Source organism: Cynocephalus volans, chromosome 1 (genome assembly GCF_027409185.1).
Source record: "Cynocephalus volans isolate mCynVol1 chromosome 1, mCynVol1.pri, whole genome shotgun sequence".
In the NCBI taxonomy this organism is placed as follows: domain Eukaryota; kingdom Metazoa; phylum Chordata; class Mammalia; order Dermoptera; family Cynocephalidae; genus Cynocephalus; species Cynocephalus volans.
In genome coordinates this window covers 85,490,090-85,562,178 of record NC_084460.1, presented here as the reverse complement: position 1 = coordinate 85,562,178, position 72,089 = coordinate 85,490,090, and the positions used below count along the sequence as shown (strand labels likewise).

Genomic DNA, 72,089 nt, shown 5'->3' with positions numbered 1-72,089 from the left:
TTGCTGCTGGAGAATCAATGTCCATCCAGACCCTCAACTTCAATATAAACCATTCCTCAAAGCTGATCTGCCTGAGAGTGCATTGAAAAAGTTGTCCTGGTAGCTTCTTTCCCATCTCCCCTGTTTCAGTTCTCTTCTTACAACAAACTAATGGCTTTTGTCTCCAGTCTTACTGGAATGCATTCTCCCAGGTTACCAGTAAATGGCTCTAATGACTGGCTAATACATTTTTGCAAGTCAGGTGGTTTCCAATTCTTTGTTGTCAACAAAATTTAAGTAGAACCTAATAGAGTTGTCAGCTGATAGATCATTAAACATTTTTGATGATAGATCACAATGTGAATTTTGACATGATTCAAAGAGAACTAAAAGAACTGATTGACGTTGCTATAACAAGACTCCTTTCATTCCCACCTATTTTTTTATGAACAAGTTTTCTCAAAGTTTACCTCTACAAAAACAAATAATAGGAACAGAATTGATGGAGAACTCATTCTGTCAATAAGTAGTATTCATTGACAGATACCTGAATAAATTGGAAAAGAAAACCACCTTTTCTCTCTCACTAAAACGTACATTTCCAATATAGTTTTCCTTTTTATTCTATAATTGTTCATCAGCACTTATAATATATTTACGTTAATCAAGAGATTAATAATACCTGTAGTAAATGTAATAGTAATTCAATATAGAATAATTTTATTACCTGGAACCCTATGGTCACAGAAAACTTTTAAAAAATTAAATTGATATTTATAACATCTTTTCATTTGATAGGTTGATCAATAAAATATTTCTACAAATGTAATAAAATTACATCAGGACTAAATTCTGAGAGGGGAGTGGAATGGAAATAAATATAAGTTCAAGAATAAATAAATGATATAAAATTTCCAACGGTTTAATAAGAGTGTTTATTTTTAAAAAAATGGATATGATGGTCAAATTGTTCTGATATTTACACTACATTGGCTACATTTAAAAGATACATTCCATTGGATATGTTGGATATATTACAAAATGTTTATATTTAGAAATTTCTGGAAATGATATTATTTGCAACTTTTAAACACATGATGGACAAATTAATTTTGAGGTCAACTTAGAAATGTGTGAGGAGTATATAGTTTTAAACATTTTTCTGGAGACTTTGTAAGCAGAGAAGTTTCAAGACCACTGGGCTAATCATACAAGTGTGGCATTCTAATCCTGACCCCACGGTCACCCTCAAGCCTTGGGAAATGCCCTTCTTAACCCCTCTGCATCCATTTCTCTTTTTGGAAAGTAAAAATCATACCTGCTTGCTTTTCTTTATTCTCAGGAAAATCCTGAGATCATGTGAGATAATTAAATGATGTGAAAAGGTCTAAATTATTTCCTCTGGGAAGTTTCAATAACTTTTTCAGGCTAACAGGACATGGGTTAATTCCCCAAAGAGTAGAAATAAAAGGTATTATTATTACTACCCTTATTTTAACGTGGCCTCCCATTTCCCCGATCTTTGGTTCAGCTACTGGAACTTCACACAAGCATTCCAATGTCATAGTGTTAATCCTGCATCTCTGCACCAAATGGTTAGCAAGAGGTACCTAGATCTGTTTCAGGACTAAGTCCATGGTTCTACCCTGATGTTCACTGAGAGAAACCACAGATGTACACAATAGGAAAGCCAGCAAACCTAAACTCTCTTCCCAGATGGCTGTGGGGGTGCATGTACTTTTGCCCAGAGAATACTGACAGAGGTTCTGAATACTGCCTCTGTTATACCCAGTCAGGGTACAGTCCATGCCATGTGGGCCCCTCTGAGCATGGTAGACCATCTGCCATCTATCCTGTACTCAATTCCTTTCCTCTTAAAGATGCTTTTGTAAACAAATTAATGGAAGGTTAGACCTTGATCCTCTCCTCCAAGTTTATAAAGCACATTAGATTATGATATCTAGCAGGCTTAAAATATGCTTCAGAACTGGCTTTCACCTAAGAGACCTTATGAGAACATTGAATCTCAAACGAGGACTTTTAAGACACCTGTCACCTTGAAAAGATGTGGAGTTTTGAGTTGTATAAGTCTAAGAATTTGTGGAGAAATGGAGTGGTGAGGAACTGGGGGGTGAGAAGGTAGGAGTTGGATTTCTTGGATTTCTCTGTGAGATGGTACTGAGCATTCATTCATTCATTTGTTCATTTATTCATCCTTTCAACATATAATAATGTAGTTCCTAGCAAGTGCCATTTGCTGGGCTGGGCATGAAGAAACACAGGTAAATGACCTTCCCTGCTCTCAGGGAGCTTATGCTCTGCTTGTAGAAAGGCAAAAGCAATGACACTACTATAAAATTACTGAAAGGAGGACCCAGTGGAAGCAGAGGAAAATAAACAGCAAAGTCTGTCTAAGGAAGCAAAGGAAGACTTTCTGAAGGAGATGGCATTTGAGCTCAAAGCAGGGGAGGGCATTTCAGGAATAAAGAATGTTATATTCAAAGTCCTGGAGGCTAGGGAGAACTAGAAATCAACCAGGAGCTCAAATTTCACCTGCTCAAAGTCTGAAAGGGAGACGGGCTTGAGGTAGGCTGGACAGGAAGGCAAGAGGCAGATCATAATAGGCCTTGAATATCATGTGAAGTCTATATTTTATCCTGTGGGTGCCTGGTTTTCAGGAAATTAAGCAGGGTCTTGTCAAGATCAGATGTTTGTTGGAAACATTGCAAGATCACTTTGACAGCTATGTGGAGGAGGGATTGAAGTGATGGGACAGAGCCATGAGACTGGAGGCAAGAGTACAGTCAGGACACTCTCAGTCCTGACAGAAACTACTTAAACTAGTATAAGCAAAATGGGGTATTGCTGGCTGTTATAACAAAGATATCCAGGGGAGGAACTGGCTTCAGAGTAAATCCAGGAACTCAGGATGTCATCAGGGCTCTCTGCTTCCCCCACATCTCTCAGCTCTGCTGCTTTTCTTGGCTTCCGATGCAAATTCTCTCTCTACATCGTAGACGGGATGGCTGCCAGGCTCCTATTTTCTCAGTTTAGCAATCCCACTATTCATGTACCCATTCCAGAGAAGTTTCTAATTGCCCATGCTGGGGTCACATGCACATTAATGAACAAACTACTGAGCGAGGATGGGGGAATGAGATTCTGATTAACCTGCCTGGGTCACTCCTGTTCTAGAGGGGGCAGGGCAGCAAGTCTGACAGTCCCAGAGGAACCACAAAGAACTGGAGAAGAGATCCCCAAGGAACCAGAAGAATGACAACATGCACCGGCAATATAAAAACCAGAGCTATCACTGACGATAAGAGAAGAACTTGATTGCAATATAATAGTGGAGATACAGACACACAGAAGATGTTTAGGGAAGTAAAATTGATATCAGGACTTGGGTTTTATTCACTTGATCTTCTAAAACAGACTTCTGCCTTTCAGATTCCAGCTCCCTGGATGCTTCCCTGGAAGATTTCAGGTGTTGGTAGCCAGAGAGGGCTAAAGAAATGTCTAGAAAAATATATAAATAACAATAGATAAATAATAAATAGATAGATTTATTTACATATGATAGCTTTCCTGGTTCCCCAAAAGAATTTGAGGCAACTTAGAAGGATAATACAGTAAACCAAGAGTTATGTTACCCAAGCTCCTATTCAGTTTATCTTAGGTGGGCTGCAGATTTACTTTTTTTCTTCTTGGAAGTCGGTGCGAAGAGGGCAACATTACCAAAGAATTTGCAATGATCATCAGAGAAACTTGACTATTATTGGTAGTGACATCTGAAAGGAATATCTCCCCAAGCACTCATAAAGTTGTCATTGTGTAGTAAGTACTGTCAGTAAACACAGTAATATGTTCTATGGGCTCTTTCTTAAAATGACTTTTAGTGCTGACCAATGTCCTATAACTAAAACATTGGCTAATGGAAGTAATGCACTCTGTATGATAAATCCAGAATATTTCGAAAACTTGGAAGAATCTTGCAGAAGCCAAGTCAGCCTAGGCCAGATAATTAGCTGGCATTTACTTAGCCACAAACCCCTTTAATCAGGGCCTGTGCTCCTGTCCTTCCTAATAGTCTTACACCCAACATGCTTCCAGTACTCACCCCTAGATGCATTTGCATTTGTGACCTCTGGAGAGATGTGCATACCCTGGGGCCCGACACCTTTCCCCTTTACACGTTTCTACCTACATATTAGTGCTCTCCGGTGTCTTCTTTTCCTCTTCTCAGCTACCTCTGATACTAGTTTTATCAAATACTGCTTCCATTCTCTTCTAGTCTTCTTGGAGGAGGAAGTCCTCATACACGCCTCTCCCGCTCTTGGCTTCAGGAGCTGGATGGTAAAGCCACCGTCTTCCTAAAGCCCCAGCACCCCCACTTGCACAGCATGAGGCTGGTCCATGTTTTTCGATAGTTTACATGACGGGGCCTGGAAACTGAAGCCAAAGGATTTCCCAGTGAAAATGTTTTCATCTTGAGCCAAAAAGCCAAGGGTAACTTTGAGATGGGAATGACCATAGTACTTGTCTCAGAAATTTGAAGTAGCCCTAAGACTTGGCTTTCATTTTCTGGTATGACATGACAGCAATGCTGCTTGCCCAATTAATTGGCAGTGGAGGAAAATCCACCCAAGCACCTGAAATGAGAGTGGTGTGTGTGTGAACTTCCTGCTTTCTTTGAAATTCAAAATTCTGGGAAAGATGAGTGAGTTCATTCGGCCCCAGTTTTTAAGTACAGAGGCTCCTAAGACTGAAAGTCAAGGCAATTGTGATGTTTTATAGGAGCAGTTATCCACCTCGGACACCAGCCAACTCTCAGATGATTCAATAGCCCAGAATTCTTGACAATGAGTATGATTTAGGAAGTGATACGCATGTGTGTACTTTTAAAAAAAGGAAGTGGGCATTTTGACTTCTTATTTTAGTGAACTGGGGAGGGCAATATTTGTACAATATTGGCACACCAGCTATGCAAATCAGGGGATTGGGCTGATTATAAAAGAAATGAGAGAGAGAGAGAGAAAGGCTTGAAATATAATTTTATTCAAACCAATATAACTTATCTAAGACTCTTTCATGTAAGGGGCAAATGGACAGCAAATTTGAAGTGTGGCCAAAAAGAGTACAATTAAAAACTTGCAATTTTTTTTTTTTTTGTCTACAAGAAACCCACATTATTCTATTTTATTTTTTATTGTTTGCTTTGCTCCTTCCCTCCAAACTGCATTTGTTTATATTTCATGAGTGATTCACGCCTAAGTGTTTTAGGGTAGGTAGCCCCCAAGATCAGCCTAGGAAGGAGCGGAAACTCAAAAGAGGTTTTTAATTATTAACATATTGCCTTAAAATTCATAAAACCTATTATTTAGCCCTTTGAAGGCCACCTTTGACAAATCCCCTCTAGCACAGCACTCCCGGGATGGGCCTGGCTCTGGGCTTCATTGGGTCCCGCTGTGGTGACTGAAGAACATCCTTGTGGAACTGCAGATCAGTGGAAAGCAGGCCAGGCAGCTCTCCAGCTCTCATTCTTATGAAGCAACCCCCATGAGGCAATTGCTTGCCCAGCGGGTTCAAGGCACCAAAATGCACTTGGAGGAAGTGGCTGTGGCAAGGCCTGCAGTGGGGCTGCCAGTCTGAAGATGCCTCCCTGGTCCCCAAGGTCTCTTACTGAGCAGCTCTTTCTGTTTCCTCAGTCCTCACGTTCAGTCACGTTTCCTCTCCTGCTCCTGGCCTAGAGCTTGCACAGTTAAAGCTGCTGTCTCCCTAAAGACCCAGCACTCTCTCTTGCAGTGTGGTGAGATTGGTTTGGGAACTCCAGAAAGCCCCATGTTCTGTTTCACTCCCATTCTTGGTTTAGCCAGAACGCAGGGAGACAGATTTATTACTCTCACACCTAATTATTCTTCCTGAGGCATTCATTACTTCCCTTAAAAAATTACTTAGCTGGACAGCGTTGCCTGGTGCTCTGTTCTCAATCTGATTTGCATCTGAGACAATGACACATTTTAAAATCAGGGACTAGAGTCCTTCACTTCACTGGAAAGAGGAAACAGATGCTTTGTTTTGAATAGTGTAGCCCTTTCTCCCCATTGCCTGTAAGAGTCAACATCATTTTCACCTTGAATCCTCCCATCTAAATTGCTCTTAAGGTGAAGTCTGGGCTCCTGCTTGTCTTTCAAATGCCACTTCTAACACATGGAGATGCTCTGTGACCTAAACAGCCCCTTCACAAGGTGAGATGGCATGTCATTACAGGCTATAATCTCTACTGAGAACTAACAGATGTCTGGAAGGAAGTAACTTTATGAGGCAGAAAATTAAAGAACTCACTTCCAGTCTGGTCTGTGCTTTATCAGAGCCAGGATACACACCGCTATTTTCTGAAAAGGCAAAAAGCAGATAAGATATTGATTGGATATAAAAGAAAAGAGAATCTGGTAGTAAATAATCAGCAAGAAAGTTTGAGTAGTTAGTCTGGAGGGTAAAATCTAATCACTTTTCCCATAAGTATCGCTTTTCTACTTTGTGCTCTTGAACTGCAGAGCAAGGAGTGGACTCGGTCATTTTGAAGACAAGGGCTATGTAACAACCATAGGCACAGCGTCATGCCTGTTGTTCTAGAACAGAGAAATGTATAAAGAGAAGTATGGTACGGGGAAGAATTTCTTACCACCAGTTAGTCTTGGTGAATCGTTTTTTACCAAAGTTACTAAATGAAAGGCCTTTTGGATTCTCACAAATTAAAAAAGACACTTTCGATTTGCACAGCCACATCATTAGTTTATAAATTATTTAATATAATATTAATTTATAGTGACAACTGACTATAAGCTTCAATTAAAATATCCTGAAAAAATCATTACCCATCAACCGATCTCGTAATGAATGTGTCATACCTTATTTAGAAAAAATAAATGAACACCAGTGCAGAAGGTAATTGCATTTTGGGCACATCAGAATTCAACTGTGGTGGCAATAATCAAAGTATGGTCTTGAGGAATGTAGACACCCAAGGCTTTTTTACATAGACACCAAAGCAGTCTCCTGTAGTCACCTGACAAATATTTCCGTTTCTGGCATCGTGATAAAATCCATATTCTTGTTTCTAGTGTGAATTGTTTGTTCACAACAAATCTCATTTTGACCCTTCTCTGATTTCTGTCTCAATGGTGAAAGGAAAAGACAGAATGGGAAACAGGATTTAAACTAAACGGAAAAGGTGCATGAACTGAAAACATGTTAAGTCACTGACCCAGAGAAGATTTTCTAGAGGAAAGGGCAGTGTTGCACAATGGTTAAGAACACAGGGCTTGTCTTCAGAGAACTGGGTCTGTGTTCCAACTCTTTCTTAAAGGACTTTGGCTGTTCTTGTTAAGGACTTGCATTAGTTAGTGTAATGCTAGCTGTTGTAACAAACAGATTCAATGCAGTGTAATGGCTCACAGGTTTTCAATGTATGGATGGGTTAGCGCCCAACCTTTTTTAAAAAATTTTTTGGCAGGTGGCCAATATAGGTATCCAAGCCTTTGACCTTGGGGTTAAATGGCTGCACTCTAACCAACTGAACTAATCAGCCAGCTATAATGGCTCAGATGTAATCATAGTTTACATCTCACTGTTCTGACATTCCGAGGTGAATCCTACTGCATGGCAGGCAGCTCTCCCCATGTAGTGACTCAGGGACCCTGACTCTTTCCATCTTGTGGCTCTGCCATCCTCTAGGTCCCTGTGATTGCCGCTGGTCCAAGGAGAAAGAGCAAGCATGGACAGAGCAAACCCCTTCTTCAAAGCCTTTAAGCCTTTGCTGGAATTAAGACACAGCACACCCACGGACATTCCACTAGTGAAAATCAGTCATGGGGTCACACCTAGATGCAAAGGGGGTGGGGCTGGGAATGTTCCTGTCTGTTTAGTCACTTCCCAGGGACAATTCTATAACTATGAACATGGTGGAGAGGCATGAATTTCAGCAGATGGCTAGCTATATCTGTGACAGGGCTATTTATCAGAGATGACAAATTCTGTGGAAGGAAATCTCCAGATCTTAGATCAGGTATCTGGGGAAGAGAGGAATTTAGGGGAAAATCAAACAACTGTGTGGGATTAAATTGGAGAACAGTGAATTTAAACCTGAGTTAAAATCAGTCTAAGGAGCTCATCCCTCAGCCAAGAGGAGAGGTGTCATATACATCAGGAAGAATAAAGAGTGCCACTAGGAGTGGAAGTGTCAAAAGGGTGCGTCCTAATGATCAGAGTTTCTCATTGGGCCAGTCTTCAAGCGAGGACCATCTGCTTGGTTCTGCGCCGGGAGCTATAGTTATACAGGTGGCTGAGGTTTGTGTCCACCCTCAAGCAGGAAATAGAGAAAATCTGTATTCAGAAAGCAGAGGAGAGTTCTTGGAGGCTCTGTGTGTGTGTGTGTGTGTGTGTGTGTGTGTGTGTGTGTGAGAGAGAGAGAGAGAGAGAGAGAGGGAGAGGGAGAGAGAGAGAGAGAGGGAGAGAGAGAGAGGTGGAGAGAGGTTGAGATTTACCAAGAAAGTGACACCCAATAAGTTTAAATTTAAAAAAAGGAAATAAAAAAAAAGAAAGTGACACCCAGGCTGAATCTTTAAAGATGAAAATAAGCTGGTGTCTGTCAGACGTAGGGGTTTGGTCCAATTTCACTGCAAGGAATTGAGCGTCTCTGCAGAGGCCTCACCTGGCCTTCCCTACTTAATTAGCTCTCTCTACTCTGAGGTATCTAAACATAATATCAATTAATAGTTAAAGAAAAAATGAGATAATCGCAGATTAAAAGGTGCAAGTAGATATTCAGTATGAGCATGATTATTGCGCCACTGTTTTCAGTGCCAGAAATCTGGAGAAACCCTTAATGTCCATCATTAAAAAGAATGCATAAAGTATGTTCCACCAATACTGGGGATTCTTGTACAGCTATTAAAGAAAGTGATTTGGATCTGTATGTACGGACCTGGAGGGATGTTTATGGGTGAAGCAAGTTGCAAATCACTGTGTTTTATGTGATCTCACTTTTCTATAAGCAAATTAAAATACAAAATCTATGCATGTGTATCTGTTTGTGGAAGTATGGAGAAAAGCGTGTAAGAGCACATAGCAAAGTTTTAACACTGGCATTTAAAGGAGGGAGGGAGGCTTGAAGATTCAAATCATTAACTTTTTCCTTAAGCATCTGTTTTGTAAATTAATAATTAGTAAACAAGAAACAAACCCACAAGGATGTGTTAAATCTCAGAGACTGGTAAAATACAGAATGCCCCCACCACTCACGCCCTGATCATTTACTTCTTCATTCAACAATCATTTATTGAGTATCTCCTGGGTGCCAGGTGCTTTCATGGATGTTCTTTCATTCAGTCTTTACAATAATCCCAGGAGACTGTATTTACAGATGATAAAATAAGACACAAAGAGCTTTAGCAACTTGCTCAAAGTCATGTTCCCAGAAAGATGGTGGGGACAAACAGCATTCGTGGCCAGTCCCTCTGGCCCCAGAGCCAATCACTCTCATCTGCACCTCACTCTTAAAACGGGGAAGAGAGGCGGCGCCCTATTTTTGAGGTTGGTTAATCTAACTTTCTAAGCCTGGGTAAGTGGTAAGCATCCTAGTTTATGTCTGAAAGGGTAACCTAGTGCAGATAAGAATCCTGTCGGGAATAATTCCAGTTCTTGCTCACAAACCCTAAGCAAAAAGACTGGAAAGATCAATCCTGAAAGAATCCCCTTGGAAGTGAGTCGCTTGGTGATATTTCTACCAGGGGCAGAGAAATGTGAAAGGGACACTGCTGAACTGAATGTGACTCTCCTTTGAGGGTCTCAGGGGGTGGTAGAAGGACTGCTGTACTGTTAGCTCGGTTCAGCCCCAGAGGTACTTTGAAGGACCCGTTCTGGGTGTAATGTCATTTTCTTCCTTCTCAAGTTACAGGCTCTTTAGTTATTGATATGAGCTTCAAACACTTTGAAGAGTAGAGAAGCCACAGATTTCTTCAGGACATATTTCTAGTCAGAGAGAATGTATTGCTTAAAAACACATACTCATTTCTAAATTTTTATTGGAATTGGCAATTCTGGTAAGGATTTTAAAAATTAAGGTAGTCCTTTGTGGTGGGCTAAGTTTCATGTCAGGACTCCAGCTTGTGGGTGCCACAGTAGGAGGTTTAGATGGCCACGCTACCTTCTCTTACTTGGGCACAGGCATTTTTCATAACATATTTCCTAGGTCTGCTCTCCCCCAAAGTTCCAAATTAATAGGACATAATATTTTTTAATTAGAAAAAACTAGATACTGAAAAACATAGTTAAAAGCCAAAAAAAGAACAACATCTAAAGCAGTAGTTCTCAACGTTGGTATCACCTGGGAACGTTAAAGAGTCTCAGAGCCCTGACTACACATTGGACTGATTAAGCCTGTCTGTCAGGTGGGATCCAGGGCATCAGTGGGTTCTTAAATTCCCTGGGTGATTCCACTGTGCAGCTAAAGACGAGAACCGCTGGCTTACTGACCAATATTTTCACCTGTCTAAAGCAGCAAAGGTCCAGCAGCTGTGCATGGATTTGCAGGGCTGGGATCACTTTGGGCCCAGTTAGAGACCTTTGAGCAGAGACAATTTAGGGTCCCACCGTTTAGATCAGGGGTGAGCAGCAACCTGTCCTGCTCAAAAGCCAACTCTCAAAGACCAAAATTTATTTATGGGCTGCATTCTTTTTCCATTCCAAATGGAAATAACTTCCTTGAGGCCGATAAAAAGGAAGCAGTGTTACAATTTAAGATTACCTATTTTGTTAAATAGAAGACTGTCTATGAAAACTGGCAACTTTTTAATCACTTGCAATACTTATCTGAGTATTTTTGAGAAAGGAAAATGAAGACAGTTTTCTAAAGCTCTAACTTCAGATTACATCATGGACCTTATAGTGAAATCAGGTGGCCTGTGGGTGGTGCTGGAATGTTGAATTGCTCATCTCTGCTTTAGTTTATGGTTCTGTAATTTTTGCATGGACATTAGCTAATTAAACCCACTTTCTACTTATTGGGAAACAGTCTGGAATCTACTTTAGATGTGGAATTTTTTTTCATGAGATCAATAGAAGTGGTTAAAATTTTAAAAATTGCAACAACTGGCCTGGGGACAGAGCAAAGGCAAGCACCACTGGTTCATGTGGTGAATCTGGAGAACGGAGTTTTGATGCATTAATAGTCTCTAACAGGACCACCAGCTATTACATAGTAAAGTGCTAAAATTCCACACTGACAACTTTCAGCAAGAACAGAAGTGCCACCTCTGATGCTACTGACCTTTGGCCTTCTTTGGATCTCTCTCTCTCACACACACTCACACTCATTCACACCCTCACAGTCTGCCTGGCAATTCGCTGCCATACCTGTCCTCTGGAGCAATTTGTTTTTTCAATGATAGAAGCTTCCCAATGGGAAATTTGGTTGCAAAGGAGTGAAAAGTGAGAAAACGCAGCCAGCATAGGGCTTGCTAGTGAGCAAAAAGACATATCATATGAAACAAAGTTTTCATTTTTATTTTACATATTTATACATAAAACTTTCAAGGAACCCTCTGAATCCAACAGAATGTTAATAGCACATCTAAAAATGAACTTCAGGTAGTCAACATTCACAAAATGTTGAAAACTGATTAAAATATACATATCATGGAGAGCTACAACTTCACTACGAGGCAGGCATGTATTTTTTTTTACTAGTATAGCACCGTCATTTACAGTTCCTCTTTAAAACTACAGTGAAGAATGAAAGTAGTCAATGGTAAAATACTGCTCCAACTTAAAATCTCTAAACAAATAAAAATAAAGTTAAAACTACCCTCTTTGATTAACCATGATTTGTGATGGTGTAAGTACTGTACATTTTTTGTAACAATATTTTATTAAAATGCCTGATATTAAGTGGCACAAGTAAAAAATTAAAATAAATTAAGAAGCAAAGGCCAATCACTGGACATTAAGCTTCAGACATTATCAATGACTAACACTGATATTTGTTTCTGTGCCACCTTTAGCAATAGCATTTTTACAACCACAGAAGCAAAATAAATTCTAGCTTGTCCTCTGGTTGGATGGCTTCTTTTCACTTTGCTGGCATTTTCTCTGCCATGTGCTTCTGCTGACTTTCAGCATGTCTGTAAAATTAATAAAACAATTATTAAGCAATTAATAATACACCTATTTACATTTACTAAGAAGAAAGATCTGAAAAGCTTTTCAATCAATAGTTACAACATCCTCCAAACTGACTTACTCATAGTGAAATACATGAGAGTCAAGAAAAAATACTTTATTCAGATTCTTTAATTTTTATACTCTATGTATAATTCCTTTTATTTAGCAAGCCACTGCATGAACCTGAGACTTAGAGAAATTACTACCATTCAGAAGAAAAGTTGTGTGTTTAAAAACGAAAAGAGAGTTCCAGTCAAGATGGTGGAATAGACGGTTCCCAGCATCACTCTCTCCCACGAATCAACCAATTTACAAATATAAAAATGTAACATCAGCCAAGCTGGGGCCGCTGGAGCTCAGGGGAAGAGAAGGCGAGACCTAAGGAGTGCATGAAGGTGGGAGAAACCACAATGAGAGAAGGAAAAAACTGCTCTGAGTGTTTTGGGCTGTGGCCCCTTTAAGGCTGGAGCTGCTGAGCGCATGGAGCAGGAGTCAGCAGAAACCACAGCTGTGCCCTTCAGATGGAGTTGCTTGGAGGCGGCAGGGGAGAAGAGGGCCTTTGGCAGCTCCCAGGACAGCAAGACCACTAATAGGGTTCCCGTGGACCCATGCAAGAGCGAGGAACCAGAACACCTGAAAAAAGGGAGCCATTCAGAGGCCAGTGAGTCATCGCAAGGGACTGGCACATGGCCCATCCCATGGGAAGTGCTTGAAGCATGGGTGGTGGGGGAGACAGGCCCACTGTGACACAGCAAGGGACAGCTGATCCACCCCTCAATCAGTGCAGGACCACTCAGAGGAGACTGGTAAGGAATGCAGAATTGCATGGGGTGCAGTTTGAGGAAAAAACTCAGGCCCAGATCAGAGTTTCTACACAATATAGATCCACCGGGTCTCTGGAGAGCCAGAAGTACCTATAAGGTCAACCATTAAACCCTCAGCTGCACAAAAAGCCTTCCCTAGGGAAACAGCAGCAAAGCAGCAATTTAGCTCAACCACATAGCTCAAGTACTGGTTCCCACAGGAAATTCCCCTGTTTTAGAAATAAGCAAAGGACAACAAATTAGTTCCGGCCCAGGCACACCACCAGCGTCTTGGGGCCTGCCTGGGAACTGAAGGCTTAGAGCTGGGGACCAGACCCCACACCCACATCAAGGCACACCATGCGAGCGCCTCGGGGCCTCCCTGGGGACCAGAGTCATGGAGAAGGGGACTGGACCACTCCCCCTCCCACAACCAGACACACTGCGCCAGTACCTTGGGGCCTGCCTGGAGACCCAAGGCATGGATCTGGGGACCAGACACACCCCACAACCAGGCATACTGCCAGCACCAAGGAGCATGCTAAAAACATCACCTCCATGTGGGTGGCCCACCACAGCCCCCACAATAATCATGGCTGCTGCAAAAGCGGCTAGATGCCACAACCACCACCCAGACGGTCCACCAGCCACTGGAGTGCATTGACACAAGAAGAGTCACCAGCAGAGACCAAAGAAAAGAAGAGGATGTCTCTCTCCACAAAGCCCATTCCAGAGTGACAGGAGAAGCACCTGCTCTATGATAATATTGGGGGACCTGATCACACCTCTCAGCACTGGACAGATCATCTAGGCAACAAATCAACAGAGTAACTATTATTCTTTCAGAAGGAGAGATGAAATCTAGGGTAATTAGAGGGGGGAGGGGGGAGGGAGAGGAGGATGGGGAGAGGTTGGACAAGGGGCATAAAGAATAATTATAATTTGTACCAATATATATGCTAGTAATATTGATTTGATCAACATATCTCAATGTTGAACCCCCAAAATACGTATAATCAATTTTGATTCAATAAAAAAAATTTAAAAAATAAAATAAAAATGAAAAGAGGTAAATATCTGGGATACTTGTATCAACAAATATTTAATATGTGCTTTCTATGTGCCAGGCACTACTCCTGGTACCGGGGATTTGGTGGTGAGTGAGACAATGAGATATTCGTTCTTGTGGAGCAAATGGTCCAATGGAGACAGACAAGAAAGGAACAAATAGCAAACATGGAAACAGCAGGTAGAAATAAGTGCTAAACAAAAAGTCAAAACCAGGTGTTGGGATAGAGAGTAACTGAGCAACTACTTTGTCTAAACACATGCATGCAGACAGATCTAGGTATTAACTAAGGCTCTTGACAGACACTGGAGTTAACATTCTAACTCACTCTTAGAAAAGCTAATGTCTAGCAAATGGTAGGCCTTTGTGGATGGAGAGATTTTCCATGTTTGCATAAGTGTTTCCCCCTCAGTTAATCTGGAGGGCATAGCCATGGCAGTAAGGGTGGGGCAGCTGGGGTGAGTCTTAGTCATCAAGCTATGACCCATGAGCCCAAAGTCAGGCCAACCCAGTGGCTGGATGGTGCGACAGAGGGCCGGGCATGGCCAACCTGTTTACATCACTTGAACACTTCCCAGAGAACAGTAGGCTCTGAAGGTTGCAAAAGTCAATGGTTTTGAAGAAATGATTTTAAGAAATGATAAATTTGGCAAGAGAAAAACATTTAAGGCTGTGGTTTCCAGAGGTAATCAAGGATTCAGGAACAGTTTGTGTGTGCTGCCTGGACTTGGGCAGTCAGTGACGTCAAGTTTAACTCATTGGATTTAAGCCGAATGTCTCATATCCATGGTACAGAAAAGACAAACCACAAATACTTTCAGAAACAGGAAGTGACAACAGCACCCTTGCCACACTCAGCAGCCCACAAATAAATGGTGATATTCATCTAACAATAAAGGAACTCAGGAAAAAGATTTATCATCTGTCCTCTATTCCTTGAAAAATTACCCCTTATGCAGACCATCTCATGGCCCGGTTGATGTGTGCAAAAGAACCATGATCATTTTCATAAAGTAGCCCATATACCTCGCTTAAGCAAATTCAGTTAAAAAAATATTTTGATATCCAGTGAGCTATGATTTCACTGTAGCTAATTAAATTACAGTTCTTATGGCAGTTTTAAAATACGTATTCGAGTTGTGCATACACACATACATCGAAGGATTTTCTAAGAAGGAAAGAAGAGCAGATAGGGAGCAGCTTCAGAAAATATTAAAAGTGGAGTGTTATTTTGAGACATATAAACAAAGGTGAATGTCATTAAAACTTTTAAAAAGGAAAGGAAAATGTTTCAGTCCATAAAACAAATTTCTCATCAACAATTTATACGAAAGTCCTTATTAGGATTTGTGTCATTCAAGCCTCATAAGAACTCCTTTGCATCAACAATCATTACTTAGGACCTACTATGTGCCTGGCAGGCCCTGTGCTAGACTCTGGGGACACAGCAATGAATGAAAATGGTGTCTCTGCTTTCAGGGAGTCAAGTGGGAAGAGACAGCAGACAAAAACAACACAGTGCCATCAGGCTCTGCAGAGGAAGGGTGAAGTGTGGCCAGGAACACAAAGAAGAGGGTTCTAATCCAATCTTGGTGATCAGGAGCTGAGCCACATAACTGCTAGTGCTGCTTTGTGGCACCCACCATGTGCTTGCTCACATACTGGAAGTGGTCAGCATGGAATGGCTTAGGGTCAGCTCTCCTGGGGACAGACAGTTCTGCTTTTGGTGAAGGTGTAAGAAGTTCTAATGCCCTGACAGTCCATCACAAGGGGAGGATGGCTGCTAAAAAGCAAAGACTCTGGGGATTCAGGGAGGGCTTCTCCAAAGATGCATCATCTAGACCTGTGGTTCCCAAATTTGGCTGTGCATTAGAATACCTAGGAGCTTTAAAAAATCCTGATGCCCAGGCTACCCCACATAATAATTAAATCAGAATCTATGGGGGCTGGGACAGAGGCATCAGTAGTTTATAAAGCTCCCCAGGTGGTTTAAACGTGCAGTCAAAATTCAGAACCACTCATGTGAACAAACACCTGGAATGGTAGGGGTTGGACAGGTAAAGGAAGAGGTGAACAAAATTTCCCAGCAGTCCCTAAAGCCACACTCTCAGCCTTCTGAGGTCTGGCTGCAGGACTCCAGGACTGCTCCCTTTAGGGATGTTTAAGGCCCCACCACTGTCAGCAGAGTTACTTTTCTGCAGCCAGAAACACACGAAGAGGCTTCTCCCCATCAATTGGAAGGCTGTGCAAGGATATCATGTCCCTGCCTATCCCAGGACTGCTCCAAATTAAAGGGTTTCTCCAACACCTTTAAATTAGTGACTCCTTTCCTTTTAACCCCATGGCTTGGCCCACCCTGTTTCCCCATGATCACACCACCTGAAAGGTATAAAAATATACACTACATGCCTATATGATCAGTAAACATCTTGAGACAAGGGGAGGAGCCTCTCAATGTCCTCCTGCCAATAAGACATGCCAACCCTGCTTGGAGGGGCAGAGGAAAGGTCCCTGATACCACAGGCACACCACAGAGTTTACAAAAGAGTTCATGTATTTTTCAGAAAACAGATCCTGGTTGTATATTTTACCACTAATTTCCATAATCTTTAATACCCGTATGCACGTTTCTTAGTCTAACAAACAGGCATCTGTTTTGGTTGTTGTTGGTGCAGTGCCTGAATACATTTGTAAAGGGCAATAACATTATTTGAGTGTTACTGGAAAAGGTCTATAATTTTTTTTTTCTGGTTAGGGATGAGGCAATATAATATCTAAAACATACAAAACAGAGTGCTGCCCACAGGCCTTAAAAAAAAAGCCTAACCTTAGTTTTGCATCATTAGAAAACGATTTTACCCAGCGTTACATATTGAGAAGAGGTCCTGTGGTAGGTGCTGGGAGCATTATCACTACATATGTCTTCCAGCTTCTCTGGAATGGTTGCAGGTCATGTGCTTAATTCCTTGTTATTGTGTCAGGCAGTGTTTTTTCTTCTACTATCTGAATGCCGTTTCTGGGATTGATAGCAAATGCTGCCTCCTGGTTTAAAGACTGTATATGGACTGTCTCAGAAAAGGTGCCATAGTAAATATGTGATCAAGGAAATGTTTACAGCATTTCATGGACTTTATACACTTACGGTAACAGGCTTTTCTATGAGGAAAACTACTAAGAAATGCAAGATTTGGACCAGCATTAGCCTAGTTTCCTCATCCCCTAGGGAGAAAAGTATTCTTTACTTCTTTACAGAGAGGTAGTTGGAGCTAAGCCCAGCTAGAAACTCACATCCTGAAGTTTCCCTATGCTGAGAACAATCTGGTGGCATCGGGGCTGTGGAAAGATGCCAGCGTCCCTGCCTTCTGGGCATGGCAGAGATGATCAGGAACTGGGTCACATAAGAGCTGGTGCCACCTTGTGGCACGCACCATGTGGTTGCTCATGTGCTGGAAACGCGCCAGTGTGGAATGGGTTAAGGCCAATATAAGTCTTTCAAGGTAAAGTCCTCCTGGGCTAAAAGTGTTGACGTGATTTAGGTGCAGGTGTAAGAAGTTCTAATACACCGATAATCTATCACAAGGGGAGGACGGCTGTTAAAAAACATGGCATTTTGTAAGAAAGAATTTTGGCCGCTCCTTTCCATTTATATAGCTAACTCCAGCAAAGGTTAATTGAATTTTTCATTGAAGTAAAGGAAAAAGTTCTGTAGAGCTAGTTTCTTAAATTTCAGACACCCCTGGGCTTCTTTTCCTCTTTCGAAAGCATGCAGCCACACTGACCTGGTCAAGTCTTCGATGTCCACCAGCATGGCATCCTGCTCTGTGTGCAGCTCATCTCGGATGAGGAGCAGCTGGACCAGCTCTTCATTCAAGCCTGGGGCGAAGAAAAAGCATTTAAAAATAGAGAAAACGGATCCACGTTAGAACGTGTAACTATTTACGGACCACAAAATGAAGGTACTTCAAAAAGTTCATGGAAAGATTTGTATTATCTTTTAATTCTATTTTTCCATAAACTTTTTGAAGTACCCTCATCTGTGTACGTATCATAGATACAAAAATACCTATAAGCTGCTAAACATAATAGAAAATTATATTTTTGTATAAATTTAGATTTCTTATATTAGCTTCTCATAAGTCCAGGAGAAGTCATCAATTGGAGAAACGCTATGTGTTTGCATCATTATAGAGGCGTAGGAAGAAAAGGAGTAAAGTAAGAAGTATTTCCAATTACATTCACATGAAAGTAGGAAAAGAAATTGTTAGCTGTTGGGATACAGGCTTGTTAGAAAAAGTAAGATTTTGTTTCGAAGAAATGTGAACAATGAAGTCTGCAGTGTATTAAGTTTTCCACCTTTCATCTACAGGATGCTCCCAGCACACTGAGAGGCAGAGGGGCACTGACAGCACCATGTCAGACGCCCAGCTGGAGAGAAAGGTATGTCAGAGATGCTCAAAGGCTTCACGGGGCCCTAGGAAAGAGGGGCCTTATGTGCAGATTGTTCTAGGAAAAAGTATTACCCAAGGATACAGATTTGTCAAGTAGTCAGATATGTAAGTCCTGGTGAAATTACCCCTTAAATCTCTGGACAACAGGATGCCAAAGAAAATATTCCTTAAGATTTATACCAGGAATAAGATATATATAGATGGAAACATTTCTAATCCTCCTGAAATCAGTGGATTGGGTGAATTTGGCTCCTGCCTCTGAAAAATATAAACAGGCAAAGGCTTCTCTCTTATTTTTTGCCCTGAGAGAAGCTAAAAATTAGAACCGCTAGGTCTAGACACATAGGGGAGAGCACCCGTCCAGCTAGAGCTCCAAGCAGGGAAACAAAAGACAGTAAAGGGTGTTCACGAGTCCCCCTCGGAAATGCTTTTAGAGATCCTCACTTCAAACGATACATTTATCTGCCTTTAGTTCAGAATCGTTTCCAGTTTTAGAAAGAGAAAAAAATCATACAAAGAGGTCTAAAATTTCATCTACTCCTGAAAAGGGCTAGACGGCAATTTTAGTATTTAAAAGTCTAAGGAAGATGTCTCAGTGGTAAAAAGCCTTTTCAGTCCTTGAAAGAGTACCAATCCTAGTAATTAATTCTCAACTAAAATTAAAATGTAATTGTAGAATTAAAAAAAAAATTCCTGTGAATCTATGGTTTCTTAATTAAAATGTTAAACCCTTTCCCTTGATTTTAAAACAAAACTGAATGTATTAACTTGGCAATGAACACATCGAATTTTTCAGCTGGACCTAGCAGAAAAATGTTATGTTTTCCAGTGTGCTCTTGGGGTAGTCTTTTTTATATTACCACTCAGTGAAGTGCCCGCAGACCCGAACCCTTAATATTCTTTTTCAATATTAAGTTTCAAACTTTTTATTACAGAAATTTTTAACTGATAAAAAAGCAGACAGAGAGAACAGTTTCATGAGTCCCCATGTATCTAACTAGCTTCAACAATTATCAAATCGTGGCCAATCTTGAATCATCTCTCTCTCCTTCTCCTACTGGATTATTTTAAAATAAGTTCCAGACATCACATTATTTCATCTGTAAATGCTTCAGTATATATCTCTAACAGACAGGAGCTTTTTCTTCTTAATTCACATAACCACAATATCTTTATCATACCTAAAATAATATATAAATAAATCTTAAATAAATCATCCAGTGAGTGTTCAAATATCCCCACTTGGCTCATAAATACTTTTTATACTTGGTTTGCTTGAATGTTTATAGTTGGCATGTCTTGTGGATTCCTTTTAATCTGTAAGGTCATAGGATTATACAGAACTGTACATTCCAGAGGCTGGAGGGATTGATTGCGAATTCACCTGGCCTAATCACACTGCCTAAGTGAGAATGTTCTTTCTTTCACTGGGCTGAGCAACTGCCTGTTCTCTGCACGACCAATCACCTCAAGTGAGAACCACTCATTCCCCACCCGTCCAGATGCTTCTGTTCGAGGTCCCTGTTTATTCTGGGGTGAAAAGCCCATGCTCTGCTACCCTGTAATTTTCACATACGGGTCACATATACTTCTACCACCTGGAGTACCACAAAATAAGTCTAATTTGATTTGATTGATGATGATACTTAAATATATATACAAGTAAAGTAAAAGGTATAATTGTATAATAAATGACTTGTAACTACCAAATTATATTCTAGAAACAGATGTTGCAAGTCAAACACATGCACTATTTTTGGAGTTTGGGATTTAAGAGAAATAAAAAGGACCTTATAGCATTGTGAGCCTCGAAAAATTCTCAAAGCTTCTGAACATTTTACAGTTAAAACAAACACACAAAAAACCAAAAAAGAGCCTTGTGATTCTCCTTTCCTTGCAAGCACACAGGAAGAACCAATGAAATGTTGTACCAAAAAATTAAATCCAGAAAGTGGCACTACCCCATTGTAGTTAACATGAAATATCCCATTTTCAAGCGTATCTTACACTTACTTTCTATCTGGGAATGGAGATCATTGACTATCACTTGTAGCTGCCCAATAGTCATGTCTCTCAGGTCAGTGGGTTTTAAACTTCTTTTCATCAAGCATTCACTTATATGAGGCATGTGTGGCAGCTGCAGATACAAAGGGGAAGAAGCGTAGATGTGAATAGAGCTGCAAGTACACTGAATGTAAGACCAGTTTTCTCTTAAAAGATCCACCTCATTCATCCACTTCAGTTCAGGTTCTGCGCTTGCCACCATTCCCAGTCTGTGACTTTCCCAGAGTGGGGCCCTACACACACATCACATTACCTAATATGCTATCAGCATCAAAATGTTACAGTGCCAGCATCAAAAGCTTTCTCAGTGGTTTTTAAATCAGGCTGTGACATCCATGAGTCAATTATTACAGCCACAAGATAATTACCAGGAATTGCCAGAGATCATATTAGTATCAATGACACGGGTAAAATTAATAATATCACCTACTATTTAATAATTTATACCATGCTACAAGCACTGTGTTATGTGCTTTGAATGCTTTATCTCACTAAATCCTCACAATCACACTCTGACACAGGTGTTATTACCCCATTTTATGGATGAGAAAACTGAGACTGAGTACCTTGCCCAGAACCCCATAGCAGGTCTATACTCAAACTCCAGGGCTCTTATTTACTATGCTATTTTGTTTTCATTAAAAGGTGAGAATGAGAATGATAGCAATAGTGAGTGTGCCACAGTCCATACGTCCTAAAACCAAGATTGCTTTAAAGCGATTTGAATATTCCCAGGACAGTTAATACTGCCCCTAAGAAACAAAGTAGATATGTGTCAAGAGCAAAGTGCACTTTTGTGAAATTTGTTGCTTAGGTATCTTTCAGTGCTACAGTAGAAAGGGCAAAGAAACAAAATTGTTTCTCAATGACAGTGCTTTTTACAAACTGCCTTGGAGAAACCCAAGTTTGCATAATTCTGGGAAAGGACGAGGACGGTGTCAACCATTTGCCATCCCCAAGCACTCGCTTGCGGTTCAGCCTTCACTGCTTACAAGATCAGCGACGGGAGACTTTTTCCTGTTCTGTTTTTCCACTTCTACTTGCATTTTAGCCATTGGTTTGGCCATGGCAAGGGCCATTTTGGCTTCAGCCTGCAATTTCTTTTGCCTTGTGAGGAAGTCCATGTCATCCAAGGACTCGGATTCCTCTTCAGTAGTGTCTCTGTCGGAGTAGGAAGAACTCTGTTTGCTCTGCAAAGGGAAAAAGAGCAGCCTGAGCTTTTCTGCGCATGTCACCCTCTGTTTAGAGATGGGCTACAGCGTCCCCTGAGCCCTCTCAGAGCAGCTCAGACCTCCCTCCATCACCCCGACTTGCTGCTTGATGTAACCTACACAAATCTCAACATACAAAAAGGTCTATTTTATAACAGACTCAGATTTTAGCATAAATAGAAAGAGCAGTATTGTTAATAACAGGGGAAATACATTTTTAACAAATGTGAAACATTTCTTTGATACTTGGTCTCAAAACTTTTTTGAAGTGACCACATAAAACAAAATATTTAACCCAGAGCTAAGGCACTGTGCTGGTCTTCAGAGTAGATAGGGTCTCAGGTCTCCAGTGATGTTCTGAAGTTGCACTGCACCGCACGGTTTCCTGTTTGTTGATCTTTGGTAAAAAAAAGGTGATAACCCTGACAGAGAGGAAAGAATTCCAGCAATGAGCACCCCTGATTATCCAGCCAACTTTTGTAATAGGTAGGAAAGGAACGAGCTCATAAAGCTTGTATTTCTAAGCCCAATGGGGAAGGATTGGTATTTAGCACATTTTCCCTTTATAATTTTTAAGAGCATATCTGATTTCTCTTATGGTTTAATATGAAAGTACCCGCTAACTTTACCATAGCTTATGTATCCTTATTGTATCACAACTTTGATTTTCCAATCATTGTCACATTTGAGGGGCATGCAGTGCCATGATCTTCTTTTTTAAAATCTCTGCAATGTTCATTCCTAATTCACAATAGAAAAGAAGCTAAATGACCAGGTAAGCACAACGCCAAGCTTCAGCTGGTAGCTGTTTGGACTCACCATGGGAGACAAGGGGGTGTCCAAGCTGGTTTCAGTCTTGCTGTCATCAGCATCACTGTCCTTATCACTGCCACTGTCGTTGACAAAGCATATCTGCAGGTTCATCCCACTCTGTAGTCTGAGCAGATACAAACAGGACAGAAATTCTACTTAGCTATTTGTTATCTGGCTGTAGCCAACAGAACTGTCTGATTTAGCTAATAGAAGTAGTTTTGCACATTCTTCACATGGAGAAGTGAGTTACCAATGTCACTCTCCACTTATAAACGATAATTTTACTAGACGATTTTCCAACAGTCTATTAGTTTTTTTTACATCAATTTCATGTTAATTGAAAAATAATTTAAGACTGCATATTATAGCACCCAGCACAATACCAGACACATAGCTGGCACACAATAAAAGTCTGTTGAGTCATTGAGTTTTTAGTCCTGTCGATCAAGATGAAGGGGGTTCTTGGCCAAATAAGGCTGCCTGGTGTCATCCAGGGTCCTGTCCTAGGGGGACAATCCAAAGAAGCTCACTAAAACCAGGCCAGCATCCCAAGGCTACCGCTCTTTAAAGACTCCTTTTTTCCCAAGTAGACAGAATAGTATCATCTGAAGGAAACCTTTATTTGAGGCAGTTGCCAAAAGCCAACCAAGGGAGCCCATTTATGTCATTAAGAAAGAAAAGCACTACAGGTTCACCCTAGAGAAACATAAGGAAACCCAAAACCCAGTGACAAAGGCACAGCCCCAGCACAGCAAGGGACTACAGACTGCCTCCCGCACACACAGCCTCAGAGATGGAGACCTCTTGGGAGCTCATTATGTTTGGGTGAATCCTGAAGCTCCAGGAATGATGTTGTTGGAAATGTAGTCAGAAAGGGTCACCAGGCCATGCAGCTGCTATATACTCGAGCAGACTGCAGATCCAACTCTTTGTCCTAATCTTCTTTTGAAGTTGAACAGATTTCAATACTGTTCTGTGATAAAGTTTTTAAAGAAGTAATTTTCTTAGCATCTCTAGTTGCTTAGAGAGAGGAAAGGCAAAAGGAGGCTCCCAAGCAAGGGGAGATCATAAGGGGGCTTATCTAAGCTGGGCTAGGGCAGAGGACACAGAATTTGCTCTATCATTACTACTGCCAGAGGGAGAAATGCAAAGAGCAACTTGGATATTTGACATTTATATTTGATTTTTTTTATTCCAATATCAGGGATGTTTTGCAGATATTGCTCAGATGACTCATTTAAAATGCTTCTTTGGAAGAAAATAACATATAACACAGAAAAATAAAATCTACTGATTTAACATACGCACATAATTGTTATGGGTATGCACTGCCACCTATTGTTAAATTCTATAATTACTGAAAGTCCCAGCTTAATGCCCCCTGTAAGGAAATGCAGCCTTTCCCAAGCCCAATTCTGTCTCTTTGCCCTCATGGCACAGGCAAGTTTCCAGGACCAGGGCTTGGCGGAGGGCGAGGAGGTCGGGTGGGGGTTAGACGGCAACACGTTCTACTGTGATCAGCTCAAGGTGCTTAGAGTCAGTTGGACTCAGGTTCTGAATCCTCACTTCTTTTCCCAAGCATATTTCATAAGCTCTATGAACCTGTTTCCTCCTTGGTAAAATGGGGTGAATAATACCTAACCCAACATTTTGCAGGAAGGATTAAAAGAGTTAGTTCAGAGGCTGGCACAGGGTAGGTGCTCTATACATGTCAATTATCCTCCTCTCTTTACCTACTGAAAGCCTAAACGAAGGAAAACAGTTTTAGAGGTAATGTGACTTTGTAAAGGGACCTCTAAAGCCACTAACTCTAATACTTCTTGCTAGTCACAGCAATCCCTGATGCACAATCAACTAACAGAGTGTACTTGAGCTGTCTTTAACTTGTCCTTTAATTGAGCTGGGATTTGCCTTCTTTTAACTTTCTTCCATTGGATTTTTTTTTCTTCCTGGAGAAATCTAATATGTTCAGGTTACACTTTGATACCATGTAAATTTAAAAATTTTAATGTCTGTAGTTGGTCTAAAAAAATAAAAACTCATTTTTAATAATAAAACTCAAGATCTATGAATTAGAAGATGATGAACAAGAAAACTGCGAATTAAATCAGAAGCATTTTAAAGGCTAACCCTAATTCAAATCTAGGATTACATAGCATTTTCTATTTATTGAATAAAGTCTTGAGAAGAAGTTCCTGGCTACTGGATACGCTAATTATAGAAACATAAAATAACCCACAATACCGTTACAAAATAAAACTTCAAATGCCCAAAGATATATATTTTCATTCAGAATAAAGCCTGATCATAAATTTTGTTGTTCTGCCCCAATTCTGACCTTTCTTTGAAGGATCAACCCAGACCTCAATCACCATCCTGTACAGCATGTCTAAGTCAGGAAAGGCAAAGGAAAGAAAAAAAGGGAAGCGTTTAGTAGTCAGGTTGAAATGAAAAACTGCCTCAGGTAGAAATTCAGAAAATCGCCTTAGTACCACATTATCGCCACAGGAAACCGAACAGAGCTTCTTACAGGGTGAGACTTATAATTCCTTATACTAGTAATCACCAAGAATGTTACTCTCAGGAAAAGGAAATTATATGACATAACAGCTAATGGTTCAGAGGGGATTTTAGTAAAGACATCTTAAAACGGGCTCAGATTTCAAGAAGGATTTGTTTGCCTTTAGCCTTTAAGAGGGTTTTAAGATGAAGACGGCTTTGGGAAACTCAACCACAGCAGCCAGGCAGCAACTGCCTGTGGGGTGAGTGGGGCTACCTGCTGCTGTGCAGGCCTCTGTGCCACAGGGTCAAAGAACAGATAACCCCTGCTCCGGGACCCTTTCAGCCCTGGGGATGCATGGCTGTTCCTGAGGCTCACTTCTGAAAGGTGGAGTTCTCTGAGCCTCTGTCCCTCACACTGCAGTGTAGCTGGCCTTACTTTTAACCAGTCTTGCAAAATTCAGACTGCAGGGGGTCTAATTTTCCTGGATCTCTCAAGCACAGTCTGAGATGGAAACAAAAACGTGATCCTCATCTTGTTAATTACAGATATAATTTCAAGGTATCTAGTTGAAGGTTACTTGACGTTTCAAGTGGCATTTAGCAGAGTGTTGTGTGCAAAAGGCTGCTGGAAGTCTGCCTTGCCTGTCGATTTTATTTCTGCCTATCCCAGAAATCTCTTCCCCCTCATGTGCCCCATGCCTGGAGCTACTGACAGGGAGCACACCGAGGGTCTGGGAAGAGGCTGTTCTTGATGGAGAATGCTCAGAAACATGAAGAGATAAAGACTGAGTATGTCTTCTGGACATCTCAGTGAGTGGAAGTGGCTTCCTGTGTGACGGTGCCCATTGGCCAGGAGTGGGAGGGCATTTAGTTGAGCGGCTGTTCAGCAATGACATCTGCTTGGCATTTACAGTGAGAATGATTATTACTTAGAAAATGTTTGCACTGACTTCCAACTACTGTTACCAGGATATTATTAACATATGCATGGAATTGAGAGGATTACAGAGATGAAAAGTTCCTTACTACTGAGAGGATATCTCAAAAACCCAGCCAAGTGCTAATATGATTTGGTACAAAGATAACACTTCTTTCAAAAGTCCAAGACCAGACCAGTTTATTGCCTGAGAGAAACAATGCCACGGTCCTAAAGTTTGCTGGTAACTTCTAGAGGGGCAGTACCCATTGTCAATCAGGCCTTTGTCCTTAACCTTGGGTAGTGGTGACTGGCACTGGTCTGAGGCTAGTTCTGAATCCCATAACTATTTGCTGTTTTCTGGTTTTAGAAATGGGACTCTCCCAGCACCAGCTTAGAACACCAGCAATTATGTATAAATGTTTAAGGTTCTTTGATAAGATTTTATCACCCTGCCCACTGCCCCTGAGTTCACTTCACTTGAAGTGCTACACTGAATTTTAGTTTGAAAGATGTTCTCATACATTCTCTTCTTGGGCTGTTTAATCACCTGTGGATTACAGGCATGAGAATATTTACTCAGAAAAGTCATATGACTTGACCCAGACCTGTGACAGCCTGATTGTAAAATGGTCCTAATTCTTTCCACCCCGTCCTTTTTATCTGCCCCCTCTGCAAAGTGACTGCCGCTTCTCCCATCCAGAGACAGAGTATACTCCCTGCTCCCAGGCTGGCCTTGTGACTTGAAAGTGATGGTGTTCCAGCTCTGAGTGTCCTCCTCAGGGAACCCAGCCACTGCCTTCAGAACGAGTCCAGGCTAGCCTGCTGGCAGATGAGTGACTTTGCAGCCCAGAGCTCAATCAGCAGTTGTCCCAACTGAAGCCCCAGACATGTGAGAGCCCAGCCAAGAGCAGTAAAGGCATCTCGCTGTCCTGTAGCTGGCCACAGACACATGAGCAAGCCCGTCTGAGAGCTGCTAAGCTCAGCATAACTGCCCAGCTGACCTAGAGGATCCTAAGCAGAAATAAAGGCTTATCGTTGTATGCTACTGATGTGAATGGCTTTTTATTACGCATCACCATTGTAGCAACAGGTAACTGGTACAAGATCACAAAGCCTAAGAGACTACAGGCTGGCCTTCTGATATTTGAATCCAATAGGCTTTCGCCCATGCTATATCTAACCTCAGGTTTGGATTTATTAGATCCTGTCTGTGTCTGGAAACATAATTTTAAAGGGCGTATACCTCCTGTACTTGCTTATAATTTCAAAGCAACTGTATGGCTTTCATTAGCAAAAGCAAGAGGACTATCCCATGTGCCTATGGGTTTCAAACATGCATTGCTCATATCTGTCTATGACCAGGGTGGCTCAAGAGCCACTGGCCCTGCAGTGCCATTTGTTACTCAATATTCCCAACTAGTTTGTGACTGAGCCATTAAAATATATTCTTTCCATTTACTTTAATGGATCTTTGATGTACTAGTCAAAGGTTTTATACATAATGAATAATCACCCATATTTTTATAGCATATTTTTTTCTATTTCATGAGAATTTCAAAGGGGATGAAGCATAAAATATGGATTGTAACTGCCTAAGGGCAGCTATAAACACATTTTATTTTCTGAGAATTTGTCATGAAGAAAAGACTGTGGGAACAACTGAGGTTTGGGTAAGCTTTAGAAGTACTGTATGTATGATGGTATCTCTATGGGATGTGTTGAGGTACGTAGGTTAAAATGAGGTACTACTACTCATTGATAAATTGTAAAATACTTTTCCCATTCTGCAAACCCTGCCTTTCCTCTTCTTTTCTCTACTGACTTTCATATTGACGTTTACCAAGAGAGTTACAGAAATGCCTATTACCATTAAAAAAAAAAAAGGAAAAATTTCTGTTTCCCAATGTTTGCTATTATGAAAATACAAAGATTTATTTTATTTTAATGAAATTCTGTTAACTTTCTTTTGCAGAGGATGATAATTTATTGGACTTTAAAAACATGCTATTTATATAACAGCTGCAAATATTGCTGATCCAACATGTATCATCACACATGCAAAAGTACTATAAATGATTTTTATAACTATGTAAGGTAGAGAAAGGGTTATTTAACTGCTCATTCATTCGCTCATTCATTTATTTGATAATCAGGCAATAATAGCTCTGTAAACTCCATGGCACCAATAGGCTGGTGATGAGTAGCTGTTGTCCTCTTTGGCCAGGGCATACACTCTGTAGTTTGCTACAGTCCCCGCTACTGCCTATTACTTTTTATCTGGGCTGCTTCACTCTTTTATGTCTCTTGTTGGTCCCTGAAGACATCTTATGGTTCATGACTTCTGTATTAAGTGAATATGTAGCAGTTGAACCAGGAATAAAAACCAGGTCTTCCAACAGGTACCAAATGCTTAGATAATTAAATTGTAATGTATAAATAGACAGGTGGAATATATAGAGCACTGGAAGGAAACTTAAAAAACAGTTAATAGATACTCCCTATCTTATATACGAGGGATCTTCAAAGAGTTCATGGAAAGATTCATATCATATTTTAATTCTATTTTTCCACAAACTTTTTGAACTATACTTGTATGAGAAAATGAACACTTTTGCTACCTGAACATTGATAAAGTGTTAATCAAGAAGACTGAAAGATCAGGGAACTGTAGAAGAAAGGCGGTCTTGGTGAATTGGGGTTTGGGGGGAACAAACGCAGGAGAAAGATAGGAAAGCTGACTCTCTAGCAGTTATGTGCCCAGAGAAGTTAAGGGTAGTTTCTAACTATGTGCCAAAGACAGGATGGGGGGCGGGGAGAGTGACATCGTATCTCTTTATGTCCAATCCTGATCTCACATCTTACAAGACCCAGATGTTTGGCTTTTCCAAAGGCGAAGGCAGCTCCAAAGGGAGCCAAAGTGTGAGTGGCCCTGGTTTTCATCTTCTAATCCTACAACATTCTCTTTTTCTGCTTCCTCTTCTAAGGTTAGTTCTGAACACTTCCATCTGCACATGTTCACATGGTGACTGGTAGCACCCAATACCACATGGCCACAGAATCTTCTCGCTGGCTTGAACAACCAGTTGCCAGCTTTTCATTGGAAAAGCATCGGCCCCTGCATCCCAACCCAAATCTCTAGAGAGCTATAAATACTTGCATTCCTCAGACAGCTGTTGGTTGTAATTCCACATCAGCATCCATTTCCTTCACTAATGACCACTTTTATGTAACTAAATTTGGAATTACAGGATCTTAATGTTGGGAGAATGCATTTTCAATAGAAATATTCTCTAGCGTGAATGGAAGATTAGAACAAGGCTCTTCTGATATGAGGAATAAAGCAGCCATCTCTCCTAGCTGCCAAATGTGGCTTTCATCTTAACCAATGCCAAATGATTTCCAAGCAACCTATATTCTGAAATAAAAAGAGTTACCATTTTTGAGCATCTACTACGTGCCTGGCACTTTACATATCTTACCTCTAACCCTCAGCTACACATAACGTAAATATTGTGAACCCTGTTTTACGTATGAGAAAACAAAGCCTTAGGTTTCGAGGTTAACTTACACAAGGTCACAAGTTGGCACTTTACTTGAGGAGGACCTGTCTTGAGAGGACAGGGCACTTTAAGAAGGATGGAATAAATTCATGAATGGAGAGGGAAAAGAGAAGATGGAAAACAAACAAACAAACAAACAAACAGAAAAAACAAAAAAAACCCTAAGAAGCTGAAAACAACTCAAATGTCTAACAATAAGATACTGATTTAGAACATTATGGTGAAATATATGATGGGCTCGTGTGCAGCCAATAAAAATGCACACCATAGAACAATTAGTAATATGAACAATGTTCCTGATGTATTAAGTGAAAAAAAGGCTATAAAACAGTAGCTACAGTCTGACTACAACTTTATACAAAAAATGTGGAGATGTATGTACAGAAAAAATGGCAGGAAATACACCTAAATTTTTTTGGTGGAAGAGATTCAGTTGACTTTGGATTTTTCTCTTTTGAGCACCTCTGAGTTGCCACGTGTGGGCATTTAGCAGCAATAAAAAAGAAAAAGGAGAGAAAACAGGAGAGCTGATGACTAGTGCTTGTGTGTTGGAGAAAAGGTGAGTAGGATTCAGTATTTGACAGCTGGGAGAGGATGGCTGTGTCTGACTCAGACCATGTCTATGCAGGGAAGTGACTTGTGTATGAGTCAGGCTGGGCTTTTGTCTTTGGCAGGGTGCTGTGGGTGGTGGGCGATCTGCGGGCAGCAAGAAGCATGTTTTATAAGTGAGCAATTCTCTGGATGGACTCTGATTCAGCTAGTGACATCCCTTCCCACCCCAGTCTCAATCCTATTCCCCTCCAAAGATCGAACAAAAGGGTGGTGTTAAGTCTCCAGATGACACAGCTCACCTGCGGTCGGTGAGAGTGTTTTCTAGTAGCAGTGAATACTTCTGCGCGTTCTCAAGCTCAGTCCTCATATGCGCTGTGTATGTCCAGACACGTGTGGGACCAATGTCCAAAGGGAGTGCAATTTTCAGTAATAAAGTCATGATAACTTGTCAAAAGATGATGCACCAATGAAAAATAATTCCTAGAAGCTCTTTTAATTAAACATTCAATTGTCCACCGGAGCCATTTTTAAATATAAAATGCAGCCCTGTGGCCTTTTTCTCCCTGCCTCCCAACCTTTTACAATAGCTCAGGCAATTGAATTCTCATTGGTGATAAAAAAAAAAAAAAAATCATAAGACAGGGTACAGCTGGTTATGCCTCTAGCAAGATGTCAAATTCAGCTTGCACAAAATTAATTGCACCTAATTAAACTGAGGTCATTGGCATTATTGTAAAGTGAGGCCATTTATTAGACAAAGAAAATTCTACAAACACCAATTTGCTTTTTTTTTCAGGTTTGTGAAAGAGAAGAATTGCTTACATAATTAAATTTGTTTTGCCACTTTAATCTTATTACTCCTCAAAAGATCCACTTCAAATCTTCCTTTGCTTTTGAAATTGTGTAATATTTTAGAATATCAGAGGTAGTCCTTGGAGAAGGGCATTAAAAAAATGATAGGTTTTCTATAGAATACCCAATGGCTTTTCAAATAGCATAAAAAAAGAAAAAGAGTTTGTAAGTTACCATTTGCAATGCCACATACCTTGGAACTACTTATATGCACGGTTTCTAAGCAAATAATTAGTACAAATTATTATGAATGAGATTAATGCAAAGTTTTAAAGATATGTTGCATGTTATAAATTGGTTGCTATACTATGTAACTACTATTTCAAGAAAGATGCTAAAGAGAATGGATTGCATTGATTTGAAACAGGACAATCTCTTTCCTCACCCATGCCAGGCAGATATGACTACTCTGCTTACTTCTTCCAGGAAATTATACAAATATTACTACAGCTAGAGGTAAGAGGATGATTCCCTTTCCTGGCAAAATGATGCCAGTTTGACCTGTGATTCTGTGGCAGATTATATATACAGATTCTTAGTTCCTCACATTCAAAGCCCCCATGAATACTATTTCCTTAAAGTCTTTCTAGATTCAGGGTTATTGGTTCAATTGATAACTCCATAGGCTAAGGTGTCCCCCATTCCTCCTGCCCTCCAGTCCTTCAGCCCAGACACAAAAGGAGGTGGCAGGTGTCTATTATTGGTCTTGTCTCAACCATTCACCAGTAAACTCATAACGCCAAGACAGAAATGAGTTTTGATTTGCGGATACTGGGATGGTTAAGTAAACACTAATCATTATTCAAAGGAGTTGCTCAAAAGTTCTCTGGGGAATTTCTGTTTTTCATAATATTCAGCATTTGGAGCAAAGGGTATAGCCTATCCTAGGTCACACTATCCCAGTGCATACTTTATGAAAAAGAATGTATTAGATTGTATTTACAATTATACGTGAATAAAATCTGTCTTGGGGTAAGGTAAGAAGAGAGGTGAGAATCAGATTTATTTTGTGGTTACTCTGAGAAAAGAATAACGAAGAAGGCAGAGAAAGTTTTCTCCACTACGCCACATCAAGTTGTAATGTGTGAATAACTAAAGATTTTCTAAAGTCTGTTACTAATGACCACTCCATTAATTTGCCAAAGATCCCACTCACCTCAGCAGGACCTGCCTTAAAAAGTAAGCTCACCACTTCAGAATCCATTACTTGGCCAATTCATTTTAAGTCCGCAACCTCATTTAAAATTGAGTATTGAGCTCTTCAGAGTAGTAAATTCCTAAAAGATTTACCTGGTTCTGATTATCTAACTAATATTAACACGTGCTATCGTACATTTTGGACTATCATCTCGATGAAAAAATTCTGACATCCCTTGAGTGCTTTTATAAGAGAGGAAAGGTATTTATAACTCAATGAAGAATTTTAATGCATTAGAAAAAAATAAATTCTGATGGGGATAGGGAATATGGGTTGTATGACTGCAAGTGAACATTCCTAAAGGCTTTTCTCCTACATTATTACTGAGGAGGGGGATGACAGTCAGTTTTCATAGACTTTAAATTTACAGGGATAAAGTGATATTTCTTAGAAACATTTCGTCTCATTATTAACCAGCATCCTGAGGGGGATCCAAAAAGTCATCGTGTTCCCACAGAAGATGATCTCATCCCAGAACATGGAGATGAAAACATCTAAAAGAACAGGATATAAATAATCTTCCTTATGGCGAGTCAACAAGTGTCGCTTGTTATGAGCTGCTGTGAAATACATACGTGTTTAGATCTGTATCTCCAAGTGGGTAGATGACTCAGTGATTCTCAAATTTTGCTCCTCCAGAAGAGTTTCAGGTGGGCTTGGGGGGCTTGCAGGGGAGGGATGGAGTGCGACACTGCAGGGAGGTGTGAGGAGGAGGGGCAGTGAAGGAGATGGGTGGGGAAGGCATTTTCTGGGTGGGGGTAATCCAGTCCCTCTTCTTCAGTCCTGAACCAGAGGAGGACCGGATTTTAATTGAAATCTGCACCGGATTTTAATTGAAAAGACATTTCCACTATTTTAAATACTGGAGATCTTCATGAGACTTAGATAACTATGGCACATTGAACACAGGTATCTAATTTCATTTCTGAAACCCAACCAAAATAGTATTAAAGAAAGAGGATATAAACCCACATGGACAAAGAAAAAGGAAAAGGAAACAATAGCAGACAAGAGAGCCTGAAAAAAATTTGGAAGATAAAATGCAGATGGAGGAGAGGTATTTGACTTTACCTTAATCAGCTAGGTGCCTGCAGGGGTGGCGGGTGGAGGAAGCATACACATTTGTACTGCAGAATCTCAGAAGTGTTCAGGTACGTCTGAAGGCAGGGGAGCAGGGTAGGACTGAATGCAAAGATTGACTGAACACCTCAAAGGATCATCTACACTTGCTATCTCCCTGCCCACCTGTGGCCTGGCAGAATCAGGAAGTTTGCTGTCTTAAGAGGTTGAATCAAAGGGGCTTTGGATTGGGGCATGCTCAGGCACAGCTGAGGTGGCAATGAAATCAAGGGAATTACATGAAATTCTGCATGCTAAACCTCCAACCCTTCCTCCCGTTACAGTCTTAAAACACTGGCAGCCAGGCTTAAAATCTCTTAAGTTGAGGCTGGATGGTCCCTCTCTGCCTCAACTCATAGCCCAAGAGAAAAGACCCTTAGATACTTTTAACAGGATGCATCCCAAGTGAAACAGTTGTCTGTATCGACCAATTCAAAGTGAAGTTCACCATTCGTTTGTTCAACAAATATTTAGTGACTATGTATTAGACACTATTTTAGGCAATAGTTATGGTGGTTAACAAAATAGACAAAGACCTGCTCTTTTGGAGCTTATATTTTAGTGCTGGAGAAAAAGAACAGATTCAAGTATACATAATACAATGTCAGGTAGTGATAATGGCCACAAAAAAAAACCAGATCAGGGTAGGAGGATAAGAGGAGGAAAAATGACGGGTACGTGGGTGTTTAATTTTAATAAGGTGGTCAAGGAAGGCCTCTCTGTAGAGATGTCGTATGTCAACAAGACCCAGCCAACAATTTAGAAACAGGTTGTAGTGAATTACACTTGATTTTCAGTGGACAGAAAGCAAAACATACGAATACAAAACAAACTCAGAAAAAATCAAGGGCAATGTAGAGATCAGAAGAATATATTTTAAACAATTAAAATTAATACTTTCAGTGAAATGAGAAATTATCAACAATTTTGAAAACAAACAAAATGGACAAATTCCCAGAAAAAATACAACACATCAGAAATGATTCAAAAGGAAATAAAAAGCCTGTATAATCATAACCATTTAAGAAATGGAAAGAGTTGTTAAAGCAAACACACCAAGTAAACACCAGGCCCAGATACAGGTGAGTTCAACCAAACTTTACAAAAACCGATCATTAGAATATTATGCAGACTTTTTAAAGGCAATATGAGAAAGGGAATAGTTCCCAATCCATTTTTAAGCCAGCATAACCTTGATACTAAAGCCAGACAAAAATATTTTAAGAATACAACAGACTCATGTCAATTATAAATATAAATGTAACAATCCTAAACAAAATATTATAAATAAAATACAATAGTGTCTGGAAAAAGATAATACCCCCCGACCTATTTAGGTTTATATTAGTTATGCAAAATGGGTCAATATTTTGAAAATCTATAAATGTAATTCATTAATTTATTTGTAGATTAATAAAGTAAAATATAATCATCTCGACAGATGAAGAAAAACTAATCCTTTTACCCCTATTCTATATCAAAGAGAAACTGCTGGCACATGTAAGGCGGGAGACATGAGCAAGAACCTTTTTAAGCAGAGTTGTTAGCAAGAGCAGAACAACTGATACAATCTAGTGCCCATCCTCAGCAGAATGGTTAAATAAACTGGTGTATTCTCACAGTGGGATACAGTGTAGCAGTCAGAACCATGGACTGGCCAAGGGAAAGAGAGAGGCAATTCTTATTTCAGGACAAATAATACAATTTCTCACATAATCATAGTTTACTACATGGTTCAATGAGAATATTATATAATCTCAATAACGTAAACATTAAATAGTTATTCAACCCTAAATTATGAAATAACTATAAAGGGAGAACAGGAGGGGGGATACATAGATATGTCTGTGGGAGGTCTGTAAAAAGAGCTAAATCCAAATTTTCTATAATAGGTAGTCAGATGGTTATTTAAAATGAAAACTAAGAAGATAAGCATTTTATTTAAAGATAGGTAGGTAAACAGGAGAAGAAACAGAGGAGTTAAACATTACTGTTCCTGGAGAGTGGGACAAGGGGTCTTCAAAAAGTTCATGGAAAGATTCATATTACCTTTTAATGCTATTTTTCCGTGAACTTTTTCAAGTGCCCTCATTGTATACATATATGGATGTATATATATGTACGTATGTGTGTATATGAATCTTTGATTTTAAAAACGAAAACTTTCCATTTGTACCAGATGGACTCGCTGAACAGAGAGACTAGGGCTTATAGAAGAAGACATTTTGGCACTTTAGGGAATATTACAGAGCAGTAGCAGAGATCTATGAGACTAGGTCCAATCCCCTTATTTCACAAGAATGAGGAAAATGAGACATGGTTTAAAAAGTCTCACAATGAGAAGCAGACTAGGACTAATCCTCAGATCTCCAGGTCCCTAGGCCAGAGCTCTTTCTGCCATATCCCACTGGGAGGGGAAGAGTGCTCCCAAGGCAAAGGGGAAGACTAACCTTCCACGTCTGGAATGACATGTGGGGACAGCGAGGGGATATTATGTGACTGGGCTGGCACCCGGCTGAGGAAATGATGCTGTAATTCTGCATGGCCAAAGTGGAGTTCTTGTCTCCATGTACTAACTGCCCACAGTGCCTTGAAAATATGCATATATGTTAGCGTGTGTCTGCTGTCTGACTTTTGTTGAACCTCTAAGGACCAGAGTGAAGTAAAAGGCTTACCGAAAGCCAGAAAGAAAAGATTTATAGATACTAAAAATGCCTACTTCTGAGGTTTGCAAGAAGCAGAGACATGGTAGAAACCTACTGGTTGAATAAATGCATGAGTACTATCATTTGTCTCTAACAGCTGGCTTAACATGGCAAATATACCTACTATTTGTACAGGGTATATTTTCTCTTAGTGCAAAGGAAGACTGAGAGGAAACAGACATTTGGGGGGGGTTTGGGGGGAAAGAAATCAAGAGAATTACTGCCATCTTTATGAAAACAATGTTCGATGTGCTTTTATCACTTGGAATATCTGTATTCATAATAGTTAATTTTGCATTGTCTACACCTTCACTAATCAAAGTAGCCTATGGAGTGGCAGGCAGTATGAAAACCAGCTGGGAGCTTGTTAGAAATGCAGACTCTTGAGCCCCACACAGACCTACTGAATCAGAACCTTCACTTAGTAGGTTAAAGTCTTAGCCCTGTTTTTTAGGTAAAATTATAATTTAAATATATTTTATGTGGAATTAGAAGCTATGCAAGTGACCAATAATATGATGAAGTAAATTCTGATAAATGAGCAACAATATCTTGAAATAAGATAAAGATAAATCACCTGGAGCACAGGTTAAGCACTGTAATAAACACTGAATGATCAAAGCAGTAATTGTATTTCTCAGTTACCAGTATTCACTGTAATCAAATATATCAGGGGGGTGGTTCTGAGAGCTCTGGGACTGCTTAATGCGAAATTTGGTGGTCTGCCACACGTCTCCAGGCATCGGTGAGCTTGCTTCCCCTATCAGTGTGCAAAATCAGTACTGTGTCAAAAAAAATGAAATATAAAAACTTGACCTCAAGTAGCTACACAATGTGCCAAAGACAACAATAAGTATACCAACAAATAGGTAGGGAAGGGTATCCCCAAAACCCTAATAAAGATGGTAGTATTATGGAGAAAATAGTACTCAAGGATTTAGGCTATCTTTTATTAGACATATAGTAAGGTGACAAAATCCACTAGGTACATGGTGGAAAATCAACTCAAAAGAACACTCACCGAGAGGAAAGGCTTGGCTTCCCACTCTTGCTACAGCTGGTATAAATTCCTGGGCCATCATCAAAGAAGCTTCCAAGTGCCAACTTCTGTCTGATAGACTCTCTCTCATTTTTCTGTGCCTAAAATTTCAAGAAAATAAAAATACTGATAAGTGGGCAGATACATCACAACCACAGGCAGCCTAACTTGCTACGTTTCTTAGAACTGTAACATTAGATGAAAAATAAACAGGTCACAGCACAAGAGCACTGGAATTATTAAAAGCTGAAATTAAACCAGTCTCTTCTGGTTCTAATTTCAATTCTTCAGAGCCTTTTATGATCTCTATTCTAGGTAAGCCCATGATGGTGCTAAATGATCTTCACTGGGATAGAACTAGATTATTTGCCACTATAATCTTTCTACTTACTTGCTAGATATAGCAGAGTACAGTTGTAGAGGGCAAGCACTTTCTCCTACATGAAATCACTTTGATCCCAAACGTGGCCTTTCCCTGGATCTTGTCTTCTCTCTTCCTTACGTGGCCTTTCAGCCGACTCTCTCTACAGCAAGAACATTAACTCATCTGACCAACAGGCACTGGGCCTCTGTGGGCTGGCAGATGCCACACTATGATGCCAGAACAGAGCCCAGGGCAGGACAGACACGACACCTGCCTGCACCAAACTTACAGTCTTGTTCTGAACTGTTGTTTTTGTTCAAGAGTCAGCCTCATCTCACCAGGTTTAAAATGTGAGAAACCCTGAAAATAATGTCTGGAATAGCTGGAGAATTCTAATTGGACCCATCTGTTTTATATTTTGAAGGAAAGTCAGGTCGGTGTGCACAGGAAAAGGATTTGGTAAACTGCACTACTGTGACCATTTGGATGTGTTTATAACACTTGGCTTCCTATAAAATCCCCATAAAAACTCACCATGCTGAACTTTTAAACCTTTTAAACTACAGGGGAGAAGATTAGAAATGATTTCCTTAGTTAAAAATAAAACTACTACAAAAAAACAAACAATGAGTTAGAAATGCTAGGCTGAGGCTAAGATTTTGGTTTTGTGTGTTGTGGGATGATGAAGGCTGTAAGATGTAGCGTGTTACAAAGGAAATGCACCCCCTCAGAGGGGCAGGCTGAAAAATGACTTCGTTTCATTCCCAAGTGGAGGACAGTGTATATTATGTCAAGCCTGCTTGTGTAATATGGCAGCTTACTAGTCATATGTGACTATCTGCCTTTATATTTAATAATTAATTAGTTAATATTAAAAATTCAGTTCCTCAGTCACACCAGTCTCACTTCAAGAGCTCAACGGTCACAGATGGCTAGTGGACAGAGTACTGGACAGAACAGAATCAAATACATGACAGCGTGGTACAGCTCAGACAGCAGTTCCCAGGTTCCACCTTCAACAGGTGGCATAAGAATGCCCCTCAGGGTTTTGAAAATACCCATCCCCAGCTCTAGCACTAGATATTTAGTTTCAGTAGGTTTGAGAACTTCTAGTTCAAAGAAAGCTCATCTTCACTCACCTGTTCTCTAACACTTTTTAACCCTTAAACACCGTAAGCATCCTTTCAACTTTTACGCTTACAGTCCCCCATTCTGGCATGAACCGTGTGTGTGTGTGTATGTGTATGTGTGTGTGTGTGTGTGTGTGTGTGTGTAAAATACAGACACAAAGTGAAAGACTGCTTTCGTCCCCCATTCTGGCATGAAGTGTGTGTGTGTGTGTGTGTGTGTGTTTGTGTGTAAAATACAGCCACAAAGTGAAAGACTGCTTTCGTCCCCCATTCTGGCATGAACCGTGTGTGTGTGTGTGTGCGTGCGCGTGTGTGTGTAAAATACAGCCACAAAGTGAAAGACTGCTTTCATACAGGTTATTCACAGATGTGATGCTGATTTCATGTTGTTTACTGAGCTAGCACAGCAATGAGCCCTAAGAAACTAACCACAGGGTTGAAAAGGGAAGCAAGAATGCCTTTTATCTCACTAACCACTGGCGACTATACTGTTGGGAACCTTAATTAAAGCAAACCATCCTTCCAAATATGCGGGGCTGGCACTTGTAATGGCCCAGCCAAACCAGAATGACATCACTTGACATCTTTATTTAAAATAAATTCATTTCAAAATCCCAAAATCTGCCAGGCAGATTTTGTGTAGTCAGTGAACCTATTTCTCAACATATAACAGGCAAAAGAGATTCTCATCCAATGTCCTCAACAGTCAGAAAACTGTTGAATGGAACTGAATATCCAAATACAAAATCAGCAGATAACAACATGAGTGTTAACGATTAATGTTCAAAAACATGCTGTTCCAAAATTAGCCTAGGGTCTGAAACAGGCTTTATTTAAAGAAAACACCAATCCCAGGTGTGAATGTGTGAATACAGCTTTGATTCTATGTCTCTTTCCTGATTTACTTGGTACTCTAGAGCTACAGATATTGGGGAGACCTTAAAAAATATTTTTATTTACATTAATTACAATTCTTTATACCTGAATACTTCATTAACAATTAAAAGAGGGTTTTTTATAACATACTCTCTTTTGCCCTTCTCTCTCTCTGGATCCCACTGAATAAAAAATGTATAAAGAACATAAATGTTGCCCATAATCCCATCACTTACAGAACATTGCTAACATTTTGGTATATTTCCTCCTATTTTTCATCTTCTGTGTGCATTTTTTAACCTTTTTATACAGTTGAGGTGATACTGTTTATTATAGTTTGAGAGTTTCCCTTAAATCACTTTCTGTTCTTTAAAAACACAATTTTTAATGGTTGCATATCTTCTATGCTATGGAGTTGTGGTTAGCCATTTGAGTTAGCCATTTGGATTGTATCAAATTAAAAATAACATAGAAGTTAGCATCGTTACATAAATCCCTACCCACATGTCTGATTATTTGCTCAGGATAACTTCCTGGAAGCAGAATTACCAGATCAGTTGAGTGTGAACATTTGTTGAGGCTCTTGACACATTTTGCCACGTTGCTCTAGAGAAAAGCTTTTGCAATTCACATGCCCACCAGCCATGTGAAAGGGCACAGCTTTCGCTACATCCTGGATAATGTTGAGCATTTTCACTTTTTAAAAATGTTTTTAATTTGATAGGCAAAAGTGGTATTCTTTTTAATTTCTCTGATTAACAGTGAGAGTAAATGTTTAAATGTTTTTAGTTACTGAACTTTCTTTTCTCTGAGTTACTTATTCCTAGCTTTGCTCATTTTTCTGCAAAGGTCTGGGAGTTTTAAAAAATTTTACATTAAGGATATTTGTCCTTTTGAGTTTAAACTGTAAGTACTGTGGAGTTAAGTCAATAGCTTGCTTCCTCTGTCTCACTGATAGCTTTTGTGCTTGGAAAGCTCTTCCCAGTTCAGAGCTGAATGATCTCACTTAACGTTGGAGGATTAAATGTGAAAATTTATGTAAATTACTCAGCAGCTGTACCTGGCCCATGATAATGTCTGTGTTAAATGTGAGCATTATGGTTAATTCTTCAACAATTTCTGCTTTAAAGAAAACCAAGGGTGATTAAAGGTTACCCTACTGTTAAGCAGAAGAGGTAGGATTCAAGTCTATGCTTTCTGGTTCCAGATATTTCTGCTCTTCCACATTGAAAAGTAAGATGTTCAGGCTAATAATAATGGAGGACACCAGGTGGGGTATCAAACGTGACTCTTGAAGAGTTATGGATCTACTTCTTCCCTGAGATGCATGGGATGCTTTCTCAGAAAAGGAGAAAACACTTGACTGCAAAGCATACATACCACGGACTAATCATAACCACACATATTTACAATACAAATATCTTCTCATCAGAGGCACCCTTCTTATCACCACTGCTCAATCTTAAAATTTAACAATTAGAACATAATTTTCCTTTTAGTTGCCCCCATGTGTAAAGTGGTGTGTGTGTGTGTGTGTGTGTGTGTGTGTGTGTGTGTGTGTGTGTGTGTGTGTGCGCGCGTGCTTTCAAAGGCCTTCTGTTCTCTAAGGAATTATACCTGCAGGGCAATTATGACCTCCAACCCTCCAAAGCCCAAAGATGCTCCACAGCGAGGAACAGTTAAGTACAAAGGAAAAGGGAGAGGCTGATTCAAAATGACACTGTTTGGGAGGCTTTTCAAGATGGCGGCGGCTGCGGTGGCTGGCGCGGAGTAGCTGAGGTGGAAAAGGCGGCCACTGGGCCTCAGGCAACCGGGAAACTTGTGGACCTTCCTCTTGCCATCTCTTAAGGGAGGACTGCTGCTGCTGACCAGTCGTGGGGGGTGACCACCACTTTGCCCCCGGCAGGAAAGGCTGCCTCATTTACAGGCAACAGCTTTGAAGTGTGGAGCAGGAAAAGAACTGTTTCTTAGCTGCAAAAGCGAGTCTCAGAACAGGGAACACGGCGCCAGGGCTGCTGTGGATGCAGCCAGGATCCCGGAGGCCGGGGCCGCGCTGAAGGCGGCCAGCTGCCCTATTCAGGATTCGAGGTTTCAGGCCGGCATTAAAGAAGATTCCTGGGAGCGCCCGAGCCGGGCCGCGACTGAACAGCCCGAGGCGGCAGCGGCCGAGAACTGGGAAAGGCGGCAAACCAGAGACAGAGAGCGAGCACCCGACCTGGCACAGCACTGTGAGTGATCCCTGGCACAGCTCTGTTCGGGGGGTGGATGCCCACACGGCTCCCTCCTGCATCACCAGGCCACTCACCGCCTGGTGCTGCCTCCATTTTCCCAGGTGCGGGCAGCTCCGCCCTGCTCGGCCATCACTGAGCCCTCCCACTTGCTTGGCCTGGCGCGGGGCCTCCGCTCCCACTCCCTCCGCGGTTCTCTGGCGGGGCTGGTGGAGGGGGTGTCCCGGGCCAGTGTCGGGACAGCAAGGAAGTACGGGCGGGCCGACTGTCACTCCACCATACCCTGGATTCCGGCCCCAGGTAAACTCCCTGTTACTGGGAGGCAGATACCATCTCTGCGGCCACCAGTTTGGAAAAAAGCCTAACGAATGTCTGGTTGGGAATAGTGTGGTAGGAGAGTTCCCAGGTCCGCTTGAACCTGCCGGAGACCAGGCTGCAGGTGGGCGCTAGACTCGGTTTATACTGGGGGTATACAAAGGTGAACAAGACCCGAGAAAGATCTACATAGTGCTACAAAGGCACCCAGAGAGACCAGTCGTCTGTGCCCAGCAGAAACCTAGTAGACTACCTGGGTGAGGCGGTGCCGAGCAGGGTCTTGAAGGCCCAGCTGATAGACGAGGGGTGCAGAAGACACGCCCCAGCCCAGCACAGTGCGCACAGAGTGGGGAGACGTGCGGCCAGGGAGGGAGAGACTCGACAGAAACCACACGCCCGGTGGGGTCGCCACTGCACGATCTAACAGCCTGGGCCAGAGCACACGGAACAGGGAGAAGTCCTGCACAGGAAGTGAAAGCTCAACAGAGATCACACACCCTGTGGTACGTGATCCACCAGCCCAGCAGAGTCCAAGCTGACCAGAAAGGTGGCTCCCCGGAGAAGCCCAAGACCCGAGACAACCACACACACAAGGCACTAGAGGCCAACTGAGCAGTCATGGAGGGAGCCATACGAAATTGGCAACCACAGCAACATCCTAGTTAGTCATTAGTCTCAAACCGGTGAACTGTGAAACCCCCGGCCACAATGAATAAACACCAAAAAAAAGATACCAGAAATACAAAAAATCAAGAAAGTACACCACCAAAAGTTAATAAATCTCAAACTCTAGATCCTATAGAACAAGAAGCCCTTGAAATGACTGACAAGGAATTTCGAGTGATAATTCTAAGGAAACTGAATGAGATACAAGAAAACTCAGCTAGATATCATGATGAAATGAGGAAAAGTATACAGGATCTGAAAGAGGAAATGTACAAGGAAATCAATGTCCTGAAAAAAGATGTAGCAGAACTTGCTGAACTGAAGAAGTTATTCAACGAAATAAAAAACACAACGGAGAGTTTAACCAGCAGGCTTGTCGAAGTTGAAGAGAGAACCTCTGAACTTGAAGATGGGCTGTTTGAAATAACACAAGCAGACAAGAAGAAAGAAAAAAGAATCAAGGACATTGAAGAAAATCTGAGAGAGATATCAGACAACCTCAAGCGCTCAAATATCCGAGTCATGGGTATTCCAGAAGGGGAGGAAAATGGAGATTCCATTGAAAACATATTCAACAAAATAGTGGCAGAAAACTTCCCAGGTATAGGAAAAATCACAGATCTTCAGATCCAGGAAGCTCAACGATCTCCAAATGTATTCAACCCAAAAAGACCTTCTCCAAGACATGTCATAGTCAAACTGGCAAAACTCAGAGATAAAGAGAGAATCTTAAAAGCTGCAAGAGAGAAGCGTCAAATCACCTATAAGGGAGCCCCAATCAGGTTAACATCAGACTTTTCATCACAAACCCTAAAAGCTAGAAAGGAATGGGATGATATTTTCAAAATACTAAAAGACAAAGATTGCCAGCCAAGAATACTCTACCCTGCAAGGCTATCCCTCCGAAATGAGGGGCAAATAGTATATTTCTCAGACAAACAAAAACTGCGGGAGTTCACTACCACAAGACCACCCTTACAAAAAATCCTCAAGGGAGTACTGGGTTTGGTTCCTGAAAAATAACTACCACTGCCATAAAAACCCAAGAAAAATCTAAACCCGCTAGTATAATAAAAATGGCATTCATGAAGAGAAAACAAGCTAACAAAAACACTATCTACAACCTAAGGAACCAACAAACACAGAAAACAAACAGTAAATCAGAAAGCAAGGAACAAAAGACACCTAAGACAACCAAACAGCCAATAAAATGCTAGGAATAAATCAACACCTTTCAATAACAACTCTTAATGTAAAAGGCTTAAATTCCCCAATCAAAAGACACAGACTGGCTGACTGGATCAAAAAGCAGGACCCAACTATATGCTGCCTACAAGAGACCCACCTCACCCATAAAGATTCACATAGACTAAGAGTGAAAGGTTGGAAAAAGATTTACCAAGCAAACAGAAAAGAAAAACGAGCTGGAGTAGCTATTCTTATATCTGACAAAATAGACTTTAAACTAAAAACCATAAAAAGAGACAATGAGGGACACTACTTAATGATAAAAGGACTGATCCATCAAGAAGACATAACAATCATAAATATGTATGCACCCAATGTTGGAGCAGCCAGATTTATAAAACAAACTCTATTAGACCTAAAGAAGGAAATAGACACTAATACCATAATAGCAGGGGACCTGAACACCCCACTGTCAATATTAGACAGATCATCTAGGCAAAGAATCAGTAAAGAAACACAAGATCTAAACAATACTCTAGACCAATTGGAATTGGCAGATATCTACAGAATATTCCACCCAACAACCTCAGAATATTCATTTTTCTCATCAGCACATGGATCATTCTCCAGGATAGATCACATATTAGGTCACAAATCAAGTCTCAATAAATTCAAAAAAATTGCAATTATCCCATGTATCTTCTCAGACCACAATGGATTAAAACTAGAAATTAATAACAAACGAAACTCTGGAAACTATACAAACACATGGAAATTAAACAGCATTCTACTTAATGACATATGGCTCCAAGAAGAAATCAAGCAGGAAATCAAAAAATTTATTGAAACTAATGAAAACAATGATACATCATACCAAAACCTGTGGGATACTGCAAAAGCAGTATTGAGGGGAAAATTTATTGCATTAAACGCTCACTTCAGAAGAATAGAAAGATGGCAAGTGAACAAACTAACACTTCACCTTAAAGAACTACAAAAACAAGAACAATCCAAACCTAAAGTTAGCAGATGGAAAGAAATCATTAAGATCAGAGCAGAACTGAATGAAATTGAAAACCAAAAAACAATTCAAAAGATCAACGAATCAAAAAGTTGGTTTTTTGAAAAGATAAATAAAATTGACAAACCATTAGCATGGCTAACAAAAAAAAGAAGAGAGAAGACTCAAATAACCAAAATTAGAAATGAAAAAGGCGATATTACAACTGATTCATCTGAAATACAAGGAATCATTCGAGACTACTATAAACAACTATACGCCAACAAATTTGAAAATCTGGAGGAAATGGATAAATTTCTGGACACACACAAGCTCCCAAAACTGAACCGTGAAGACGTAGAAAATTTGAACAGACCAATAACAATAAAGGAGATTGAAGCTGTTATCAGAAGGCTCCCAACAAAGAAAAGCCCAGGACCAGATGGATTCACAGCAGAATTTTACCAAACATTCAAAGAGGAATTGACACCGATTCTTTACAAACTATTCCAAAAGATTGAAACGGACGCAAATCTTCCAAACTCATTCTATGAAGCAAACATCATCCTGATACCAAAACCAGGTAAAGATATAACCAAAAAAGAAAACTACAGGCCGATATCCTTGATGAATATAGATGCAAAAATCCTCACTAAATTACTAGCAAACAGAATACAGCAACACATACGTAAAATTATTCATCACGATCAAGTGGGATTCATCCCAGGGATGCAAGGTTGGTTCAAAATACGCAAATCAATAAATGTGATACACCATATTAATAAACTCAAACACAAGGACCATATGATCATCTCTATAGATGCTGAAAAAGCATTTGATAAAGTTCAGCACTCATTCATGACAAAGACCCTCTATAAGTTAGGTATAGAGGGAAAGTATCTCAACATAATTAATGCCATATATGCCAAACCCACAGCCAATATCATCCTGAATGGGGAAAAGCTGAAAGCTTTTCCTTTAAGAACAGGAACTAGACAAGGATGCCCACTCTCACCACTCCTATTCAACATAGTGTTGGAAGTTCTAGCCAGAGCAATCAGAGAAGAGAAGGAAATAAAGGGCATTCAGATTGGAAAAGATGAAGTCAAACTGTCCCTGTTTGCAGATGACATGATCCTATATATCGAACAGCCTAAAACCTCTACAAAAAAACTGCTGGAATTGATAAATGATTTCAGCACAGTAGCAGGATACAAAATCAACACACAAAAATCAGTAGCATTTCTTTTCTCCAATAGTGAACATGCAGAAAGAGAAATCAAGAAAGCCTGCCCATTTACAATAGCCACCAAAAAAATAAAATACTTAGGAATTGAGTTAACCAAGGAGGTGAAAAATCTCTCTAATGAGAACTACAAACCACTGCTGAGAGAAATTAGAGAGGATACAAGAAGATGGAAAGATATCCCATGCTCTTGGATTGGAAGAATCAACATAGTGAAAATGTCCATACTACCCAAAGTGATATACAAATTCAATGCAATCCCCATCAAAATTCCAAAGACATTTTTCTCAGAAATGGAAAAAACTATCCAGACATTTATATGGAACCATAAAAGACCACACATAGTCAAAGCAATGCTGAGCAAAAAAAATAAAGCTGGAGGCATAACACTACCTGACTTTAAGCTATACTACAAAGCTATAATAACCAAAACAGTATGGTACTGGCATAAAAACAGACATACTGACCAATGGAATAGAATAGAGAATCCAGAAATCAACCCACACACTTACTGTCAGCTGATCTTTGACAAAGGCACCAAGCCTATTCAGTGGCGAAGGGACTGCCTCTTCAGCAAATGGTGCTGGGATAACTGGATATCCATATGCAGGAGAATGAAACTAGATCCATACCTCTCACCGTATACTAAAATCAACTCAAAATGGATTAAGGATTTAAATATACACCCTGAAACAATAAAACTTCTTAAAGAAAACATAGGAGAAACACTTCAGGAAATAGGACTGGGCACAGACTTCATGAATACGACCCCAAAAGCACGGGCAACCAAAGGAAAAATAAACAAATGGGATTATATCAAACTAAAAAGCTTCTGCACAGCAAAAGAAACAATTAAAAGAGTTAAAACACAACCAACAGAGTGGGAGAAAATATTTGCAAAATATATATCTGACAAAGGATTAATATCCAGAATATATAAGGAACTCAAACAACTGTACAAGAAGAAAACAAGCAACCCAATTAAAAAATGGGCAAAAGAGCTAAGTAGGCATTTCTCTAAGGAAGATATACAAATGGCTAACAGACATATGAAAAAATGCTCAACATCACTCAGCATCCGGGAAATGCAAATCAAAACCACATTGAGATACCATCTAACCCCAGTTAGGATGGCTAAAATCCAAAAGACTATGAACGATAAATGCTGGCGAGGCTGCGGAGAAAAAGGAACTCTCATACATTGTTGGTGGGACTGCAAAATGGTGCAGCCTCTATGGAAAATGGTATGGAGGTTCCTCAAACAATTGCAGATAGATCTACCATACGACCCAGCTATCCCACTGTTGGGAATATACCCAGAGGAATGGAAATCATCAAGTCGAAGGTATACCTGTTTCCCAGTGTTTATCGCAGCACTCTTTACAATAGCCAAGAGTTAGAACCAGCCCAAATGCCCATCATCGGATGAGTGGATACGGAAAATGTGGTACATCTACACAATGGAATACTACTCAGCTATAAAAACGAATGAAATACTGCCATTTGCAACAACATGGATGGACCTTGAGAGAATTATATTAAGTGAAACAAGTCAGGCACAGAAAGAGAAATACCACATGTTCTCACTTATTGGTGGGAGCTAAAAATTAATATATAAATTCACACACACACACACACACACACACACACACACACACACACACACACACACACACAAACCGGCGGGGGGGAAGAAGATGTAACAACTACAATTATTTGAAGTTGATACGACAAGCAAACAGAAAGGACATTGTTGGGGGGAGGGGGGAGGGAGAAGGGAGGGAGGTTTTGGTGATGGGGAGCAATAATCAGCCACAATGTATATTGACAAAATAAAATTAAAAAAAAAAAAAGAAAATGGAAAAAAAAAAAAAACAAAAAACAAAAAACAAAATGACACTGTTTGGCTACACTTATGGTAAAAAGAGCCACGTCACTCCTAAAACAGCCTTGGGAAGTGCCCTCATAAACAAAAGTAAAACATCTAACATTGATATCACGAGCAAAAAGCAGAAGGGCAACCGAGAAACAGTGGCTCATCACTATGAGACAGAAAAGGTATTCGAGACCAAGAGGAGAGTACAAATGTGCTTAGACACTCACCATGATTCAGCTCCAGGAAGTTTTTGTCCTCATCTGTCACCGAATTCCCTACTGCCACCCCATGCACGAGCAGATAAGGCTCACAATGACTTTCCAGGGCACCAGGCGAGCCACGATCTCAGAACACAGACTGCTGAATACTTTAGGCACTTAATGCCAATGCTCAGCCTTTCCCAAGGTGCCACTGTGCTAGTGCAATTCCCAAAACTTGACAAAACAAAGAGGCGCATTTAGTAAAAAAAAAAATACAAAGCAAAATGTCTGCTTGGATAGATATTGTCTATCTCCACATCTAACACGTCTCTAAGTTCTTCCCATACTTTCTTCAGGATAGTGTGTATCCATCCTTACACATCAGTATCACTCCTGCATCCCTCCTCAGGTTCTGCCTTCATGCCTCTGGCCCTGTTCATCTTGAGAGCAATGTTGTGGTGTCTCTGAAACAGGGGTCCCTAGCCTTTAACATGCTAATCTGCATGTAAATTTACAAGAGAAGGATTTTCTGCATTTCCATAATTTATTTAATGGACAAACTATTTTTATGAAAGCAACTGTGGGACCTCTAAGGTTCTCAGGAACATACTTCAGGAAATAACGTCCTAAACCTAAAACTAAAGCCATCTGGTGCTCGGACACCACAAACAGTGGTTTCCTTCTGACTCCTGCATGGATGATGAAACTCACAGGGCCGGAAAAGGCCTGTTGGATGCAGAGGAAGGTGTTCCTTAAACTCCCCTAAGGATGAATATACTTGTATTCAGAGAACCTTGGTCTAGAGAATCAGGGGACCCAGTTGAGAATAGCACAGAGGTGCTATGGGAATAAAAGCAGATGTAAGATGTGGAGCAGGAATAGTCTGGGCCTGGACAGAATTTGGTTTGGGAAAGGGGAGTGGGGAAAGAAAAATGTTTCCCCCTAATTTCCAGTCAACCATCTCTTCCCTGGATTGAGCGTCCCTCCTTCCCCAGCTCCGTTTGTTTCTGACTTTTACCTGTGTATCAAGGAAGCGGAAATAAACTTTTTTATTATTGGATGTACTTGTTCTATAATGCAACTTTCTCAGCACTCAGTTCACTACTAGCCCTTACAGACACCACTTCTAGCATCCTCTTTTTTGCACTGCTAAATTGTTACCAAGTCCGGAGCTTCTCAGACTTCAGGGTGCATCTGACTCACCTGAGGATCTTGTTAAGATGCAGATTCTGACTCAGAGGTAGGGCCCAAGACTCCACATTTCTAACAAGCCCCAGAAGTTGCAAGGAGTTAGAGGTTTCACAGGAGGTCCTCTCAAAGGTTGACGCCTCATAGGACTTGACTGCTCTTTCCTCATCTACACTGGTGTTACACACAGGCCTCAGGAAATGCTTGTTAAAGCAAAGAAGTAAATAATTTCTTCCAATGGTAAAAAGGAAAACAATGTACCATTGAGGAGAAACTTCCTAAGGACCATAGACTGCATCGTCCCAGATGCTGATGAATACACTGGTCCCCCATGGACCAGAAAAGAATTCAGGATGCCAGAGGTTGCTGGGACACTGGACTGCAAGTGGAGAACTGCATATGTGGGCATGTGTGTGCATGTGCACACACACACACACACACACATACACATACACACACACACAAAGAGGCCCTCTCTGTCACATATTTAAGTCAGTAGTTCTCAAACTTGATTGTGTATGAGAAACACCTGGAAGGCTTATAAAAGCGCAGAAGGTCTGGGGTGGGGCTCAGAATGTACATTTCTAACAAGTTCTCAGATGCTGCCGATGCTGCCAGTTCAGATACTTTGAGAATCAAAGCTTTAAGTAATTGAACAGAACCAGTAGCTAGATGAAAGAGTTAGTTTTCTTTAATTGAGCACACATCTGTTCCATGTGGCATGGCCAGACTCTGCAGCCAGGTGGATTTCATTTGTGGCAGTCTAGGCTCTGCCCAGGTCTTACCAGGATGCCTGTTTTGAAGCAATTAATGATCCCCTTGCTTCAGTGCAATCTATTGCCTAGTGATAGCTGGCATCATCACCATTAGCAGCATCCACCAGGGAATGCAACTGGGATTCTGGAGCTCCCTGTGGAAAAGCACTCTTCCTTTAGGAAAATGGTAGTCACTCTTGTTTCTTTCCTCAGCTTGTGTAAGATAGCTTTCTTCTAACATTTATAGGTTGCATTACAGTGCAGGGGAGCCTGAGGCTTTTAAACATTGTGAACCAGAAGTACAGAACTTATTTGTTCATTAGGCACATTTTATTAATTTTTTTCAAACAAAAAAGCAAAAAGAAAAATATATTGATCGTACTTTCTAATTATTTTTTCACTGAGATAAACCATAGATTTGTCACAAGATCAAAATATGAAAACAGCATTTCATAAGAAAATAAACTGTATGTTTTTGAATGTCAAGTATATAAATACTTGTGCCATGTAGGTTATTTCAAGGGCTTGCATCTCATTTTATCCTCTGGGAAGTGCTTTTTACTTATTAGTGGAACTATTAAATAACATCTTTCCATTGTATCCCTGAATGGATGTTAAGTCTGGACACTGTCTTTTCATTTTCTATTTCTGAAACTTTCCATCTTAGACACTTAAGCTAAACATTCCAGAAAGGTCATGATAAGTCACCAAATACAGGTTTCCTCAAATGCTGTTGAAATTTCTTATCTTTGCATTTTTGTATGAATCTGCCTAAACATATTTCTTTGAATTAGGTGTCAGCCCAGGTTGTTGGGCAACACTGAGGTCTTTGGGTGCAACTTGCTCAGTACCAGTACTCATGAGAGAACTGGTCTTGGATACCTGAAGCCCAAGATGGGCAACCAAAGGGAAGGACTCTGGGGCCCAGGGCCTTTTGACACTTCTGACACCTGTTCTACTTGAGAATTGGCTGAAATCAAAAGTGCTGAGAGGCCAGTCCAGAGGGTGGAGATGTTTATGGTTAGTCTAACCGTGAGGACGGTTTTGCCTAGTGTTGACTGCATTCTTTCTCACACTACAGAGGTGATAAAAATGGAAGCAGGCAGACAGAAGTGCTGTTGTGCAGAGCCCCTAACACCTGAATATTTTAATTGTGAAGGATAGGAGCAAAGATATTTAACAAATACCTAGGGTTAAAGTTCAGTAGCCACTTAGAATGAGGACTTTGGTGAAGGTAAAGGAGTCCAAGCTACAATCTAAAAAGATGACTACTGTAGTGGAAGTGTTTTAACATTAAATCCTGAAGGGATGCAGTTGAAAAATAGTTTTCCTTCCCTATGAGCAGCATATCCAAAACACAAAATGCTGGGAGGATCCTGAGCTCATTCTAGTTCTCAAATGACTGCCTACAGAGACGACTTTTTAACACAGGACAGTGTTATCTGGCAACTCTATTTTTAACAGGTGCCATTTTAGAAGCCTGTAAACCCATCACAGTCATTCAGGATCAGTGTCAGGAACACAACAGTCCAAAACACTACTTCATGGTTATGAAACAGCCAACCTCAATCAACTGCCAGGAAACCGGTATCCTCCACCTCTCACATCAGGGGGGCACTTAGGATCTGGGACACCAACACAGACAAGTGACCAGAAAGGAAGCAGCGTAGTGCAGGGGACAGGGTCAGGGGATTTGGAGTCAAGAAGACCCAAGTTAATATCTTAACTCTGAGGTTAGTACAAGTTACTAAAACTCTTTCCCTTCTTTAGAAAAAAGGATAATACCTACCTTTTAGGTTGTTTTGATGATGAAATACTATATAGAAAGCACTTGGCACAGAGATAAAATTTATTAAGTTGTAAATGTTGTTAATATTAAAAGGAAGAGGTGGGTAAGGTGGTGAGAAGAGTGAAGAAAGGGAGGAAAAAAGAGCCAGGAACAGGCACATCCATAAAGACAGACAGTAGTGGTGGTCAGAGGCTGAGGAGTGACATGGGGGTGACTGCTAACAGGTACAGGGTTTATTTTCCGGGTGACAGAAATGTCCTGGAATTAGATGATGGCTGGCACAACCTTATGAATACACTAGAAACCACCAAAGAGGATACTTTAATATGGTGAATTTTATGTATATGAATTATATCTCAATTAAAAAAAAATAAGCCACACACAGAGAAATGAGAAAGCTGTAGTGTGAGGACACCGGTGAGAAGAGGGGGCTGGTAGAAAAGTGGAGAAGCAAAGGAGGGCGACCACGGCACGGAAGAGGGGTGTGTGTGCGTGTGTGAGACGAAGAGGATACACTTAACGTGCCCGGCACGGAACCCGACGGTCTGGTTACTGGAAACGACCCCACTGGCTAACCGAGGTGTGCTGGGGAGGACAGGACGGAAAGACTCCTGCACCAAGAGCCACGAGGCTCCACGTCTGTCACGTCTAAGACCGGCAGGGCCGATCCCCGCCTTGAAGGACGAGGAGCCCGCGGCCCTCCCAGACGGGAGGACGGAGGGTTAATGGGGGTCGACGGCTGCCTCCCGCGGGGTCGTGTGGGGAGGGCAGCGGGCGCTCTGCGCTCCGTTTATTGCGGTTTATCTGCAGCAGTCGTTTCCATTCACCTTTTGAAAAACACAGGAGGCGCAGCTGTGGCTTCACTTTAAATAGTGTTCCTTCCAGCCTTCTCGTCTTTTCATGGCGTCCTCCCTAATCTTTCACCGTCATTGGATGCACCTCCGAGGCACAAGGCGACGCGGGCCCTGTCCTCGCTTCCGTGCTCCGCGCACGGCCGCCGCCGGGGGCAGAAGGCGAAAGCAGCTTCTCGGCGTTCTCTCTGCTCCTCCCACCACCGCCTACATTGGCTTTTCTTGACTTCCTTTCTCCCTCCCCATTAGTGTACTTTGGATCTCCACGCTGCCTCTCTGCACATCCTTCCAGGCAGCACCAGTTCCGTGTAGCTCGCTTGTTTCTGCGCCTCCCCACGTGGACTGTAAGCTCCTGGAGGGAGAGCTCAGGCTCCCTTCTGTGATCCCGGTGCGCGCTGGGTACGCGATGGTGGAATGAATCCCACTGGTTGTCTGGTATGCGGGGTGCCACCTTGGTCCCGAGGACAATCAGCTGTGTGTTCTTTACCAGAGAGGGTCAGAAGCTGCTCTTGGCAGGACAAGGAAATAAGGGGCTGAACATGCACGCTTCGCATTCTGCCCAGGTCTGCTCTTTTCTTCCTAAATACTAAAATCTGCTTTACTATTATTATTGAATAAACCAGAGGTCCTTAATGAAACATCTTTCTTGCAATCAGGACCTTCCCCAAGGAAAAGAAACAGATGCATGATATTTTCCTTCCTTTGCCTCGGTGAAATCTAATTTTAGTCATCAGAAAGTGACCTTTCCCCCTGAAGGCTGTTTGTCTGACTTTAAAACAACCCTGTAAGATAATCCCTGTACGCATGTGGTATTTATTAGTGCAACTGGTTCAGGAAACCAGAGTATACCAATTTTCCAATTGTTTTTGACAATTGTCCTCAAAGTCGGGTGAGAGTACACAGGAGATGAAAGAAGAAATTAATAGAACTTTTATTTATTTATATTTTATTCCTTAAACTATTTGTGTATATGTTTTATACACATATTCTTACAGTGGTCAATGAGTGTAATTTCTGAATACATATACACATATTAGAGGCATGGACTCAAACATTTTACTGATGGACGCGAGGTCAAAAAAGCCTGTAGAACACTGCTTTTATGACATTTAATTAAATTTTCTACTTAGCCAATCAAACAACAAAAACAGAGAAAAAAACTTAGAAAAGGAACATTCTAATTAGGGTAAGTGATTTTTATACTAGGTAACTGTTTTCCTACGCTTTATATATTTTTTAAAAAACATACTTCCTTGTTTCTCTAGAAGTTCTTAATGAAATTACAGTGTTTTTAAAGTATAATGAAGCCTTCATAGAAACCACAATACACATAAATTTGAAAACACTTCACCTGAGAAAGGCAGCTAAAAAGCTGATGATAAGAGAGCACCCCTCATGTTTAGGATCCAGAACATGAAACACTGATCTCTGAGCATTCCACACATCTAGAAGTTTCATCTAGTGGTTTTTTGTACTAGCCAATCAGATACAATTTCTCCTGGAATCACATGCGGCATTCTACTGCCTTCCTTAGATAATGGGTGACACAATGCAACTCTGTTTTGTTGGTGTTGATGTTTAAAAGCTCCTTGAGCCTTACACGTTTGCAGCTCTGGTCAGCCCTGTCTCAGGTTGCTGGCGTATCATCGCTCACTTATTCCAGGCATCTGGGTTCACTCTCCGTTTCTAAGAAGGATAAAACTATAGTGGTCATGGCTTTATTGTTAAAGCATCAGCAATGCATTAACAATAAACAATGTCTTTCATTTCTCCTTGGTGCAAACTGACCTACACTTTTCTACCCGAGAAAATGTTTGACAAAAAAAACCGTGACCAGTTCTCTGGCACTGGAAACAGAGGAAGACTAAGAACTGCGCACTTGTGCTGCAGGGCTGAATGAGCCATCTAACTCTTGCAGCAGACGGTCCCAAGCGGCTCTTGCACACCCGCTTCCCGCAGGAGGGGACAGCTGGGAAGTGGCAGGGTTTCAGGACTCTACAAACTTAACACCTTGGGCACTCATTCTCGGGGATCACAAGGGATGAAAAATGCACATGACAGGTCACTGAAACCTCTTTTACATATTTATCTTTCAGCTTCTGGAGAAAGAACAGAAAGTGAACTGCTCCAAGAAATAAAGTATTATTTAAAATAGCCCCCACATTCACATACATTTATATACATAAGATATGAACTGCCAAATTTTACATTAGTGCACTCAAGGATCTATCATGAGAGAAGCTTCTTTCTACATTTCACTCTGGGAAAGAATGTTAATGACATAATTGATCACATTAAAAATTTAGTAGCAAGTTTTACTGTTTTATCAGCCTATATGAACTGACATTTGCCTCTGAGGGAAAAGAGGGCATTTCCAGGCTCTTGATGGAAGGGCCCTTACTCTGTATATTATGCTGCAATGTGAACTATACTTGACTTATGGCAAATAATAAGGGTGAAGGACATAGTGTGTGTTTAGCTTTCTGTGGACAGACAAACATATACTTGTAGTTTAACTTCATGACCTCACCCATATAACTAAAGCTATTTTTACTCAGGCTATTATTACTAGACAATTACCATATAAAACAGCCCCAAAATATTTTTACCAACTGTCAAAAGGCAAGCAAAGAAGTAACATATACTGCATCAATTTTTTAAAACCCCAAACTTTTCTTAGTTAAGCTTTGCATTTTTTATTGTTAAAAAAGTCAAACTTAGAAAGATAAGTTAAACATCCTAGTAATTATTTATTGTGGGTGAATTGTCAATAAACATCAATAACTAAAAAATATTCCTTTACATAAAAAGCCTGCGTAGTAATTAAATGCGTAATAGATTTTTTTCTACTTCAGAATAACAACATGTGTATTTTATTTACTGCTAAAATACATTAATGAATGTAAGCTGGAAAAAGCAGAAAGAACTCCCCTCACTTGATGCATTTGATTCTGTGCATTTAGTTTTCCTGATTATATTATAGCAATGGCCACTGAGTATGGAATTTGGCTGCTCCTTTCTCCTAACTAGGAGAAAGGGTGATCTTTCTCCTAGTTAGAAAAATGGTCCAATTGTTTATAAACAAAAGAGCTCTCCCCCCTTACCTTTTTATAATTCCCCTCCATATCCAATGGGGATTCTTGACTGATGATGTCATCCATTCCATCACTGTCCAAATTCATCCTTTAACTCTTTAGAATTTCACTTAAGAAATAACCTCCCATGAATTCTCATAGGCTGATGTGCCAATTGCCTGGTGCCCTGGTTACTGCTCATGCTGACATGAAGAGCCAGCTGACAGTCTGCGCCTGGCTGTGTGTCCTTGCCCCCTCTGTCCCAGCGATACTGTCCCGCCCGGCTGCCCTGGTCTTCCTGGCTCTGGCACTGGGCAGCTGCTGTTCTCTGATGCTTGGCTTGTTGAGAGTCCAGCCTTCCTACCATCTGCTGTCACCTTCTGAATGATCCCACCCGGATTCCTCTTCACAGCACCTTTCCTGCCCCCAATAAAGGAAAAAGAGAGGCACTACGCCTCAGCCAGCTGATTCAGCTCCTCTGTTCAGGGCTGAGTGTGGACTGGAGCTCTGTGAGGGAAATTAGCAGTCTTATTTTGAAGCACGGGCAGACTGTGTAGGATAAAAATAGATGCAGAAACTTCCAGCCTTGCAGACTTCACAAGTGAGTTAAAAGCTGGGTATCCCACAACAAAAAGAAAATAGTATAATTTAAAGACTGACCTGTAAGACAGATGTTTGCTTTTTTCCCCCTTTTCCCATAACTGATCATTTCTCAAAATCAGACGTAAAAGCCTCATCTTCTGGTAGGAGCCCCAGCACAAGACTGAAATTGATTTCCAACACAGAGGAGGACCCCTCTGCCCCAGGAGCAGTGCTTTGTTCTATTAATACGGCAAGAGAAAAAGATCCATCAAACTTTTCTTTAAAATTCAGCCAGTGGCGGGCTTTTTCACAAAAGCGAACCTTCTTGCCTGCTGCTCTCTTCACCCTTTTCCCATGGCTTGTGGTTTTGTTTACAGGCTTTACACACAGAGAGGGAAAAGGCCCACAGCTGGAGGATGTTTTGGTGCAAGAAGCAGACAAACTCTTGTTTCACACACAAACACACACACTCGTCATTATCGAATTACTTCTGCCATAAACTAAAAAATATACCCACTATTTATTTCAAAGAAATAAAGTTTCTGTTTGCAGGAGAAATGGTCCAGAGAAGAATTCAAAGGCCAAGGCTCCATTTAGCACCGTCCTATACTCTGACATGCTTAGACAGAAAGCAGCAAATGTACTAGTCAATACATTTTCCAGTATACATTCTTGAGCAAGCACAACACTGTGAGGAACAGGGCTCTGAAAACAAAAATGCCATTCAGGATAACCTTTGGGCATCTGAACCTCTGCTGACATGCTCACCTTCAGTTGTCTACTTATTTCTCTCTCTCTATTTTTTAAAAACTTCAATTTGTGGAAAACTTGTGGCATATATGTAGTTTATGGTAGCCCTACTTCTATAAAACAAATACGTTCCTCTGCAGCCCCTCATTCATCCAAATCTTTCTTTTCTTGCATCCTCACTTCCCCACCTCGGTTCCCAAGAGAACGGATTACACGTTTGTCAGACCTTACAATGACAAGCGTATCTCATGAGCCACACTTGCATTTGGGTAGGGCTTCTCCCTCGCAGGGATCGCCCTTCCCTCTCTCTCCTCCAGCCCCCAGGACCCACACTCTAGATGGGGTCCCACTATCTGCACACAGGAAGCCAGATGCTTCACAGGGCTGTATGGCCCTGCTGGCCACCAAGTTCTTTCCCCAGTGCAGGTGTTCACAATGCAGGAGAATTCACCAAGGCTAAGGCTTTGGGGTTAAAATAAAGTATTGCTCTGCTTTGAAGGACTCTGTGTACATTAAGTCCTGCCAAAGCAGGTTAGTTAAAATGAAGGAAGTACAAATCTTCTCACACGCCACATACTAACATAATAACAATAGCCACCCTTTATCGAGGGATTGCTATGTGCCAGACTCCTTACATGTGTCTCCTCTATATGTCTTTGATCCTCTCAATAATCCTTTGGAGTAGAAATTATCATCAGTTGCATTTTATAGTTGGGCAGGAGAGCTCAGTGAGTCCAAGGCATGGCAGACAATCAATGGTCAGACCAGACTTGAACTTAGGCCCCATGCCTCTGTAACCCACACTCTAAATGGGTGTGCTAGAGCACGCCCCACTGGCTGCCTCCCTGAGAACCAATTATGCACAATAAAATAATCAAGTGTAGCCTTTAAAAATTGGGGTTTAATATGCAGAAATCCAGCTGTAACAATATCACACACTAAAACGTTTTATAAGTCTTTTAAATAAATGAAACATTTTATAAACCTGAAACACCAAGCACATATATATTGCTACATATGCCCCGCTGAGGAAGCCTCAAGAAATGAAAGGAAAGCTGCTTCACTGATGATCATGACCTAGCATGCTGCATGGTTGAGTTTTCCTCTCTATTTTACCATGGTGTTTTTCGTGCCACTGTGGCTTCTTTCCAACAGCCAGTATAGTTTCAAGCTTTTTTCTAAGAAGGCCGAGACTTGTGTTTATTTATCTTGTTTACTCCACAACATCTAGAACACTGTCTTGCCCACGGTAAGTGGGCAATGAAGAGCTGTTGAATAAATATGTGAATGGAAGAAGGAACGTGTTACTTAAAATGTTTCCTCTAAATGCTGTCCACAGTAGGAAATGCTAATAGTTATACTTTAGTGCTTTTCAACCCAAACCTCCCATGGACCCCACTTATATTCAAAAGGTAAAAATGGTCTGCTCTGGCTGAAGGAGTGGGGGCTACTGTGCTCCACCTGGATGCCCCATCCACCTGTTATCCCAGCCCTAGGACAGCCTCTCAGGAAAGCTCTGTGCACAGGAGCCCTAGGACACTGAAGACCCTGCAGACCCTGCAGACCCTGCAGACCAGGGTGCTTGAAAAGCTCTAAGGATGGGAAAAACAGCTATTCCACAACAGCAGCAAAGCAGCGTTCTGCTCCTGGCACCATGGCTGTACTGATTTCTAGACCCCAGTGCACTCTACTGGGGTTCAGCTGCTCATGAAATTTCAGTCTCTTACTTGGGTCAGCACCCTAGTCCATTTAGCAACCTATAATCAATAGGTTGAAATTATAAAAATTTAGACATTATAAGAATCAGTAAGATACAAAAAACTGTAAATCTAATTACTAACATCCTTTTTTTAAACTTTAATAGGGTGGGCTTAAATATACAGTTAAACTGAGAAAAACTGAACTCTCATTAATAATTATACATATGTATATATACACATACAAATTAATAAATGTACTCTAATAATACATTAACTATACATATACATACATGTACACACATACATTAATAATATATTATCTTTTGGAGAAAAACACCTCAAAATCCAAGATGGAAATTTCCCAACCAAACGACAGCAACAAAGATTAGTACTAAGAGACCATTCCACTCCTCTACCACTCCCTCCTTTCTCATCATAAGTGATTCTCTAATAAGTACTACATGGAGATTGCGTGAGAACATCTCCTCCTGAAACCTGGATGCAGGAGCCTGCAGGCAGTCCCCAGTGGTGTGAAATGACTTTGCACCCTCCCTAAAGAAGTGCTCAGCACAAAGACTGGCTCATAAACAAAACCCTGTCCAAATGAGGTTGTACCATCGCTATCAGGATGGCTTGTGCCCCCTTAACATATCAGATAGTTTCCTATCAGGTGTGATAGGATTGATCTTTGATGCTGTCTGGAGTTTTGCTACTTAAAAGTGTGTTCTCTTCCTGTTGCCCATTATGTATGGAGGCAGAGGGGAAGGGCTCCGGCCCCTTCAGCGTCATGTCTTTGGTGCCAGTGGGTTCCTGTCTGCCAGTTCTATCCTCAAGCATGGGGACGTGGGGAAAATAAATAAATAAATAAATAAATAATAAATAAAATAAAATAAATAGATAGATAGATAGATAGATAGATAGATAGATAGATAGATAGATAGATAGATAGATAGATAGTGTGTCCCCTGACCAGAGCATCAGCAATGCCTGGGAGCTTCCTAGAAATAAAAACTCTCAGATCCCACCCCAGATCTACCAAATCAGAAATTTGCCTTTATAACAAGATCTCTAGAATTTTTGAATGCACCTTAAATTTTAGAAGCACTGTTCTAGAACTTGAAAATAACTCATTATAAGCCATTATTCTTTTATTTCAGACCCTGTTTCCAGGCAGCGTGGTAAGACCCTGACTTTAGATGTCTGGGATCAACACTGTAATTAATTTCACTTCTGAGGGGTCTAAATGAACACAGGAAAGGAAAAAACCAAACCAAACCCTACCTCTGCAGAGACTTGAGCTGAATGTAACGTCTGGTGGTTTTGCAGTAGCTATGCCCACAGGGAATAACAGCCACTCATGTCCTTCCTACAGGGAATTTTCCCTGGTTCCTTCTCTGCGGCTGCCCTCTCTAAAATGGGCCCACATGCTAATGCTCTCCTTTAGAAAATGTACTCACAGCCACTTAGAATCCCTGAGGTTGAAAGGGCCTCTTCCCAACCCCCTGCCCTGAAATTCAAGGACTAGAATGAAGAGCTTCAGTTTCCTGTCAAGCCATGATCTGAATTGCAAGGCACATTGCTCACGTGAGCTAATGCTTTTAAATGATCATTATCGGCCATGGGTGGAAATTATTGACTCTGAGAACACGAACCACATTACTGGCAAATCACTTACGCATTGTCAAAAGATTTTCCTGTTCATAGACGGAAACTCTATTTCATGCTGATTAACCCTTCAGTCTCCCACTGCCTTCCCTTCAGTCTTCACATCCATATCCCGTGTCCTAGATTTATAATCTCTTTTCAAATACATTTTTTTCTTCTGTGCAAAGTTCATCTAAACTTGGTTTGCTTTTTCAAGGTATTCTGATAGCAAGGAAAGCCATGAAAATACACAGGCAATTTTTAAGTGGACTTTTCAGTGTAAGTTAAAAAAATTAAAATAATGACATTAGGAGTGTGGGGTGGGGGAGGTGGCAGCGTTGGGAGTAGACAAAGCGTCAAACGTTCACCCACATCAAAAGGATTGAGTACCACAGTTGGAAATTTTTCTGCCCAAATAAAAACCTGAGTGCAAGAAACTCAATGGCAGGCTCTTTGATGGCCAAAGCACAGCTTCCAAGTGGGACCAACATTAATGTCCTCATTATGTTTCTCTGTGTGTTCTTTTCCCATTAATAGGGCTCCTACACTGATTGTCACTACTTCTCTGGAATGGCTGTTTCTTTTGAATTCAAGCAGTTTTGTCAAATTACTTTCTATTTCGGGAAGCTTGGTAGTTTCTGACGCTTCTATATGGTGCACAGGGGAATACTAAGTATACCAAGATTTCAAACTTTCCCTTGGAATAGAGAATATAAATAAATAACGGATATGGCTCAATTGGGATATGGCTCTATTAATATTGAGCTTCTATATGTGAAATTGTGATTAGTTACCCAAGATTATACATATATACTCACACACACATACACACACATATGAGGGCACTTGAAAAAATTCTTGGAAAAAGAGAAATAAAAGATAATATAAATCTTTCCATGAACTTTTTGAAGTACCCTCGTATTTAAAAGCCTGTATCAAATAGTACACTAAAATGCTTTGAAATTCCCTTTTCTGTTTCAATATATTTTTCCCTGCTGTGGATGAAACCAGGCTTAAATTGGGCAAAATCTTAAATGAACTCAAATTTGATATCTTGTTTTCTCATTCACAGGAAGAAGGGGTTGGGAAATGAGCCCTCACTTGGCCTGGTGTCAATAGGGATAGAATATATTTCCTTTCCTTTGTTAACCATTAAATGACACACTAGAATCTGGGTATGAAGGGCTGTTTACTACTTTCTCCAGCAAGAATTTTAAGAAGATTCTGATGTGCTTCTTAAAATGATAAATGCCTAGAGCTAGTTTCATCATTTGAAACCAATCTAGGGTATCTTTTATTTTATGTGCCCGATATGACACCTCAGTTGGGTTGAAACATCTTGCCCCAGAAAAATATGGTGTTCCACAAGGCAGTAAAATTGTCCCTCCATATGGCAAAAGGATATATTAAAATTTTGCAAAATTGAATATATTAAGAAAGAGAGCTTGGGGATGAGTACTTGCCTCAACAGTCCACGTGTATTTTTAAAAAGTACTTGGGGATAGACCATGAGGCTCACCTTGGGAAAATTCTCTGGGTGAAGGAGAAGTAGGCAAGGAGGTATCTTCTTAATGTATTGTCCCTGGGAAGGCTGAAAAGTCTGTGCATCCCATTTATTCATTTATTTTATGCCTTGCAGTGTGTCCCCTATTCTGGCACATGGGATATCTGAAGTGCTGGCAACTGGCCAAGAGGCTCAGAAGGCAGGCACATGGACCGCTGGGGTCAGCTTCACCAATTCCCTGTTGCAATGCCCAGATCTGAGCTTTTCTTTGGGGTTATGATGAGAAACCCTGATCCTGGGGACTCAAAACAGCATCAACTGTAGAAAACGCAAATTCAATCCAATAAACATTTATTGAACACATACTCCATGTATAAAGGAGGGGCTTGCAAAATTAAGATAAGGCTCTTGTCTTCCAGAAGCCTGTTGTCTAATGGAGGAGACAGACCTATATGTAAATAGCTGTAAATGGTTTCCGACAGAAGTAAAAACAAAGTGCACTGAGAAGGAAGGAGAAATTTTGACTGGGAAATGAGGGAGGAAAGTTCCCGAAGGAGGTGGCATTTAAGCCTTGAAAGCTGCATTAGCCTGCGGTAGGTGGAAGCAGGTGGTGTGTGGGTGGGAGATATCCCAGCTGGAGGCACCTCAAGCGATGGCAATGTGCCAGTGGGAGTGTGGGGTCTGGGGGAGGAGTGTTTCTGCCCAGGGTTCAGATCTCACTTAGGCCTTGAATGCCATGCAAAGGGGTCTGGAGTTTATCCTAAGGAACATGCAGAGTATTACAAATTTCTGACTCTGCTTCTCATGACCAGGTGTGTGTTTGAAGAAGGGACTTTTTATGCTCCCAAAGGAGCATTCACACACCATTTTACTTTTTCAAGTCTCCATTCCCATAGTAGCTAAGAACGTAAGGGTGTGATCTGTATCAGAAGTGGTCATAAGGGAATTTAAGTGAAGGCAAGAGAGAGATGAAAGCGTGTCATTGTTTTTATATACACATTTATCCCAAAACCCAACTACAGGAAAAGGGAAAAAAATATTTGGGGCTTTTAAGCAAAATGGACCTTTGACCTAAACTTGTGCTTTCAAGTTAACAATATTTCTAAGCTATCAGAGACCATTTTTAAAAATTTGGCCTCTTGCAGGCTGCCAGGCCTGAAGCTGTGGGCAAGGTTCTTTCCTGAAGAGATTGGCTTCCTCCCAAGACTGGAAAATGGAGGTCGATGGCTCTATCTCAACAGGGCTACCACCAAAAATAACAACACATGCCTCAGTAACCTCTTCACTAATGTAAATCCTATGAGGGAGAAAAGTACATGAAGATGATGACAATGTGAGAACCTTTAAAAACAAGACAAAACAACCACGACAAATTCTGCATGAGAATTCCTCTCTTTCATTCCTCCTTGGCTTAAGCTGTTCAAAGCACAGTGCATCCAAACACTGGCTCCAGCAGGGGCGTTCGAGCTCTTGGTAGCAGCCAAGCTCTTTTTCAAAACAATCATCTATTTGGAAAAGCAATATACAAGAATCAATTATATTTCTCTATATTAGCAACAAACAATTGGGAAATGAAATGACTCAAGGTTTTTCTAAGTTAGTTAAGAACCCATCTTCACTGAACCCCTGATGTGCTCAGAAGAATGAGTGGCAGGAGGAAAGTGGCTCTTAATTCATGATAACTGACTTGTTTATGCAGAAAGGTGGCCTCTGTCAGGAGAACTGACGACTCTCATGCCAGGATGTTAACTGCAAAAACCCCTATTTCACAGATGAGAAAACTAACAAGAAACAGGGGGATCACTTGCCCCCCACACAATGAAAACAGCGCAGGTTAATGCGGTTGGGGTGGTGGGGAGGGAGGAGTAGGACTGACAGTCATAACATAAGAAACCATGATGCTGATGCTATTGTAGGTCTATGATACCTTTTTTCTAGTTTTATACACAGTAGGCATATCCATCCATATTACTTGAAGGCCTATTCTAAGCACTGGGAAAGCAGACAGAACAAAGATAAAAACCCCTGCCTTCAGGGAGCAGACATGGAGTGAAGGAGACAGAAAATAGACAAATAATTAAGTAAAATATGTACTATGGTCGAGATGGTGATAAATGCTAAGTCTAAAGATAAATAAGGGATAGAAATATTGAGATAGAACTGGGGAGCTGGAAGTTTGCAGAGTAGGTCCACAGAAGGCTTCCCCAAGAAGTGACTTTTGAGCAAAGACCTGAAGACAGTGACAAGTGACTGTGGGGGCAGAGTTGCCAGGCAAACACAGGATGCCCAGCTGAATGTGAATTTCAGATGCATTTTTTGGTGCAAGTATGTCCCAAACACTGCAGGTTATTTGCTAAATCTGGCAACCCTACACTGGGGTGGAAAGGTGGTGAAGGAAGCAGGAATGTAGGAGAAAAGTGCAGGAGGAATCAGGGACGAGCTGATAGAAGGCCTTGTGGGCCCTGTGAAGACTTGGGCTTTTACTCTGAGTTGGATGATAAACTTTTGAAAAATTTTGAGATGTGGGACACGATCTGACTTAGGTTTTATTTATTTTATTTTATTTTTATTTTTTGTCACTCTGACTTAGGTTTTAAAAGCTCATTCTGAATATTGTTTTAAAAATAAGACTATGGAGCAGGTGGACCAGTCAGAAGGACATCTACTGCTATAATGACGACGATGATGATGATATACATCTATACATATGAAACAAAATGTGCATATAATTTTCGGGGGAAGCGCCCCTGAAGCCCCATTCATGGACTACCCATTAAAAAATCTTGGTATATATCACTTATGGTAAGAAAGGCACCAGCTCTCTTAATAAATTCTATGAATTCCTTAAAAATGCTAACCTAAGGAATTTGTTTTAACCACTGCATTATCATCTTAAATAAATAAATAAGCCCTTGCCAAAAAAGGGGGAAGTTTCTGAAGAACATCACATTGTTGATATCACCAGTGACTAAGACAACATCAAGCGAAAGAATTAAGATAAACTACCTTTTATGAATCCAATTGCATGTGGTGCCTGCTGGGTTCTAAGACTTAGGTTTCTAAGTGAGATTAAGGGTTTGGTTTCCAGGTTAGTGTTTCTGTTTCTGCCTAGCTATGTATAAAGGCAGAGCATTTCAAAAGAACCTACACATGAAGGTAGTTCTACTAAAAACCCCATGGAGAGGAGGAATCTATTATTATCCACCTAATACACTTAATTTTATTGTGGAAATAAGCAATAAATACTTCAAAACTATTAAACACACAATGACACTGTTATATATTGCAGTTCATATAAAATGAAATCAATTTTTCTTCCTTTGGAAGAAGCAGTAAGCTAACATAACACCCCTCCTCTCCAGATGAAATGGCTATTTGACCAATTTTCAATATACAAAAACAATGATTTCATGTTCAACCTAATGAAAAGATATAGGGAATAATCTTATTGTAGCTTACCCTTTAAGGAATAAATTATATAGCTTCTCTGAAGAGAGAAGAAAATTATTTTAATTATGATAGTAATTTAATCACCTGGAGCCATGCCAACAGGTAGATTAGGCTCTCCATAAATGCTTGACATTCCCCACCCTCAAACTCCTTGGTACGTGTGATGTGTTGGTTGTTTTCTCAGCATCTCTGGCCCCTTTCTCATGGAAAGAATTCCTGTGAAGCACAAATCTTGATAGGATCTATGGACCTAAATATGGTATAAAATGAAAATACTATAAAAAAAGCCTACAATTACAAAATTCTAATTATGGAGCAGAGAAAAAGTGCACAGATACACTTTATAGGCACACTTTACTTAGCTGAGAAACCACTTCCTTGAGTCGTGTGAAATGTCCTATTCTACCTGCACATATTTACCACTGTGAAATCTGACCTTATGAGAAACACCTGCTTGTCTCAGGTAACCTACCTCACACAAGGAAGAGGCATTGTTAAGTTCGAAGAATTGGTCTCTTAGAGCTTCTCAACTCGGTCAGTTGAGTAATATCCCAATATTAACTATCCAGGACTTGGACTAGCCATGCCTGCTCCTGCAAAGAGCAATTTCTCTGAGAAATTCTTGCTGTGTGTTTACAAGAAGGATATTTTCAATGTTGCCTCAACAATCCGAGTCGAATAAAGGAGTTATGAAACACTCTAGAGATGATCTTTCAAAATTGTCTAAGTGTTTAAGTCATAACTCCAGAGAGCGAGTTAGAACACAGATGAATATGTATTACTAAAAATTTTCTACTTGGAGTTATTTTTGATGCATGTTAGTACCTTAATTCTTATTGACTAACTATTTAAGACAACATACTAGTAAAAATAAGTTCGCAAAGACATACAAGTGCAACTTTAAATGTCAAGAGCATGCTGGCTGATTTTCGAAATTTCAAAGATCATCAGTTATGACTTCCTATTTACATAATTTTCTTAAAGACAGTCCTAAAAACTGGATATAAAGCAACTCACATTCTATGGAACGAGCAAAAATCAGTTTTCAATGTTATCGATGTAAAATTCCGACCAAATTTTCCTCTGAATCCTCTTAAATTCAATTACATTTCAAAGCAGTTCTTCTTTGCACAGACACACAGAATGTGCAAAGCACAGATCCCCTCCATGGATATCACAAATGCTTTAAAGGCCAAGGAAGCGGTGTTTTCTGCCCCATTACTCCCCAGAAAACCTAATTACGATTCAGACGCTGTGTGCCATGAAGGCCGGGAGTGGAGGATGGCAAAATCCCTTGAAAATCCGGCAAGAGACAACCTGCTGCTTTGGAGGAGGAAGGCCTCCTTTCTCCAAGGATGCCGGCCCCCCAAATCAGGTCTGAAATCTCACCTGGTACGAGCAGTTCTCCTGGTGGACCATCTCAGTGCATCCTAGGGCGCAGACCCCAAGGCAGGACCGCTGGGCGAGGCTGCGGAGGGGCGCGGAGCACGTACGGGCGGGCGGAGAGAAGGCCCCGCGAGCCAGGGGCTCCCGCAGATTAAAATGGATGCTGTTTCGCAGATCAACCTGCGCAGTGGCACTGCCTGTGCCGGGAAGCGCGCCGCGCGCCGAGCCGCTGCCCTCTCCTCGGAAAGCAGCGAGGCGGGCTCGCCAGCAGGGAGCGAGGACCCGGCCGGGGGAGGGGGCGCGCATCCCGGCACAATCAGCCAATTATATGACAGGCACAAAGGAAAGGATCAGTCTGGGGCTGGGTGACCTTCTGGTGCTTTATGAAGGCAGTTAACTGATGTGGAAACATTCTAGTCCTCATTAAAGAGAAAAAGGCCAGCAAGGGAGAGGGAGAGAGGCAGACACAAATCAATGCTGCAGTTCAACATTTCTAACCTCTGGCATCATCCTTCCTGCCCACGAATGCTGCTTGGTTGGTGCTTATAAAATAAATAAATAAATAAATAAAGAGGCCTTACAGATCATTTCAGAACTTTTAGCAAGCTAAAGGGAAAACAGTCCATTCTGAATATTGACATTGAGAGGATGTTTCCTGTGTTGAGTTTTTGAAGGGGTGATCAACTTTATAACTTAAAAGGAAGGTCTTCATTCTTTAAAAATTATTATTTTGTAATTCTTTAGATTCCCCACTTGTTTTTGGCTCTTAGCTGCTTTTTAAGTCAAACAGAAACAAGAGGGAATAATTATTCCTATAATTTTTTTAGTGAGAGAGCTTATTAAAATGTTTAAGTCAGTGTAATTTTTTTATTGCATGAAAACTAAACTCTTATTTGCAAGTTTTTTTTGAAAGGAAAGCTTTGTACATATATATTATTCGATGCTGTGACTTCAATATGTAGACACTCTTACTATATAGCACACATAATCCTTGAAAAAGAACCACCCTACCTAGCAGACAGTAATAGAAAGGATTCTGGACTTGCAGATAATAATCAAAGGAAATACAAGTTGGATCATACACATTTCTGGGAAAAAACTGGGGCCAATTTCTAAGTAGTTTCAAGGCCTCTCTAGGACTTTGGGACAGATAAAAAACAACAACTAGGCCTGTAAACTGTTCAAGATAATTTAATGACAGTTTTTTTTTAATTAAATAAAATTTCCTTATCTATATCCCTCATTTGCCACAGGCAATTCATTTTGTTGTTTCTTAATAAAATGGCCCTGAGCACACAAGTGGTACTCAACAAAGACTTGGACTGAATATAAACCACCAAAATTAAAAAAAAAAAAATCAGTAGGGATATTATTTTTAAGCTATTTTAGTATCTATCTATCTTTTCAACAACTCTATCTCTTAACAATAGCCACAGTCTTCATTTGCTACTGACAGAGAAAAACAAGTACTTTTTGCCTGAGGAATGAATTCGACATGTTTGACAAGTTTTCACATCAAGCACTCTCTTAAGGAATGGTGAGGGTTTGTGTTAGGAATATTTGGTCATGTATCTTTAACTTTATAACAACTCTTCTGTTTCTTGAAACCTATTTTTATAAATATTCTTAATTTTCACTATTTGAGATTCAAACAGGAGAAAAGTCTGCTGCCTTAATTCACCTCCACTGATACACTGACACATACTTTCATCTCAGCCTTTCTAGTTAGGGATATGAAAAGATGGCAGGGAAAGCTTAACTCCTGGTGTTCTCACCAGCTCCAATTTCAGCACCAGGTACAAAGGAAAAGGACCCTAGAGATGTACCCTACAGGAGTTCACAGCCCTCCTCCCTAAGGGAGAGGTTGGCTACGTAACATGTGCAGGACTGTCTAGGTTTGCTCATTGGCTGGTGGCGCAATGAAAAGCTTGATGAATAAGGAAGACACCTGGGATAGATAATGAGTCTTCTTAAACATAGGGTGAAAAAAAAGAAACTCTTCAGGGGAAGAAAACAATAAACAACACTCCCGCATCCCAAACTCCATCCTTCCCTATTGGGCAATCTACACAGTACAGATACATAGACCTCTGGGTGGACAGCTTTGCAATACAACCACCAAATGAAGGTTCTGGAATCCTAAGTATGAGCAAGAAAAGGTAGGCCAAAGGTAAAGTTCCTTTTGCCAGGTAGCAGATAAGATGAAATGAAAAATCTTACGTTTGATATAGAAGGCACAATTCCAACTTTCTAAGGCAGAACAGCTCTAACTTCAAAGGCTGTTAGAGCTCTTTACTCTAGTTACTTTACCTTGACAATCTATGACCTTAAGACTAAGGTACATGCTTCCAAGCTGTACAAAGCTTAAAAAACTGCTTCTTGGACTCTGTTCTCATCTGAAAACTGAAGGTTCTGGGATATTACATAAGCTACTAAAGATGTTTATAAGGTGTTGTTAAAAAAAAGTCTAAACATGATCCTACTCTTCACAGTTGCTGTTCCATAAATAGTGGAAGTGACTCAGAGGTGGCTCTGGGGAGAATAGATTTCTGACAGTTGTATCCCAAATCCTGTCAAAAATCCTCCCGAGAGGTATAAACAGATAAAAAAAAAAAAAAAAGGAATGTATCAAGCAGGATTCTCTTTATAGTCATTCATTGGAAAGGACTTTGTGTTATAATTTAAATTATGATTTGATAGTGCAAAAACCTTTAAACAGAAACCAGCTGTTCCAAGAACATTTAAGCTAGAATAATTTACCAAACTACAGCAACATTTGTTATGTTTGACTAAAAAATTTTGATGAACTTTTAATTTTAAGCACAGTCCATGTAGCATAAAGATTCTTTTTTTCCTCAGGTCTTCATCGTTTCCCTTCCTATTAAAGGAACCGAGTTTCAAATTTAGATGGGGCCTCAAAAGATCATCTAATCCAACACTGTTGTTTTCCAGATGTGAAAACTGAGGCCTAAGAAGGTTGTGACATGCCCAACAACACAAAAAGGCATCAAAGTAAATGAAACAAAGAAACAAACATTATTTTCTGGGTTCATACCAAGTGAGTATGTTCCATATAAAACAATGCTGTTATGGTCTGAATGTCTGTGTCTCCTCAAATTCGTGTGTTGAAACCTAATCACCAATGTGATGATATTAGGACATGAGACTGTTGGGAGGTGATTAGGTCACCTAGGTCATTAGGTGAATGGGATTCATGCCCTAATAAAAGAAACCCAAGAGAGCTGCTTTGCCCCTCCTACCAAGTGAGAAGATGTCATCTGTGAACCAGGAAATGGGACCTCACCAGACACTCAATCTGTCAGCACCTTCCTTTTGGACTTCCCAGCCTTCAGAACTGTGAGGAAGAAATTTCTGTTGTTTACAAGCTACCCAGTTTATGGTATTCTGTTAAAGCAGCCTGAACAGACTAAGACAAATACTAAATGAGGGCCCACTTGGAGAAATAAACCCTGTTTGACAGCCCAAGTAAGCTGGCCTTGAAATAACAATCTATCTTATAATTAGAGTGAGGTAGCAGTGTAGTTTTATCTAAATCTGAATCCAAGGTATGTTTTAAAAGGAGAAAAATTTGAATATTTCCTAATTAAGATATCGTTTCTGTATCTGCCACCATACAAACCGTTATGTCTTTAAATGCAGAGAAGAATCAAAAAAAAAATTTTTTTTTATTGTAACAGTTGGCTGTACCTATCTGTGGGGTACAGAGTTGAATATCAATACCTGTTTGCAATATGTGATGCTCAAATCAGGATAATTAGTATATTCAACAATATATAATGTCATCGTTTCTCGTGTCCCTTTACCAATTCCTTCCTTTCCCTCCCCACCTTTCTCACCTCTGGTAATCTCAGTTCTGTTCTCTCCTTTTGAAAGTTCAATGTATTATTGTGATTGTGATTGTGATTGTTGTATCTTTCTTACTTCCCTTTAAAAAAAATTTATATGTATATTGTTTAGCTCCCACTTATGATTGAGGATATGCGATATTTCTCTTTCTGTGCCTGGCTTATTTCACTTAACATGATTTTCTCTGAGTTCATACATGTTGCTGTGAATGGCAATATTTCATTTTTTTATGGCAGAGTAGTATTCCATTGTGTATATATACAACATTTTCCTTATCCAGTCATCTAACGATGGACATTTACGTTGCTTCCAACTCTTGGCTACTGTAAATAGAGCTGCAATAAACATGGGGGTGCAGATATCCCTTCAACATGATGATTTCCATTCCCGGCAGTGGGAGTGCTGGATCGTATGGCAGATCTATCTGTAGTTGTCTGAGGAATCTCTATACCGTCTTCCATGAGGACTTTACCAATTTATATTCCCACCAACAGTGTAGGAGGATTCTCCTAGTTCTCCGCATCCTCACTGACATTTGTTGTTCTCTGTCTTTCTGATAGTAGCTGGTCTAATTGGGGTGAGATGATATCTCAATGTGGTTTTGATTTGCATTTTCCTGGTGCTGAGTTATGTTGAGCATTTCTTCATTTGTCTGTTGGCCATTTGTATATCTTCCTTTGAGGAATTCCTATGCAGCTCCTTTGTCCATTTTTTAATTGGGTTATTTGTTTTTTTTACTAAGTTGTTTGAGTTCCTTGTTTATTCTGGAAATTATTCCTTTATCATGATGCAGTTTGCAAATATTTTCTCCTACTCTGTAGGTTGTCTTTTTGCTCTGTTAATTGTTTCTTTTGCTGTGCAGAAGCTTTGTAGTTTGATATAATCCCATTTGTTTAGTTTTCCTTTTGTTGCCTGTGCTTTTGGGGTCATATTCATAAAGTCTTTGCCCAGACCTACTTCCTCAAGTGTTTCCCCTATAGTTATTTAGGAGTTTTATAGTGTCAGGTCTTATGTTTAAGTCTTTAATCCATTTTGAGTTGATTTAGGTATATGGTGAGAGATAAGGGTCTAGTTTCATTCTTCTACATATGGGTGCCCAGTTTTGCCAGCACCATTTATTTAAGAGAAAGTCTTTTCACCAGTGTATGTTCTTGGTGCCTTTATCAAAGATCAGTTGAATGTAGGTTTGTGAATTGACTTCTGGGTTCTCTATTCTGTTCCATTGGTCTCAGCGTCTGTTTTTACACCAATACCATGCTGTTTTGGATTCAATAGCTTTGTAATATAGTTTGAAGTCAGGTAGTGTTATGCCTCCATATTTATTTTTTTTGCTCAGGATTGCTTTGGCTAATTGTGGTCTTTTTATTCCACATGAATGTTAGGATTGTTTCTTCTATTTCTCTGA

At 40.5% G+C, this 72,089-nt stretch overlaps 1 protein-coding gene and 1 non-coding gene across 4 annotated transcripts; one reads left to right on the top strand and one right to left on the bottom strand.

Annotated features, from left to right (window-relative positions):
* Positions 1 to 11,523: 11,523 nt before the first annotated feature.
* On the bottom strand, positions 11,524 to 67,153 carry SCHIP1 (schwannomin interacting protein 1). Of its 3 annotated transcripts, none has more exons than XM_063089415.1 (7): positions 66,821 to 67,153; positions 37,038 to 37,156; positions 22,616 to 22,733; positions 21,578 to 21,775; positions 20,535 to 20,658; positions 17,853 to 17,946; positions 11,524 to 12,161 (listed from the first exon to the last, which is right to left on the bottom strand). In XM_063089415.1, the coding sequence occupies exons 1-7, from the start codon at positions 67,121 to 67,123 to the stop codon at positions 12,110 to 12,112; spliced, it is 1,008 nt and encodes a 335-aa protein (XP_062945485.1). In that variant the 5' UTR covers positions 67,124 to 67,153; the 3' UTR covers positions 11,524 to 12,109. The 3 variants fall into 3 exon arrangements, with proteins under 3 accessions (XP_062945485.1, XP_062945496.1, XP_062945506.1); XM_063089426.1 differs by lacking the exon at positions 66,821 to 67,153 and adding an exon at positions 55,832 to 56,282; XM_063089436.1 differs by lacking the exon at positions 66,821 to 67,153 and having other exon boundaries at positions 37,034 to 37,146.
* Positions 59,559 to 59,680, top strand: LOC134365692 (small nucleolar RNA SNORA57). The gene has a single exon (XR_010022149.1). It is a non-coding gene; the product is annotated as a small nucleolar RNA SNORA57 (small nucleolar RNA).
* Positions 67,154 to 72,089: the final 4,936 nt, after the last annotated feature.

Excerpts from the sequence above, each read along its gene's own strand:
- SCHIP1 (XM_063089415.1), bottom strand. The coding sequence starts at position 67,123 with ATGCGCGCCCCCTCCCCCGGCCGGGTCCTCGCTCCCTGCTGGCGAGCC. Across the intron at positions 37,157-66,820 it reads AGGAGAACTGCTCGTACCAG|GCACAGAAAAATGAGAGAGA; the intron begins GTGAGATTTCAG and ends TTGAAATTTTAG. Across the intron at positions 20,659-21,577 it reads AGTCTCCCGTCGCTGATCTT|CTGCCACACATGCCTCATAT; the intron begins GTAAGCAGTGAA and ends TTGTATCTGCAG.